Source organism: Sander vitreus, chromosome 12 (genome assembly GCF_031162955.1).
Source record: "Sander vitreus isolate 19-12246 chromosome 12, sanVit1, whole genome shotgun sequence".
NCBI lineage: Eukaryota > Metazoa > Chordata > Actinopteri > Perciformes > Percidae > Sander > Sander vitreus.
The window spans coordinates 7037394-7108139 of NC_135866.1; the positions used below are offsets into that span (position 1 = coordinate 7037394).

Genomic DNA, 70746 nt, shown 5'->3' on the forward strand with positions numbered 1-70746 from the left:
AGGACAGCTTCTAATATAAACACTGCCTGAATCTCAGCACTTTTGATCTGCTCATTTCAAGTGAGGTACATGTAGAGTAAATTCAAGGTTATTTTTCATAGGCCAGTCTTTACTCAAACAGTTGAGGTTTACAAAGAGTGTACATATTTGAGGCTGCCTTAGACAAAAGGCCCAAATAAAACCTAGGAGGCCAACAGTTGCCATGAAACGAGTTTAACTTTAAAAGACACAGGTCACACTAGTTCCTTCTGAGAACGCAGAAACAGTTTCTCTACACAAAAAGCATTAACAAATGACTCAACATGAAAAACTTGCCCGAGTCTGAAAATGATCCTCTTAGCGCTTTTTCGTTTATTTGGGATCAAACTAGAACCTGGTTACAATGTTCGCCTCTAGAGCTAGCTTTTATCAGGGAAAAAAAACAAAAAAAAACAACCTAATCTTAGTGGAGGCCAATGTTTGACAAAATGGTAAATGTCCTGTGGCAGGAGGTAAAAAAGTGCTTTTTGCTAAGGAGGAAGCTGAGCCAGATTGGCATTCACACCCTCCAATCCCGATATCTCAAAATTTAAAACGGGTCTTAAATTCATTTTTCATGTCTGAAAACCAATCAATATAATAAATATAAAATACATCTTAGGTTTTCTACAGATTGTGAAAAGGACATGACAAAAATAGCTTTCTTTTCAAACTCAATGCACTCATAACTCACTCACTGCATAAATAAAGTGTATTAATAACATTAATTACAATTGTTATAATAAACCTTAAGCTTTGGAAAAACCAAAGTATGCTTGGCCCTTTAAAAACGTAAGGCTTGGGCCTTGAAAACATGTCTAGTTTCCTTCCATCTTCACAGTAGACGCACGTTGACACACCTATGAGAAGAAATACTTATGATGCAGGGAGTGATAGGTACAATCTATATTATATTATTTCATTTCTTTGGGGTTACAACTTAACACAGTTCTTGATTAATCAAATAGTTTTTTGTAGTCAACAGCTGATTGGCTAAGAGTTTCCAGTTCTGCCTTTGTCAAACCTTATGAGTGAAAAGCTGATCCAAGTTAATGCTTCCTTTAAAACCTTATTCCCAAGCACAATTTGTCTTCACTGCAAAACTTCATAACTTACGAAAATAACATCTGTACGAGCAAAAGGTAATTTATAGAAGAAATGTCACTAAAAGTCCAATGTATGACATGTAAAGTTATGACAGCTGCTAAATGTGGCAGTAGAGAAAAAAAAAAAACTGTTAGATAGTCCAACCTTTTCCATATTTAATAATTCACTGATGGCTTCTTCCTGAGAAACAAAATCAAATAAGGAAATAAAGGAAGAAAACACAATCTACAGAGCGTGATGGTTGACGGAGGTCAAATAACATTATTCAATGCACACAAAAGTCATTTTAAGTCCCAGCCGTATTTCATAAATATGTAGCCTGACAGGCCGTGGAAGAAGAAGAAGAAGAAAGAGGAGGAGGAGGAAGCTGGTCATTCCTATCAGCAGTAGCCAGAAACAGAGACACAAAGATCTGGAGCTGCTTATGTCTGCCGAACGTTGGTAATTTGGAGAAGAGAGGTGGAAAGCAGGAGGAGAGAGAGAGAGAGAGAGAGAGAGAAACGGAAAGGGACGTCACTCCATGATGGCTCGGTAAATGATGGGCTCGATGTAGTCCTCTCTGTATCGGGAGTTGATGACTCGTTGCCTTTTGGAGTTCTGTTTGACGTCGTTCTGTGAGAAGAGCTCGAAGCGCATGTCTGACGCCACCGACTGAGGACCAAAACATCGGACGTAGAAATTAGTGCTTGCTGGTGCTACAGGTCTCAAAACGTAGAATAAGTGTTAGAAGTCGCCCCTTGCATACTTCGTGGCACGTTTTATTTGAATAACAAAAAAAAAAAAAAAAAAAAAGGTTCAGAGACCTTCTGATAAAATTGCAAATTACCATTCGTGACTTGACTCGTTTGGGCAGATTCTCATCCAGAGTGTAGATGTCGTCCCGCTTGACACTGATTTGTGATCCATCCTCAAACTCCACCTGAATGCGACACACACACACACACACACACTTAGCAAAGCTACTAATACACACATAATGTGCATGAAAGTTCCCTTCACCACCATGTATTTTCATGAATGCCGATTGCAATTTAGGCACTTCACACACATGCTGCAATGAATCACCTCGTACAGGTGTTAAAATGGGAAAATTCATTCATCATTTCTCTCTAAAAAGACCACTTAACATAATAACAGAAGACACTACATAATTAAAAGCACTTAAGCACCAGTAAGCCTTTCAGATACAGTGCCAGTGAGACATAAAAAGAGAGAAGCAGATTTTTTTTGGGGGGGGAAGAGAGGTTACCAGGTACATAGGAATTGAGTGCGATGCCTTAAACTTGGCTCCATAAATCAACCCATCTGTCCATCGCACTTGAACTGCATCACCTTCGGCGGGTGGACCGAGCCGGACGCAGTCGCGGTTCTGAAAAGAGAGCCCAAAGGTGAACTCAGGCTGTGTATTAGATGAGGAAACCTATCTAAACAGGGAACCATGTTTACTTTACCGTGTCACTTTAACTTGTCACACATCTCATCTTTACTTGCTAGTTGTATATATTTATTCCCTTTTTTTTTTTTATTATTTCACTTTCTACGTGTACTTCTCTATCGGTCATGTGCTGCAGCAACACCTGAATTTCCCTCTGGGGATCAATAAAGGTTTATCTTACCTTACCTTATCTTAAGTCCCACTAAGTGTATCTCTGGATGTTACTACACTTTACCCCATGACATATCATTTCAGTATATAAGGACTGGAAGCAATTCTATTAACCTCGATGTCCTCTGGGAAGAGGTTGTCGCTGTAGGAGCCGTCGTCGAACACAACTTCGTAGAAGGTTGCCGTGGTCAGCTCCACCACGTCGCATTGGTAGTAGCGGGCGTTTTTGTGTTTAGAGATCACCCTCTGCCCGACTGTCAGCTCGCGCATGGAAGCCACGTTGCGCTAGAGGGACAGAAACTGAGCATTACTTACAGAAGCTTTTCACTCCGCCGTGATAAGAGCCACAGTGGTTGTAGTAAAACAAATCAACAGTCTATAAAGATAACCCTGCGAGGGTAAACTATTGTAACGACTAAAATCAACATTTGGTCAGTAATGTGTACCCAAGTAATTGTGCTGCTCTGTGATCATGGTGCAATGTACCAGCTGAGGATTTTACACAGACAAGCCCAGCCTTGTAGTCACATAACTTAATACCACAACAGCATGGAAGAAAAAAACAACCTTTGCAGCAAGTTCATTTAGATTCAATGAACATTCATTTGGTCACTGCTCATCTCTCGACAGGACCAAACAGATGCCTGTCTCCCCCAATTAGTGAATCCAAGCAGCATGAACATGTACAAAAATAAGAATGCCTGTGGTAGTTTAAGAGTTTAGGAGAAGAAAAAAAAACGCAAGGCTAATTGGCCTGCCTTCACAAAGATCCTCTTTGTCAATCTACAATAATACAGAGAGAAGTTAAGCACATTTATCCATCTTATGAAATGGAGGGGGAAAAAAAGATTTATATTCAACTTAAAGTGCTCATATTATGCTCATTTTCAGGTTCATAATTGTATTTATAGGTTGTACCAGAATAGGTTTACATGGTTTAATATTTTCAAAAAACACCATTTTGTTTTACTGCACATTGCTGCAGCTCCTCTTTTCACCCTGTGTGTTGAGCTCTCTGTTTTAGCTACAGAGTGAGACATCTCACTTCTGTTCCATCTTTGTTGGGAGTCGCACATGCGCAGTAGCTAGGAAAGGACTACTAGCCAGTCAGAAGCAGAGTATGAGGGCGTGCCACGCTAGTAGCTAGGCGAGCATTATAACGTGTGTTACAAAGTGACCACGTTCGTCACTGAAGTAAAGGCTGGACTACAATAGAGCTGTTTGGAGCAGTTTGTGAACAGTGTTTTCTGTTGGAGATGGTAAGTCCCTTTGGGGGGGGACTTTGAGCTTTTTCACTTTGTAAACCTATTATTACATGCACAAAAAGATATAGAACGCAATAAAGGAAAGGGAAAAAGCCAAAAAGCATAATATGAGCACTTTAAAATGTGACTGGAAATTATATGTTTTCTTAGTTTTTTTTTTTTAATGCCACAAATAATGGAAAATATCCAATGTGTTTCCCCTATATCCATTATGCAGCGACGCACTGCCATGAGTCCATGAGCGGGGCAACCGTCTGTGATTAGTTCACGTTTGTAACAGCTAGCGTGTCCAAAATGCTAAAGTCAGTAGAACAGGTGAAGCAAAGATAACATTGTCGGTAGCCTGACTGCTACAAACAGGCTCTGTAATGAACGGAAAAGCACAATAACAAATAGCACAGTTCTTAACAGTAGTGTAAACAAGCTTCAATTATGACAAAATTGTCAAATTATTTTTTAACTGTGAATGAACACAAACACCTGGAAAAACTGTATGTGTTATAACCTTATTGCGTAATGAACAAAGCCTCCAATATATTTCAAGTGTCTGGAATCTGATCCTTAGAAAATGACTAAGCTTGTTCGGGCCTGCTCATTTTGCCACTGTAGCAGAAATCACCAAACTCGTGATTCCATGGAAGGGAACTTTCTTTACAATAAGGAACCACGATGAAACAGCTTATGTAAAATTTGTGCCATTTGTGGAATAGAAAACCATGGGGACATTCCCAAAAAAAAAAAAAAAGCACTCTCAAAAAGGTTAAGATAGGGTTTTTCAACATGCATGTCAGTTCTCAAATCAGAGAAATAGTCATTTCAGTTTTGAATTTTCGGCTTTCCTCTCGGCTAAACAACCTAATCCCCACTAACCAGTGACATCAGACACTGAGTAACAAGTGAGTGTTCATCATGCATTCGGTTTCTTTCTCACACCCCCCCCAAAATCTAAACAGCTTTGCGAGATAACGTATGTAGAAATGATGCGACCTTCCGCACCCAATTCATTACTACATTACTGTTTCTGCACGGTTACCTCAGGTAAGAGGGGCGCTCTGTGTCTGTGGCAGGTGATGAAAACAATGAACGGCCAGTCATCCGGGTGCATGAGGATACCAGCTGCCTGAGCGCAGGTGGGGTGGAATGCCGTTGAGCAGCGCCCGTGGGAGCACTGGACACAGCAGCCATTCACCTCCCTCTTCATCCGTTTCCTGCAGTACGCACACTTCTACCAGAGTGACAAAGACAAGCGTGGAGAGGGAACGGCAGTCAAGAGGAAAAGTGGCGAGTTAAAGCAGAGGAAGTACAGGAGGAGAGCGGAAACAAGCCAAGTGGGGAGGATGAGAGGGAGAAAGACACACACACAAAAAAAATAGTTATCAAAGGAAGTTCAAGGCAGGCAGACCCAGACACGAACTGGAACACAGACACGTTAAGAGGGAAATTACACAACTTCCTTTCGATAATTTAGTGGCGTTATGACATATGTGCTTATTTAAGAGTAAATCCATTGAGATCAAGGACTAGAACAATGGAGTCAAGGCCAACCTTTGTGAAGAAAGTCCGGCAATATTCCCAGACTGCTTGTATGTGACTTATACACATACTGCCTTTCACGTTATTTTCAAGTAAGCAAGTAATATGGCCATGGTCGGGCATACAAAGTACACATCAAAGTAAGCACTCTACAGATATTGAGCGATATCAATGAATATCTATTCTTGTAAAATGTCTGGGGTGTTCGGTAACACCAGTGTTGTCATGAGATTATTAACCGATGGAAAAGTTTCGCCCAGAGGCAGAATGTTACAGCTCCGTTACGCAGGTTAAACAGCATAAACATTTTTCAGAAACACACAGGGGCTAGACTGAGAAGTGAAAGGAGGAAGGACAGCCAACAGGCGCCACAGCAGTTTCACTTGGGTAAATGCGTGTTCTCAATGAGAGCCACAAACAGATGCCACCATCAGAGTACAACTCTGTTTATCAAGAATCAAATCTGCGTGTGAGTTTAAAAAGTCTTTCCAAGTGAAAGAACAGACCTGACTCAAAATGCCACATGAATACATAGATAGGTGTCATGATATTAGTGAGATTGTTACTGTTTGTCAATGAATATTTATATCAAAGTATTTAAAGACACTTTTGAATAAGACAAACTCAGCAAAGGGGCGGGGCAACTTGTTTGATTTCAGGATTCTGGCACATGAAATCATCAAATATTAGCTTCATGCCAACGGCTGAAAAACAGGTCTCCTAATCTGGATCACTACAGTTAGACCATAACGTACAGCAGACCGCTGTAACTGTAGCGAGTCTTACCAGTCTGAAGCGCGGCAGTGGGATTGCAGAGAGGTCAACGGGGCCTCGCTCAGTGACGTTGACAAAGCGAGCTTCCAGCACAGTGATGGCACACAGCACATGAACCCACCTGTGTGAAAGGCAAACACAAAGTACATTTAGGACAAACAATTCAATGTCCAGGGTGCAATGCTGAGCACGTATTAAGAAATGTGGTTACACACTAAACGTTATGTGTAGGCGTTAACTGTAATGCTCTTTGCTCTTTATTTTTTATTTATATCTTTATTTATTCTTTATTTTTAACTTAATACATACTGTGTAAATATACTTATTGTTTGTACCTATACTTATATTGTTTAATATTCCATCTAAAGAATGTGTGACGTGCACCAACAACACCAAAACAAATTCCTTGTATGTGTTAAAAAAACGTACTTGGCAATAAAACCTTTTCTGATTCGGATTCGGATTCTGAACTTGTAGTTGGGCCTACAAGTTAAAAGGGCGAGGCCGTTTTTTCCGTCACTGGGCAAAAATTCCGTAATAAGCGACTTCTGCACCTCCTCTTGGCACGGTTTCCAGACTTGAGAAAATGTAGCCCGGAGGTCCTATTGGCTGTTCAATAAATGCAGGCGCGCGCGCACGTCCCTTCGGACTATCAAAGCCCGATTCAATGGCGGAAAATCCTGCAGAAAAAAACAACTGCCTGGAGAGTAAGTAAGTGAGGATCTATCCATCCATCCAGTGATATAGTGGAGTCTGCACAAAAAGAAATCCCACACGGCCATAAGCCATTCAAGATGATGTTGGCAAATGTTGCTTCTGTCGAAACGCATTTCCTGCCATCTAAACAGACGTTCACTTACTGTGTGCAAAGTGAAACCACGGGCTGGGTGTGTCTAACATCACAGATACTGTGTGTGTAGTTGTGAGTTCATGTTTATGCATTTAATGCGGTCAAAGGAGCATGAAGGGTACACATGGGTAGCAATCCTTTATGTACCAACCGGCCCGACTATGTCTGGGATGTTTAGTAAATGTAAATCCTTCCTGAGCACTTTTTCTTGTCCCTATCTTCAGTGGTGCCCTCATGCTGTATTAGTGGGTAGAACTAAAAAGTCAAACCAACTGTCCACTTTACTGCCTGTCCCATTAAACCAAACTCTGCTTCTCCCTATAACTAATAGCTCTTTGGGTTCCACATAAGACCGACCACTCACTGTCTAATGTCCTTTACATCCTTTTTTAAAATCATATGACATTATTTCATTGCAGATGTATATCAGTATTCTTAAACTCTCACCTTAAATGTTAAGGTTGTAAATTAGGGACCAGCTCAGATTACCTTGACTAAGCTTGATGGTAGATTTGTCTGCTGGTGTGACTTACTTGTCATTGTTGGCTCTCTGCAGAGCGCCGCCTCTCAAGGAACACAGACAGCAGTTCTGAGGAAGAGGAAGAAACACACAAGGTGTTATTAAAAAATTCTCACAATTGTGGGAGCCACAAAGTCTGGGTACAAGGTCTCCCTAAACTATCTCCTTTGACACTTTCTTTCTCGGGATATGTAACCTAGGGGGTGAAAGTGGTGTTGAGGGGAAGAGGCGAAATGGCTCCGGGATGTCTCTTGTGTTTTAGATTGCCTCCCATCTATCAGATTGCCTATGAGAAATGCAGAGTCATGCTAAGCCAAGTGCGTGTGTTACTATCACGCTGAAGATGTATGTAAGCTCAGTGTATCTGTTCACTCGTCGAAGAGACTTTTCCACACTGAGCTGCTGTGCCTTTGTGAAATTGTGTTACTCCTATATTTGCAAATATGAATAAATTACAAAAGACCAAACTTGGTTTAATTCTCAACTGTCTTTATTCGTTTCACTTTTCTATTATTTTAAAAACCCACTCCTGCTGCAAAAGAAACTTCCACCACAATACCCCAGTCTCCTCTACTAGATAACATGGATAAGCATTAGCAGTTAAAGCTCAATATATTGCTAATCCTTTGTTTCTCACTAATCCACTGCGTACCTGGTGTGGCAGCTGTCAGACAGACTGCACTTTGTTAAAACCTTCCAACGTATAACACTGCAGGTCAGTGGAACTGCAGAGTGGCAGTAATATATAAAGAGAAGCTGACAGGTTCAATGAGGAGGACACTGTCAGGGAGTGAAGTGAAGAGACCATGGGTCTCATTTATAAATGTGGCGTACGCACAAAACGGGGCTGAAAAAAGGTTGTGATTTATAAAAAAAATAATAATAAAAAAAATGCGTCCGCACATTTTGGAGACAATGGGAATTGGCGACGCAGATGGTGAGGTGGTGAACTGAAGTCAAGATGGCAGAAAGTAAATATGGGAATAACGATTACTTGTAATATGTTCAAGTACTGATGCCTCACGCGCATTTTTTCCCTCCGTATCATCCACGTTATCACGAAGATTAAATCCAGCAGAGTTATTTGCGCTTGTACTGAGTGATACTTGTTCCATAAACACCTTGTAAAATCCAACTCAAATCTTATATCATAATTTGTTCGTAATATTTAATCGGCGCTGTCTCACCATCATGTTGTCCGCTACGGAGCGCAGGAGACGGCCCGACTACATGGAATACAGGATAGCATCAAATACCCTAGCATTAGATAACTGCAGAACACAGTGTAAATAACTACATATCTGTCTTTAAAACTGTGCATATATCATCAAATGTCAAAGTCTGGAAATACAGCCGTTGAGCTCTCGCGCAACCATTAAGGACACTTAATGTCCCCGTTATCGGTCCGAACTTTACAGTTTTTGCCGATTGCTTACACACTGAAACCAAAAGTATTACACAATTATCAAAACACATTAGACACAGAAGTGTATCATGATGTCACTTCCTTGCAATTCCAAAGCACTGACAAATGACCACACCTGTGAAACACAGTCATCAGGTGCGCAAATACATGATTGCTTAATTGTAGACACACCAATCAGAAAAATGCAGCAGGTAAGTCTAGTATTTCATGTACTGTATTTTCGGTTTTTTGTTGGGAGGGAATACCACTAGTTGATGCTGTGATTTTGGCAAGGTGTTAACAATTGCAAATTGTTGAGAAACAGGAGAGAAAGAGACTTCAGGGACCATGAAGATGACTGGCTAATATGCAGATTTAAATTCCCTAGAGCGGAGCTCTTGGATCTATGTACTGAATTGGGTCCAGTAGAGAGGGCAACGCTTCAGAACCGTGCCATCCCGGTCCAAATACAGGTCCTCGCCACTCTGGGGGCAACCGGCTGTTTCCAGAAGGAAATGGCAGACAGCTATGTGTTCTATATAAATATTATATATAATATTCAACTGTATCACTAAGGCTCGTTTGTTATGTTAAATCTTATCATATAGGTCTGGTATATCAAAGCTGTCCCTGAGTGCCGTAATGCCTGCCGTTTTGGACGGTATTATTAATATAGGTAGTCAGGTTCCCCTACACTCTGCGAGAACAGGCCGAAATCATGAATGGGACTGAAATAATAATTCAATTTGCAGCAATTCCCGCCAGTCATCATGATTCGGCGTAATGAAAGAACAACTGCCAGGCCCATTAACATACTGATCAGCATTCACTAGGTGCATCGCATTGACTATTTATGGTTAAAAATGGGCATGTACAGGGCGGGATAAGAGGCTTATTCACGTACGCACACTTGTGGGTAATCTGGGATTTATAAAGGGAACATTACTTACAGATGTGCGAACGCACGGTTTTATAAATGTTTGGCTTTTGGGCGTACATACACTTTTAGTAAGGATCCTACGCACAGTTTTATAAATGAGACCCCAGGTCTGGATTAAAAACACTCACTTTGCCTCTATAGCAGCATTTTCAAGTTCACCTCACTTGTACTAACTCACACTAAAGTGCTGCTGTTGATTGACAACTTCCATATGCCATTTATGGGTTATTAAAACCAGTTCAAACCTTGGCCACAACAAGTCTGACACACCTTTCTCCACAGATAGTCCAGGAAATCCTGTAAAGAAAGCCAACTGGCTCAGTTGTCAGGGGGGAAAAAAACAACTTGAGTGCATCCTGATCCTCTTATCGATTCTAATCGAAGTTAATAGCAGGAATGGCTAGAAGTCCTTAGTGGAAATCCACAGCTCTCAATGTTCTAATATTTCAATAAAATGATTATAATTCTTAATATACTTATATAAGGAAACACGAGAAGCCTTCATCCTACTACAGACAGTGTGAAGCCAAAGTTACAATGAAAATATAAAGTGAAGCATTGCCCACTGGTGGTCAAAGGTGTTTGTGTCAAAGTTGGGCCACATTCCCAGAATGTTTCAAAACAAGCTATTGTTCTGAGCGGATAGGAATGCTAAGAAGCAACGGAAATTTAAAAAAAAGATACATTTTACAAACAAAACCCCCCCAAACAATAGCACACGATGAAAGTGAACCCTCTCACTGTCTCAGAACAGAGGAAATGGGAGCATAGAGAGCCAGGTTTATGCAAGTGTGACGAAAGCTGCTGTTGTTGTCTGTGTTAAACTATTAGTTCAGTAAGGTACGGTTTGTAGGTATTGTATTGTCTTTAATAGAACGGATAAGCCTCATAAGATGGTGCTCATACATTTTTGTTCGATGTACATCATGTACTGAGCTGCAGTAAAACAAAGATGAATCATGATACTGACAATGGTTTCAGCTGTAGCAGCTGCAATTCACATCAATTTAAAAAACTTAAATTTCCCTGCGTGGGATAATAAAAGTGTGTCTTATGTTATTACATAGAGGTAACAGTGAATGTCAACCAACGGCACTGACGTGTCATCTGAGGAAGTGAGCTGTGAATACAGCCGTTTCTTCTATAATAAACTCTTAATGTTGCACCGTGTGCCACCATGTGGTTTTCACTCTAAGCTGTTCTAGACCACCTGTTTTCACTATTAGGCACGCTTAATCAGAAAAACAAACACCTGCAGATATGACAGTAATGACACATGTAAGGCCAACTCATTCAATTTCTTTGTCAATAAAATATAACTTATTTTTACTGATACATGAATAAAACATTGGTGCACTTATCACATTTCAATTTACAACAACTCTGCAGCTGTATTTTTGGAGTTTGTTATTAGTATGATGGTCATTTTATATCTACTTTAAAGCTATAGTGCGTGGTTTCTGTCTCTCCCATGAGGAATTCTAAGTAATGACAACAACGCAAGCCTTCCGTGATCGCACACCACCCTTCACTCGAGCTGCTACGTGCGAAAGTCGGCGGACTACACCATTTAGTAAACATATCCGTGCTGAGAAACACAGAGTTTTGTGAAGCTGATGGGCTTAATTAGCTTTATATCAAATCATTTGGCGATGGCTTGAACGGACGTTCATTAATATAGAATAGTTGCGCACTATAGCTTTAAGTAGCCCAATTCACTGACCTCGGTGACGGCATTAGCCTCACAGCGGGCACACAGCCAGTCGTGTTGCTCTGCTTCATCCGCTGACACACCATAGCAACCTGAACAGGAACAGAAATGAACATGGCACACATTTACATGCTTTATTTCACAGCATGGTTATTGCTCATATTTGGCTGGTTACTTCAGAGAAATAACTAAGGGTTCAGGCTATAGAACGACCAACACAGACTATTGGAAAAGACAGAAATTAGCTCTATAAGTAAATGCTGTTTAAGAGCTCTTGGTGCTACTGGATTTATAATGTGTGACAAGAGTGTGGCACATGTGTGTTTGCACATTCATCCATAATACATTTATGGTCTTTAGTGATGGCTGTTTGACATAACTGTGTGTAACAGCCGTTTTGAGAATAACCATCTCGAGTAGTGGTTTCCTAAAGAATAACGAAAAATCTGAATGGGCTGCATGCAATCTATCCCCCCCCCCCACACCTACTAAACAGAGATCTCTTATTTAATTTACAGGCCCACCAAATCCTTGAATGAATACTTTAACAGATAGCTGTTCATCACAGAGAAGGGGCTTACTGGTATGTACGCGGACGCAGCACTGAGCACAGCTGACCAGCCGGCTGGTCCCGTCCTCTGCTACATGAGGGTTGGACAGCTGTCCCTCCCCATTATCATTCGTCTTGCTGGATTGGGTGTTGAAACACACTTCAGGGATGAGTGGCTTGGACCACTGGTGGCCCCCTTTACGGTTCAACAACGTGACGCTGGAACTCCCACTACTGGACTCAGACTTGAGGCGATGAAAAAAGGAAAGTTCAGAAGCTTGTTATATGAACATCTGTTTGATCCAACCCCCAGACAGAACTGCCTGAGACACATTCAAACCCGTCAATTGATAAATCAATGCACGAGCGGAGCGGAGGGAACGAACAGCGGCGTGAGCGAGGAGCGGACATTCTCACCGCTCCACTGTGCTCACATGCTCTGCACAGCCCATCACAGCATTTTCTCTGAAATGTCTTCATTCGTGTCTGCTCCAGAGGTGGTTTGCCATGAATGACAATCATTTACGAAATGCTGAAAACTATGACTGTCCCCTCAATATCGATGCAAAATGATGTTAATAAGAACGCTAAATAACTCATTTCATAAAAGCAGAACATGCTTGTAGTCGTCACCTGATGGTAAGTGTGGAAGAGCAGGCAGATGGAGCAGTAGGGGGCCTGCTGGCCCATGCTCTTGTTGTACTTCCTCTCTGCCTGAGGGTCATGTGGCCGACACTGCCACAGCTGGGTCAGCGGCTTTGCCCACTCCTCTTTCTCCTCTTGCTCAAACTCCACATCTACGTTCACATCTACACATAGGAGGATGGGACGAGGGACAGAGTTTTAAGTGTGAACGAAGGAGGGAGATGGTGGTGGATGCAATGGGATTAGAAAAATGGAGTGAAACTAGAACAAGCCCTCATATTATGACTGTAAATATGGTGTTTGGTAAACTGGCACCACACAACATACTACTACATTTTGCAGATCAACTAAATAAGCGCGTACCATCGTCACTGTGCACCTCTCTGATTAGAGGGTGATGACGGGGCAGCGTACAGAGCTGTGCCTGCTTCTGTTGCTTCTTCACAACTGACTTGCAGTATGACTGCTCTTGTGACACCTGCTGGAGCAAGAAGTGTATAGCAAGACAAAACAAGGATTATACTGTATCTGTAGCAAATTGAAATAAGATAAGTCGCCAAGTCTCACAGTGCATACATTTTAAGATAAACATTGGGTCCATAGATCCCTTTGAGAATTTGGTCACAGCTAGCAACTACTTACGTGATGATTCTGAGCGATCACTTTCACCTCATTATGGATCGGTTTCGCGGCAGGAATGGTGTCATTCAGGATGATAATGCCACTATCCACAAGGGGGGATGGCTTACTCTGTAGTTTGAAAAGCATGGATAACATGGAACATTTAGGGCAGATTTTGGAATAATGCCTGATAAAGTGATCAATAATTGTGTTAGTAGAGTTAAGCCCTTCTCACACATGCACTGCAACCCTGAAATTATCTAGTCATTGCCCGGAGGAGCTGTATGTGTGAAAACAAAATGTCTGAATCAGTTGGACCGGACTTTACACAGACTTTACCCTGCCAGATCCCCAGTTCAAAGTCTGTGTAATGTCCTATTGAGCCCATGTGTGAATAGAGCAGGTCATTGCCTGGAGAATACACAGCGAGCGAGTGGGCTTGTGGACGACGTTTCTATCATGTGGCTCGCGCGAAACCGGAAGAAAACATCCTAGAAAGGGGTAAATAAGAAGGGTCATGTTTACGCAGATCACACTAAGATGTCTCAATGGAGAGATGACAGGATTCTGGAACTTCTGTCAGTAAATGCAGACGCAGAAATCGTCAGCCAAATTCAAGGAACAGCAAGAGACTCTGTTGTTTATGACCAAATAACAAACTGGCTCCGTGAGGCAGTGTAGTCCGCGTCATGTCCTGCCTCCTGCACGCTCTAACCAGGCGCCACCCTCCGCCTAAACTAAGCAAAGTATTTCCAGTAAGTGAGAACGCTGACACGGACAATCTTCTGTGGCGCGTCACAATACCGAATTCTCCAGACATTGTCCGGAGCTCATATGAGAAAACGGCTTTAGTAATAATGCTGCGCTTAAAGTAATTAGTATGCAAACATCATGCAAAGAAAATGCGCCAGTACAGAGCCGCCAAAATGTCTTGTTGCCGTTTGTTTTTTAGTACCTACATGCACAATTGTATTTTGAAGCCGAGACAAAAGCTTCACGACCGTTACACCCCAGGGGCTTGACGAATAAACGACACGAAAAAATGCAAAATAATCGCCTGGCGAGTCATACCAGCAGCGATTCGAATTTGCGACAGTTTTCAAAAAGGTTTCAGACATTCACGCCAGCTCAACTACGATGTCGGTGAAGCGAGAGAGAAAGTGAAGGGAGATGCGGTGCGAGTGGACAGGAGAGAGCGATCGGAGCAGAGAAGAGTGTACAATAGCTAGAGTCTGCAGTTTGAGCACAAATAAATAGCACAAAAAAAAATAAACTCCAAAAAAACTGCCCAGTGGAGTTACGGGGGTTAGCTCCGGAGACTCCAGCCCCGTCTCCCCGTGTGCTGTCCCACCACGGTCGGGAAGCCGAAGCAGGAAAAGCTAACACTAAGCTACTTTAATTCCCTCTGTTAAACAGTACACAGTGTAGGTTATACGTCGTTGGGCTTTTTAATTGTAAAAATGTGGGACTGGAAAGATATGCGTCTGGTAAACGCTGTCTTTGTCAAGGTTGAAAGTAGTAATAAAGTTTGCCGTCTGTGAAGTCTACGTGTTGTTTTATCATCATAAGTAAACAACACAACAGGACGGGTTGATGTCTTTATTTGCAGGTGCGAAAGCTCAGAAAAATCTTCCTCGTTTCGGGGAAAAAAATGACGTTGCTTTATCGCCGCGTAATATTCGCATTCTGTGTCAAATACTCGTGACAAAAACAATGGTTTGAAAAAATATATTGATGTGCGAATTAATCGAACGGGAAAAAAAAACAAAAAAACATCCACGGTGTGTAAAGACCTTTATCTTATTACTCAACATAAATTTGACAAGTTACATGTTCAGAAGTGACAAGCCATTTTGGATATGTTGGTGTTACGGTAAGTTAAAGACAGTAAGAGAATGCATGCAGCGTATAACATAACCTGTGCTTAAACGTGTGTGACACGGCGCACTGAGAACATTTTAACATTACACTTGTTGCATCTTTGGTATGAGTGTTCTGCCAATGTATGTTCTATTAAAAAAAAAAAAGAAAACTGACCTTTCGCTTGTTCTTGGGGGCCTCCATCTGTGTTTTGCTCATCTCTTTGAGTTGGGTTTGAGTCTGAGAGGAAGCAGACGTGCTGGTGGGCTTAACTTCAGGCTTCTGCACTTCTGCCTGAGCCTCAACGGGCGCAGACGTGTCAGGTTTGTCCATCTTTTGGTCCTGCTCCGCAAGACTCGGTGCTTCGGACTTAATCGGTACTGCTTTGGTAAGAATAATCTTGGATTGTGGCTGTGGCTGTGGCTCCGTCCTTTCACAGCTTGGCGCCTGAGGCGAGGACTGAACCTGTGTGCGCGATGGCGTACAGGTTTTGTGCTGGAGATGACGGGGTTGATGCTCTCTGGCATAGCTGTGCACCTGCAGCTGTGTGCGCGGCTGCTGCTGCCTTTCTAGCGTGTAGCTGTGCACTTGAAGAGTGTCTTTTGGACTCAGAGTCCTGTGGAAGAGCAGGCTGGCTACCCCCATTTTGCGGACAGGCTGAGCCTTGGTTTCTGTCCATGAAGGTGCAGCGGAAACTGATAGATGGCCATTTCTGGGCAGGGACTGAGACGAGATCGCAGGGGCGCGAGTCTTAGTATAATGTGGGGGACGTCCTGCATCACTGACACTTTGTGTCAAGCCCCTATGAAATGGATCCAATAAAGTGAGCTTGGTTGGTGTGACAACCAACTTTGGTGGGCCTGTAAATTAAATAAGAGATCTCTGTTTAGTAGGTGTGGGGGGGGGGATAGAACCATAAAACAAGGCTTTGTTGCCCAACAGGAAACTAGAAGACAAAGACAATACACAGGTGATAATACCTTTATTTCTTTTGCCCTCTTGTGACATGGTGCGTGGAGGAATAAGGCTGAGCCTGGGACGCTTCCCATACTGCTCCACATCTTCATCTTTGGGAACAACCTCCTTAGGCACCTCCAGGCACACTCTGTGTCTCTTGGTCTCTATCCTCTGTGTAGTGCTGTGGACCAAACAGAGACACAGGCCAGAGGATTGGAAACAGTAGAGAACAGAACCCCATCTGTTTTTTTCTGTTGCTGTGAAATGAAACCTTGGTGTATACCTCTCAACAAAATGTCAACACTAGAAAACGACAGCCTTAAAAAAATGACCATAGCGCTAAATCGTTTGAGTGACCTTTAGCAAACCAACAAAGAAGACTGTCGTTGTACTGAGCAGTCTTTAGGTGCAACTGTGTCTAGTCTCGCTTTGCCAGACCCTCCTCCAAAGCGCGCTGAAGGAGGGTCTGGCTACACCACATAGCATTTCGGGGATGGGAGGAAAACATGCTCTGGTTTAATGGCATTTCTTTAAACCAATCAGAATCGGCATGGGCGGTGCTAACCTCTGCACAGAGCCGCTGCAAAATAGTCATGCGAGAGAAAACTCAGACTGGACTGTGTCTAACTGTATGAGTGTGAAGCATGGCATTAGCATATCCCAGTAATTCTTAATATATAAAAGCAGTGATCGGTTTTGTCCAGACTAATAAGTACTGATTTGCTTTGCTCTAATTGGGTCCTTAATCCAATAGTAACTGGCAGGCTGACGTGCCCATGGGTGTTCCCAACAGAGAGCGCAAAATAACCAGGAGTAATAAAATCTCCCTAAGCGTGTACTAAACATTTTACGATATAAACCGTTTAGAAAAAAAACCACACATATACATTCATACATACATTCTTTTCTGTAGTAAATTACCCACCTCTTCCGCTCTCCGTCCTCCCCACAGCTCTCCATGGAGTTACTGTTACTGTTGCTGGCGATGTCATAAAAGGACTCCCCCAGGAACTCCCTCGCCTCTGGGGTGGGCCGCGTGTGGTCAATGGGTAACACATCTCGCCCTGCCAGCCACTGTTCATAACGATCTGGCTGGTATTTTTTAACAAATACATCCATGGAAATCTTCACCATGTCCTTACGGCATGAGCACTAAAAGGCAAGACGGGCACAAAAAGACTGCGATTCAAACGGCGAATATTGCAGGTGATATTGTTGCATGTACATCTATAAACATATGGTCGATTCTATGAATTTATATATTTACTTTTTTTTTTTTTTTTAAATAGCAAGACAAAATCTGATTTAAAATTAGGTGAAGTATGGTTTTCTATGTCGTCATTTGGCGATCCTCACCAAAACTGCTTGCTTGCCGTACTCAATCCATCGCTCCGTTGCAAAGTTGGTGGATTCTGCACAGTTGAAACCATGGTTGAAACCAGCATGATATGCATAAGGGAAAGTTACCATGAACTCACCAGCCTCCTGAGTAATCTTAGGGAGAGGTAAAAAAAAAAAAAAGAAGAAAAAAAATCAGTAACTGCAGTTTATACATTAGTTTGTTCAGTGGGTATGAAGAAAAGATAAGATGATCCATTATCAGTCTCACAGTGGGGACATTTGCTTTGTAACTAGGGCTGCACAATTAATCGCAATTTCATCGAAATATGGACTAGTGCAATATCCAAATTGCAGAGGGGCACAATATTTGTTAAGGTAAAGTATGTGTCAACCATTCTGAATGAAGTATTGTGGTGCTGCAGAGACGTCACGGACTACAAATCCTATCCTACAGACTACACAAAACATCTTCGTTTGGTACAGATCCTCGCAAAAAAAAAAGAAGCACTGTAATCATTTTAATTTTTTAAGATTTAATATTAGTCAATGAAAATGAGAATAATGATACAAACGTGCTCATTCCCTTCAATATCGTGAATCATATTGCAATCGCAATATCAGTCAAAATAATCACAATTAGATATTTTCCTCATATCATCCAATTGTAACAGCAGCAAAAGGGATGGTGCAATAACTAAATGTATCAGTAAAACAACAAAGCAAGAAATAAAAGAGAAAAGAAAAAGGTCATCTGAATGAAATACAAACAAACAAATAATACTCTACTCATACCTTATCAAACGGAATGCCATACTTCTTCAGTATAGAGGGAGAGATGAGAGTCATCTTGTGCCTCAAAAAGGCCTCACAATTTTGGGAACTACCAGGAAAAAACCCTTGAAGAAAGGAGAGCACACCGATGTTGAAAGTCCATGAAAGTGATTAGCCTTATGCTATATACATCTACAGAAAATATTGCGTTTGTTTCTTACCTTTAGCCAAACGCTCCAATCTTTTCCCATGCTCTGGAGGAACACAGTACCTGCACATATTCAATGAAGTCTCATTAGTCACAGTACACTGATATTATGCATTTATGTATATAATATGCAGTGTGTTGCACCACTCCATTGAAGAAGAGTGAGAGACAAATTTTTCAACTCATATCCCACTTTTCTTTTTAAACCAAAGCATTCTGGGATAGGACACCCTGCTGCATCAACAGCCGTTTCCCGACCAAGTAGTTACAGGAACGTAGTTATAGGAAAAGTCCACTTCTAAACAGATCTACTAACTACTCTCCCCCAAAACCGTTTTTTTCATTTGCATTCGCACTGGCCAAGTGGCCATAGGGACTGGTAGGAGGGGTAAGGGAGTGATGGAGGCACGGCAACGGTCTTTATAGCGTTAAAAATCAGAAAACAAATACACCAACAAAAAAAAAGTATGAACGACATACTAAGTCTAATGTATATAGCATATTTGTCATAATATTAACAAGTCTCCCGACTAGAAACGAGTATCTCTCTCTCCACCGCCTCTGCCTGCTGCGTTGTGGACGTGTGTGTGTGTGTGTGTGTGTGTGTGTGTGTGTGTGTGAGAGAGAGAGAGTGAGTGAGTGACGGCTGGCCTGCGAGTTTTGTCAAGCCCGCAGGGCACGCTTGTGGAGTTTAACTCCGAAAAGACAGTTAACCACAGGTTCCCGTTAATCTTATGATGGACATGTGTTGTGATATTTAAACAAACGAACCGTCAACGGCGAAATAAAAGCCTCTTATTTACGAGAGCGGTCTGAGAGACCTCCAGCTCACAGCGGGGTCTCTGAGCATGACTGGCCCAGCGACGAGCTAGAGGCCGGGGCAGGCGTCTGCTGGCTGTCGCCTCACTTCATGGAGCTTCTCAACTCCGAAAACTTTGAAGCAAGTTGTCAATTCGGCATCAATTTTCTCAAGAGTGCCTATATTCGAAATCTAAAAACAGTTGGTTTCTCGCCTAAAACGTTGTCAGAAGTGAATTTAGTGATGAATAAGATGGTGTCTGTGCCGGAAACCCGACCCTCGTTGACCTAGGTTCATATGCTGAAAAGGGAAAAGAGAAAAGACCGTGCCCTGAAGTAGGAGCTGAAAGAGTTACAGGAACTGCGGCCAGAGGTACTTAAACAATCCCCAAATTGGTCCAGTCGGAACACGAGAAAAAAAGGGTTCTAGGAATTTCATGTTCTAGGAACTGCAAAAATCCCTCCGGTCGGAAAGCGGCTAATGCTGTAGTGTCAAAGGGCCCTTACTTATGTAAATGACACTAATTTCCATGTGACAGAGAAGCTTGTGTATCAACATCCAGATCTAACAGCACATATCCCTAACCACGTTTCCTCTGGGTTCCAATCAGAAGTGGTAATTCAATCTAAATTCAATTTTAGATTAATATAAAAACTATATAAGAATGTGTAAGAATCAAAAGCTTTATTTCTGTATCTGATCAACAACAACAAAAATTGTTTGTGTCCTTACCACGATTTGGGCTCTCCAAAGTGCAAGTAGTTGATACTGTAGAGGTCCATGTCCTCAGTATGCCACGCAAAAGTGGTCTTCCACATGCCAAAATACAAGTAGGGTGTATTAACACCCTCAATTGTGATGCCGCTTTCACATTCAACAGTATCCAAAATGGTGTTCAGTCGGCGAATGTTCCACTCTTTGACTTCCTGCAGGAGTAGAGCAGATGACATAAGAGCAACGGATGAGACTGGAAGCGGAGATAACGATCAGTAATGTTATCGGCATCCGTTATGTATCAGGTCAACAGGTACACAGACAGCTTTAGGAAAACCCATCAATATTGAGGATGAATATTCACTACAGCAACAACATCCAAGAAATGTCAACTCACAGGGCCATATAGAGAGCCATTAACATCTGCCCCATATATGGGAGGGTTAAATGTCACATTCTTCCAGTACTTCCTTTCCAGCTCCTCAAAGTCATCATAATGTGGACTACAGAACCTATACAAAAAAAGAAAAAAAAAGGCATTCACAATAGTTAGTCAGTACCAGCATAAATTAACTTTCCCCATCATACGCTACTCACAAAAAGTCAGGGATATTCGGCTTTCGGGTGAAATTTCAGAATGAACCTAAAATCCACTATAACCTTTACAGGTGAACTTAATGTGACCTTCTCTACACTTTTGAATGCGCATGTCCGACAGTTCAACGTCTCAGTACTTTCTGCCCCACTTGCTGTTCTCTAACAAGGAGCTCAACGGCAAAATTCACAACAGGTGTTTGATCCATGAATCGACCAATACATTTTCCGGTTCAATTAGAATTGGTATTTAAACAGTCCTCCTCATCATGCTGTTCACATTTTGACATCATGAGACCAAGACGACACCCAACAGTTGATCAACAGTACCTTGCCATTGCGAGGCTTCCAAACAGGATGTTCTCAAACGGAAGTGGCCACTGAGCTTCGAGTGTCACAGAGTATCATCAGCAGGTTGCAACAGAGATACAGAGAGACTGGAAGAGTCACAGAAAGGCATAGAAGTGGACGCCCATTGGCTACATCCCACACTGATGACCGCTTCATTGTGAACAGTGCCCTGCGGAACCGGAGGATGAATGCCACTCAACTCCAGGCACGTTTAAGGGAGGTGAGAGGCACCCAAGTGTCACGTCAGACCATTCAAAACCGTTTACATCAGCGTCACCGTCTTGCTGGACGAGGGACCAGTGGTCCTCAGTGCTATTCTCTGATGAAAGGCGATTCACGTTGAGCAGAAATGATGGCCACCAACGATGTTGGAGACGTCAAGGTGAGCCCAATGCATCAGCCACTGTTGTCACCAGACGACCCTTTGGTGGTGGTGGTGTTACAGTTCATGGACGACAAAGCTCCAGCTCATCGAGGTCGCATGGAGTCAAATGGAGTGGCCTGCACTTTCTCCAGACCTGAATCCCATAGAAAACCACGAGTCGCCGTGTTGAGGCCCGTAACTCTGTATCCCAGAACCTCAATGACCTGAGGGCCGCCCTTCAAGAAGAGTGGGATGCCATGCCTCAGCAGACAATAACTCGACTTGTAGACAGCATGAGACGTTGTTGTCAAGCTGTAATTGATGCTCAAGGGCACATGACAAGTTATTAAGAGACATTGAAATTTTTTGTTGTGGTATACCCACCGCTGTTGTTGGCTTTTGTTTCAATACATTTTGAGATGAGGAAATCACCATTGCATGCTTCTACTTAAATGCCCTACTTTCATGATATAATACCACCGTAGCTTGAACTTTTTACATTTTCCATCAATTTCACCCGAAAGCCAGACATCTTTAACTTTTTGTGAGTAGTGTATAACTGAACATAAACTTAAATGTCTTTTAATTTCTGCACTTCTCACTTGTCACTGTTGGCCATTTTGCGAAACTCTCTCACGGTCATGGACTTCTTCTGAATGTTGTATTGTGTGAAAAGGCCCGACTGGCCTGTCACCACCTGCTGAATGGGTGCAGGGATCACCAAGTCGTCTATATCGTCATAAGAGCCTCGCGGCTTCCATTCCTTTGGTGGCACAATCTTGGAGGAGGAAAGTGGACAGTGAGTTATTCTGCTGTTCTTTTTTAACACCATTTGTTAGCAAAATTGTTCACAAGCAAAGCTTGGAGGTATAAATGTATTTCTTTTTCTGAAAAGCTGGTATGAACATATGTATGTTACATCAGAGCAAATGTATACAATAGATGGCCTTGTCTAAATAATTTCATAGAAAAAACGTGTAATAAAGACATCACAGTTGACTGGTAGCCATCAGAACTGTGTCACTGATGATTGTACCATTGCTAGAATTTTAATTTTACTCACCATTTTTTACTGCAAATAAAAATGATCCCATAACACTGCAATGGCTGTGAACATGGCCTGTGTGAACACATGCAGTATGTCAGTACTTACTTTAGCCAGGCCTGCTTTATGTGCTCCCTGGGATTCAACATATGCAATGTAGCGGCTGAAGTTCTTGAATTCCTCAACAGTGGGGTAAAAAGTCATGATCCCCTTGGAACCATGGGTTTGGGAAACTACGTCTGACGCCATCCCAAAACTCAATGACAGTTCCTGCAGGTTATAAATGGGGAAATTGTGATTTTATGATGTGATATGTTGATTAAGTATGGTTTTTCTATCCACAGCCAGGCATCTTTAACTGGATCTTGACATTTTATATTCCGGCACATTTATTTTTCAAGATTTACCAAACTGGTTGCTTACAGTATTAACTTATTAAATTGACTGCTCAAATCTTTTTTTTTTGCTATGTATTTTTAACATTGCAAATTACTCCTTATTGTATTCTGTATTATTGTACTGTATTGAATGTGAAACTATTTGTTGTCTTTTGCACGCCTATGCTTTTCTTGGCCAGGTCGCAGTTGCAAATGAGAACCTGTTCTCAATGGCCTACCTGGTTAAATAATTTTTTTATTTTTTTTAAACTCCTACAAAGTTATATGATCTTGAATTTCCCCTTGGGGATCAAGTAAGTAAGTAAGTAAGTATCTATCTATGATGGCAATCAACCTCTAAAACTGAACCCTCCCCCTGGTTCTGAATAGTAGAGAGAGCATAACATAACTTAAATATGTCACTGTCGTATGTAACGTTTGAGTATCATAAATGTATTAAGAGAACGGTGTGTGTACGTTTCTTTACTATGGCCGGGGACAAGCTAGCCTGGACCGACAGGGCTGGGAAAAGCTAGAACCGCCGCTGATTGGTTAAACCAGCCGCTCTTTAATTCGGTCCCACTGTGGAAGCGCAGCCAGCTAACATGAGCTCCTTTGCTAACTTGCTAAAGAAACATGAGCTAATTGGTATAACGAATACCGGTATGCAATGACACTAGCATTAGCTAGTCTGATAGCATGTTTTCACTAGTATTCAAGTCCCATTTAGGTGAGGTCACGCACATAATAGTTCCAATTACTAATTTGAGTGAACTTGCCATCTTCTTTCCATGGTGTCTCAAAGGAAAAAGTAATGATCCCAAAACAGCTAGCTACCTAATACACGTTAACACTGTGATGGGATGGGACTATTTCCTGCATCACAGAAAACACCATACCTGCGTTACAGCCTATCAAGTTCATTCGTATGGCGTGCCGTTAGCAAACTTGGACTGACCTAGCGTTAATGTTCACATACGACTTGGTAGGTTATACAAATAGAGCTATCTTATTCCTAAAAGCGACGTTCAACAACTGTTTTGAGTTAAATTTTACAGGCAATACAAAAAGTGAAACTATCATTTCCCAAGTCAGTCATATCTATTCCAGGAAATAGACTACACCCGGCCCCTAGCATCGACACTAGCCGCTGAGCAGTTCCGGCTAGTTTAGTCTTAAGATTAGCATTGTGAGTTAGGAAGCTAACATTCTGGGACGACCGTAAGATAACTCGACATGCAAGTACATACCACCTCCTCGGGATTGATTCACGACGTTGTTCCTTTGCGTTGCAAACACCTCGTAATCAATAGAAACAGCAGTTGTGAACATAAGAGAAAGAAGACAGCTTGCTAACTAAGCCCCCTGTAAATAGATCATCCTCCATTACCACTTCTACGCATGCACACGCATCTCGGATTTTGTTTACCACAACACGCATGGGACACGCTCAGCCAATCAGAGGGCGGCTCTGATGGCTCGTCGTATGATATATTCAAATCTAGTTTATCTTATTTTTTTGTAATGACTGTAAATATTAACTTAATTGCCGAGATATTGTCTATGTTGCAGCATTTTGGATTCAAGTTATATTAGGAGAGAGTGGGTTCTAATATTAAGAAAATGACTTGGTCCAACAATAAGATATCTAGGTAATTCATAATTGATTTTTTGGTTGTTTCAAACGGATTAATATGTTAGCCTAATGTTTCAACTCAAACATCTGTTCTTACTGATCACACAGCAATCCGTTTACCATTTAAACATTAGAAACAAAAATTAAATAGTAATTACTAAATTATAACACATTTGAGAAAGAGCTAAACGCTTTTAATAATAAATACTGGGCAATAACACAAACAACGTTTTGGGGAATCAATTAAATTAGGTAGACTGCTATGATAGGCAAAGAAATTGCATTTGTTGAAAATAATCTGATTTTACTAATGTAATGTATTCCAACAGCTTCAGTCCTTGTGAAAATATCACAATAAAGAATAAATCTCGTCTACCCCCCCTCCCCCCTCCCTCCCATCTTTAAAAAAAATGTACACACTCAACACTCACTGAAGAAAATATTAAAATATTACTACAATCCATCCATCCATCCATCCATCCATCCATCTTCGTCCGCTTATCCGGGGTCGGGTCTCCTGAGGCAGCAGCTCCAGCAGGGGACCCCAAACTTCCCTTCCCCAAGCCACATTACCCAGCTCCGACTGGGGGATCCTGAGGCGTTCCCAGGCCAGGGTGGAGATATAATCCTTCCACCTAGTGCTGGGTCTTCCCTGAGGCCTCCTCCCAGCTGGACGTGCCTGGAACACCTCCCTATGTAGGCGCCCAGGGGGCATCCTAGACTCCCAAACCACCTCAACTGGCTCCTTTCGACGCAAAGGAGCAGCGGCTCTACTCCGAGCTCCTCGCGGATGACTGAGCTTCTCACCCTCTCTCTAAGGGAGACGCCAGCTACCCTCCTGAGGAAACCCATTTCGGCCGCTTGTACCCTGGATCTTGTTCTTTCGGTCATGCTGTATTACTACAAGCAAACTCAAAAACAAGCAAAATCACCAGTAGTCTGTGAACATCGGTTTTATTTTATGCCAGGAAAGGCACATTAATACACTGAATCCAGTTTTGACAGGCTATATAATGTTATATGCATCTACATCCAGGCAGTGCATATATTATGATTCCCACTCATAAATGCAACAATAACATTAACACATTTTGTTAACCACAAAAAGATATAGCACATATGAGCACTGACAATTTGCACACTTTTAGCATAAGAGGAAGTACATGTGCACCAGGTAGTCCATACAGTTTCACTGACCTTTCACACAGAAGGAGACATATTCAGCAGCACTTTTTGGTTTTTGGAAAGTCCATAGAGAATATATAATGTTTTTAGATGTCAGTGCCACGTAAGTTTATTTCCACTCTATTTCTCTCTATGTTGTTCCAGTTGCATAAGACAAGTCATCTTGCATCAGCATCCTGTCAAAATGCATATACATATAACAGACCAGCATGTTCAGTACAAATGTCCCTCTTCTTAGGGGGCTGTCTCCTTTAGCTGAATCAGATTTGATTTTAAGCTTTGGAAACCCAGTCTCAAATCCACCAATTTACACATTTTGCCTCTCAAAACAGTCTAAACTATCCAGTCAACAGATACACACTGTAAGAGAGCATATTATAAGACCCTGTCCCAACCATGAGACGAAGCAGCACCCATGAATGAATATCGTTCAGTGAGCATAATGTTCAGCTCATTCTTTCTGTCTAACACTATAAGATAAATAGGATGGACTGGAGTTGGGGAACACACCCAGCAGCTTAAAGTGGTCAATACAACCACAATTTATTATGGCAGTTTCTGTTTCAAAATAATAATAATAATAATAATAATAATAATAATAATAATAATAATAATAATAATAAAGGCAAAATAATACTTAGACATTAAAGGGAATTTGATTAGAGAGAAGTGCACAGGGAATTCAATTCCGTTTTCAAAATATATTATTATATATAGCACACACACCCTCATACCTTTTAAAATTCTGCATGGCCTCAGTACTTTGTATCCTCTGTATATCATATACTATAGCAGAAATAGCTGCTAGAATAAAGTAGGAGAGTTTTTTTTGGCATCCATGTTTGTTAACATCTGTTTTGCACCCAGTCCCCATAAATCTCTCATTGAATATTACTTAACTTTCATGCAACTATGAATTGATGATTTGGTTACATTGTGCTTAACATACACGTACCTAGCTTTTTGGATTTATGTCTTGTTTTAGAGTTCCATATATGCTAACTATATTGTTGTAATTTGGAAATAGATGAGCCAATTTGATTGACAATATCTGTGATTGTTTGAGATGGTGTACACTGCACATTGTATGGATGTGGTTACTAAGTCAACAATGAATTGTTGTGTTTCTCCTTCTGGCACAATATAATTTACATATGCATGTGGTGCAATTATTAGTTACATTTTGCATGTACATTGGTATATATTTGATGTCTTTAACCCATGTCCAACTACTATCCAGTCAGTGTTTGATAATAAACTATTATTATCAACACTTAAGTTCATTATAAGCTGTCCATCATCATACTGGCAAATCAGATCAATACTTCCTGCCCAATGATAAGTTAATAACCATTTTGTAAAGGCAGAAAAGAAGCTCTGCAGTTCTTGACAGAATATTTAAGGTAAGGGAATTCACACACCATTTCATGGATTTTATACCTTTTGCATCTTGTAGTAGTCAGTTCATCACCGGATACATTGCATACACAAATCACGAATGGACATAGTCCTCCGGGTATTGTGTCGTTTTACAAACACAATGCAATGGAACACAAACGGGTATCAAAAAGCGAAACTGAAACTGACTGTGTATTTGCATCCATTCCTCTCATCTTTATGTCCGTTCCGTCGTTCTCTGGTCGGCACTATGCCTAAGTCCTGCTTTATCTTGGCGCACCAGTGGCCGTCCGCATCCTTAAGATGTGGCCCTGTTTATAACAGCTCTCAGCCTGGAAGCAGCCTTTAGAACGCATGCCAAAAAAGGCCTTCTGCTTGGGTCCATAATAAAACTAGACTCCTTGTTGGTTATTTGTCCATAGGCTTATTGATTTTCAGTGTGTGGAGAGTGTCACTGAGAGCTGTGTCTGTCTTGCTGCTGTCTTTTCTGGACATGTCAGGCTCCCATAGAAAGAACTCGTGGAGGAGGGTGTTGACGGTATCAGGGCACTCCATCATGACCATGTGACTTCCCTCCTCAATGACTTTTAGGAATGCAAACAGAAGGATCTAGAAAGGGAGCCAAAATGAATGCAGCACATTACGATATGTACTACAGTGCAAACACGTAATTTCACATGAAACATCACATGATAAATCAGCACTCATTCACGCATGAAGATGCACTTTACCTCTGCCATGCGCTGGTCCTCATCCATTGGCACAAACTTGTCACACATGCCATGAACCAGAAGGATGGGCACAGTGAGCTCGGCATGGTAGACCTCATCCCCCTCTGGCCAGTACTGGCCACTCATCATGGCTCGCAGGACAAACGGAGACACGTTGAAGGCATTGCCCTGCTTCAACAACTGCTTTTCTTTGGCACCCTGACGGGCAAATCCAGCTCTAAAGGTTAGAAAAAAAGAAAGGGAAGTTAATTTTAAGGTTTTTCTATGTACAATTTTCAAATGTTCTGACATCAACAGGCAAAGCTTTTTTTGTCAGCGACGACAGAAGTTACTGTGGTGTGTCACTGTCTCTAGTGTCAATTTTGGCCCAGTACAAATGCAGATCTTACTTGAGGAAGCTCCAGGCCAGACAGGGTGACAGACAGTGCAGGACACAAGATGGCAGCTGGAAGATGGAGCATAGGCTGGGCTCCAGAGCTGTGGGACCCCCTCCATTGATCATCACCACCTTATGGACCAGATCAGGATATTCATGGGCCAGGAAGGTGCAAAATGACACTCTGCAAGAGATATGATGAGAAAGGTACCGCATGTTAACAACAGCATGTTAATCACTACTGGATGGATGGATGGATGGATGGATGGATGGATAGATGGATAGATGGATAGATGGATGGATGGATGGATGGATGGATAGGTGGATAGGTGGATAGGTGGATGGATAGATCCTTACCCATATGAGTGGCCGATGAGTATGTTGCGTTTACGAGCATATCTCTTAAAGATGGCACGAAGGTCCTCTGCTAGGGCATAAAAAGTATAAGCTGCTGCAATCTGTGGGGCAGTGCTGGCTCCATGCCCCGCCAGGTCGGGTGCGATAACCTCATAGCCCAGCCGAGAGAAGAAGTCCAGTTGGCTGCCCCAAATGTCCAGAGAACCTCCCACACCGTGCACGAAGAACAACGCTACGTCCGAGTGCGTCCCTTTGCAGCTCGAGATCAACCTCTTTGAGTCGATTTGCACTGTGCGCTTGGGCTTGCGACGGCGGCGACGAGGAGGTGGAGCGGGTTTCTGTTCCCCATGAGGTGAAGGAACTGGAGGAGGAACAGGATTGGGGTCTGGAGAAGAGGGCATTTCTTTGTAGTCAGCCAGCTCCACCTCTACAGTGCTGCAAGGCTCCAGGTCCCCATCCTGACACTGCAAGATCTCAGAGTGCAGAACATCACCCAGATTCTCAATCACCAGCTGGCCGTTGCGGTAGACTGTGATCTTCCTCTTGCAGTGGACACTGCTGCCGATATTGCTCTCGCTATAATCCTCAGGAGAGCTGTCATCATCATCCTCATCACCGTCCGTCTTCTCCTTGCATGCAACTTGCTGTTCCGTTACTACGGGCTGACGCTCGGGGAATATGTGCCGCACTCGCAGGACTCTCCCAGGTTTCACCTCCACAAACTCAAAACCATCAGAGGGTTCTGATGACTCCAGGGGCAAGACCAGACTGGCAGCCTTCCCAGTCAGGCAGCATAGTATCCCTTCAGTGATACTGGTCAGCATGGTGCTTCCCTGCATAAACATCACACAAATACAACAAAGATCATCACTCAGATGCTTAATTTGAAATATAACAAAGAAAGATGTAGGTTTATGAACAAGGTACAAAATAGACCATGTTTGTGAAGCTAGTTACCTTTCTCTAGCTTTTCACACTTTTTTTTTCTCCCTCACATAATCATTATATGTTTTTAAGGTTTATTTCCTGTCGCAGTGTTTGCTAATGTTAACAGCTCAACAGGAAGAAATTGGGCCCCAGCTAGATCCCTGTACAATTGGAAAGAGCTGTTTCCTAGCAACACAGTTACAATGAAACGGTCTTTTTTATCCTTTCATCAGTCCGCAGCCAGTGTTGAGTGACATGAAACACACCAAGAGCGAAGAACGCATTCAGCTTAACAGGCTCCAGACTGCTATGCAAATTCAAAATACCATAGCCAGTAAGTGCAGCTCCTACTGCCTTTGTAAAGCTTGACTCACCTGGGTGACAAAGCAGCTTAACATTCAGGGATTCCAAGTTCATAAACAGACAACGTCAAAGCAATACTTGTGCTATAGAGTTTCAATGTCAGTGACTGACCTAGACGTTTGCTATTAATAACCCCTCTTTATCACATGGTCAGAACCAGGATATATATATATAAATAGAAAATGCCAGTCATAGGGCATCACTGTGATAGCAGTTTTCCAATGGAGATGAGGGGGAAACTATCTTTGTTCTCCTGCCCAGCAAGTCCAGTCGCAGCATCTAAACTGCGTTATGCAAATAAAGCATCATTAGTCCTCACTTTTCATACACAGGCTGGTTATCTCTAGGAAACAGAGTGGGAAGAGTCACATCTATATAAGGCTTTACTGTTTCCTGGTTACAGAAACAGAGCACAGTATGCACATTACTGCCCACACGGCAGATTTCACATTACTGCTCATAACGTATCATATAACATGTAGTTTAGATCATGGCTTCAATCACGCTCCCTACTTTAAAATAAATATGAATGCATGACATCTAGGCATCTTGAGATGTTAGTGGGGGACATAATATAATTAATGCATTATTGTAAATTGACTTTAACATGGTGAATATATACTCATAATTGTGACTTGTGGGGATTTGTTTTCATTGATTTTCTCCAGATTAAAGTCATATAAAGTGTATATTAGGGGTGGGACAAAATATCGATATAGCAACATCGTTGTCCAACTTTCGTGTGATACGATAATCGATATACTGGGTGAAATATCAATATTTTAATGAATAAAATAAGGCGCATTAAAGAAATTTCCCTGCTCCCAGCATGGCTACTTCATGGATCCTTGAGGTGGTGCTCAACACATGAACGAGGGAAACTTGAACATAAGTTAACTAGCCGAAGAGGAAGAGGTTTTCAACGGGATGGTGGACAGCAGTTTGAGGAAAATAACAGATGCCCCAGCCATGTTTAAGTCCAAAGTCTGGACCCATAGTCGCTCTATTAATTCTGTTATTTTGGACGTGCAGTGATTAAAGAGAGAAAACCTGCACTTAACCTTTTCACAGGCAATTTGTAGTAATAGTTAGAGCGATATTGTGATTTATCATTATAGGATTTTCTAGCGATATATTGATTATCGCAGAATTGCTGTGTCGTGATATTATCGTGAGCCATGTATCGTGTATCGTATCATGAGGTACGCTGTGATTCAAACCCATAGTGTAGCCTATACATTGAAACAAATCATATCTCATTACTTCTAATCCCCTTCAGTTGCAGATTTCTATTAAAAATCTGAATAAACACTACATTTGCTTTAGTTTCTTGGTTCAAGTCAAGGTCAAGGCTTTAACAACTGCTTGGTTAAGGTAAATTAATTAAACAGACTTTTAATGCACGGCACTTCAGTAGCCTGGCACTGCAGTAAGGGGGAATGGAGCTGGTTTACCTAACCCTATCTGCACAGGAGGGTTCATATGTGTGTGTGTGTGTGTGTGTGTGTGTGTGTGTGTGTGTGTGTGTGTGTGTGTGTGTGTGTGTGTGTGTGGTGTTGTTGTTGGTGGCAGGATGGTCTGAAGGTCAGTGCATCAAGTGCTATCCAGTTACACCCTGGAACCAAGTGAATGTTGACCGAGAGGCCCGTCTTTCCACAAACATCCAAATGGAGCATCCAAGTATCAATTCTGCAGTGGGTCCTTGTTATCATCCATCCAGCCATCTATCTATTTGTGATGGTCTTCAATCTGACTTCCAATCAGTCGTGCCACTTCAGCTACAAGTGGTACATGATGAGGTAAAGGTTTCCACTGAGGAAAGTCCTTTTAGAGGCGGTCACTCAAGATAATGCTGAACATTTTGACAACATAGCAGGATATCACCTAACCATGTGTAGCAGTTTGGATGACCCCGGCTGGTGTTGAGTTACCAGAACTTCCTCATTAACACAAATCTAACTACATTAGCAGCCCTGTGATTTCAATCAGGGATTCTCCTCCTGACATGCTATCCATCAACACGGACAAGCAGCATTTAAACATGGCTGAGGAGAACAAGTGGACCAGTATCTCAGATCCACAAACCCTAAAGCCCAACAGGCTCAAGGTTACTCATCATCATCCATGTGAATTTGTTTGTCTGTCATTGCAGACTATGTAGGTCATGTCTGCCAAGTCTTACAGTAGGCTGACACACATTTGGTACACAGTGTGCTGCTCTATTTCCATAACAAACACTACAGTACAGCGCAGTCCGACATGATTATCACATTCTACTATTATAGAATCATCACTTTCTGTTCAAATAAGACCCAATGCACAAATGTCCTATAGCCTATAGCTGCTTCTACAAGCCAAAATATCACGCCATAAACCAGAGTAGTAGGCTCCATATTTCTATAAATGGACGTAGGCTAAATCATTGAGCATTGTTGGTATGCATGTCTCACATTCAGAATGAAAATGCGTTTTTACAAGTGTTATACATATGCCCAATTAATAGTGTCGCATCACAAATAACTCTGGTGCCCTCCACACTGGTGCAGTGTGGAGAGCCATAACTGCTGCGTGTATAGATCCATTAACCTACTTTTGCTCTGTCACAGAACAAATGCATGCAGTCATTGTGCAGCTGTTTATTGACGCTGATTGCTGTATGTTGCACAGCTAATTAGACAATATAATGCAATCAAAATCGATTCCTTACCTGCAGAATTAGTGGTGATTATTGGGTGATTATATAGCCTATCTGCACCGAAAGATGAGGGCCGACGAAACTGAACAGAGAAAACGTTGCATTTGGTGCAACAATTTGTCTACGCTAGAGATGCTGCAAAATAGTAAAATCTTCTTATTGGCCTCATTAGTCCGCTACCACAGAACACTGGAGGGGCTTGAATTGATGAAAAAGCATGCATCCATAAAAGTGTGGCCACAGCATCTCAGTAAGATACCCATAACGATAACAAACAATGTTTTTTGTTTTTTTCCTCTCTCCCTCAGCATCCACTGCGCACTCAGAGCAGACCCTACCCAGCCCTGCTGTTCTTGTATCCGCAGCAGCAACACGATTCTTCGGGCATTTTCGCTCCTGAGTGGCAGTGAGAAGGGCGAATAGAAGACAGCTGAACACCGAGAGGAGGCCAATGGGAGAGGCTTGTTTCCTTGTTGCCAAGGCTGACAGAATAGCAAAATGCGTGTGTGCGTGCGTGCGCGCGCGGGTTGCGGTCAGGGAGAGTGACAGAGAGCCTATGATAAAACGATAGTCCAGCTAATTATCTAAATAGGCGAACACATGACCACGATCAGGCCTGCATGTGTGATCCCACATTACAAATTCCACACCTTTAAAGCATCTTCACTGCTCATCATAAACTGACACCTGGGAACGTGTTATGGTACTAGGCCTATAGCTGCGTCGCTGAAGGGAGAAATGACATTTTACGTTTTAAATAATTAGATTAAGATGTGCTGTGTCCCTCTTTTACGAGTGGACTCACATCAACACATTGGTATAGCAATAGTCTACAGTCTGGGACAGCCCGGTGCCTGTTACGGATCTGGCCAGCTGTGACGTGTATGGGGCGGGGAGCCAACAGCTGTTTGTGTTATTGTTTGGCAGCAGATGTAAATAACAATTACTGCTTTATGTATATGCATGGCACGCGTTGGTGTTTTAATTGAAATTGTTCAAAAATCAATTAGGCCAATTAACCTGCCAGATAGCCTATAAAATGTTTTACAATTCCACATCAGCGCACAAACTGCATCCAGGGCATTTTCCTTATTGAGACAAAACAGCATTTAAATTACAACTCGTATACTATACAATACATAACAGGCCTATGAATATTGCACTGTATTGTAGATGAGAACTTAAAAGTTTTTTTTTTTTTTTTTCGGTTGTTTCGACACAATTCTCAAATGACAATCATTATTCCATAAAATAAATACATTTTCTTACACCTCATCCTCTCATATAGCCTAACATCTCATTACCGTTGTATAGAATTCAGATGTGGGCTATTAGTACAAATATCTTCACACATAGTCTCTTATCAACACGTTCATTGTATATTAAAAAGAATGTTTCCAAACAAAATCTTTTCAAACATTTGTGAGGACATCTCAGCAGAGGCATGAAGGGGATGCTGTCACCATGTAAAAAGGTTTTTTTCCCCCACAGTGATATTATGTAGGTAGGCCTAGATGGCATGCAATAGTACACAGTAGTTTTTGAATGGCCACTGAGGTGGTGGAAAAGATGCCCATATTGTTTTTCATTCATTTCTACAGTATTCCTAGATGAATTTGTTGTATTTCCATTTGCTGTAATGTATAATGCTGACGCTTTAATCTGGTTCAGGTTCACATTATTGTTACTGTAAGGTTCAGCTGACAATGGTAGCCTGAATACTGGAAAGGTAGTTACTAGGGAAAAAATATCTAGAAATGTAGACCTACTTGGTAAACTTGTGGTTGTATGACATAGGTTCTGATGGATACCCGTGAGCACGCTTAAAATAACGTTTTACATTACTATTGGGTGATTGTATATGAGAAATGAAGTGAAGAAACACAATTTTAGTAGGCTCCTACACATTGACTATTTAGCCTTTAGGGGGGTTACATTTTGGTAGCAGTGGTGCACTGACTAGCACATTTATCTAATTTTGACAATATTTTGATATTATAATTGCAAGTGCTGTAATGATTTATGATGGCTGCAGTACAGTAATGTATTGTGAATCGTTACAGGGATTTTAACATGAGAATTGTAACAGTGTTTTAAGAAATGTGCTTATCTGTGGAAAAACAGTACACTTAAGGATACTAGTTTATATCCTGAACACAATCTTTCAGGCAGAGCTTTTCTCAGGCTGCATCGTGGATGAAATACATGGGCTGCATAGTGCATACGATTTGAATCCCATTGCTTATAGTTTAGTATCTCCCATCTGGCAGACAATAATCTCAAACCGTGCCCGTTAAAGTTAGAGCCGTTATCCTCGCCAATAAAACGTTTAATTGGTGACAGTGGGTCGATAAACTGTTTGAGTTTAACCTGAAAAGCACTACTTAGGGTATTGAAGCCATGGATGTAATGACGCACCTAGCGCTCCAGCAACAAGCCTTTCGATTGGCTGAAAAGTCTAAGCCAATCATTTTGCTTCATATTCGCATGGAGGCTGGCAGACCTGTGACATTCAATGTCCTCATGTCTGTAACTAACTGTACAAATATCTAAAGATGAACATTATCCGGTCATCCTTTTCCCGACTGCGTGGAATAACGAATTTCACAAGGTAACAGAGTTTACGTGTTTTCATGCTCGACAAACGGCAGAGCCAGTGTTTGTTTACGATGCTAACAACGGCAAGCAAGCTTAGCAGTGCGTTAGCTAATCATCATGCAGGTAGCTAACGTTAGCTACCTAACGTTACTGATTGGAAATTATATTTAGTTAGCATCCTCAAGGAGCTGTCTGTTTACATGTGTGTATGTACGCATGTGTATATCTATATACCTTTTTTTATATACAAACTTTATGATTACCTTGTTCAGCTTTGCTGTCCCTGTTTTAAGCCGTATGTCTGCAGTGCACAGCACAAGTGAATACACCCATGCTAATGTTGACTAAAAAGAGGAATAAAAAAAATCATCTTTTAGAAATTGATCTTTAATTTAAAAAAAAAGGAAAAATCCAACCTTTAAGGACACCAATTTTCTTTGTGAATGAATAATGTATCGTAAATAAATAAATGTTCTTCCTTAAAATACAGGTGGCATTAAGTCAATACACCACTATGTTAAATTCCCATAGAGGCAGGCAGGCCAGTTATTTAATGGATCCATGATACTATGCATCCTGATAAAGTTTTTGGAATTAAAATAGCCCCACATCATCACATCCCCTTCACCATACCTAGAGATTGGCATGGGCTACTTTCCATAAGATCATCTCTCAATGCAAATCAAACCAGCTATTAGGCTAACTGAAATAAAACCATGCCAATCTCTAGGTATGGTGAAGGGGATGTGATGATGGGGGGCTATTTTAGGGAACTTAATTAGGATGCATAGTATCCTGGATCCATGAAATAACTGGCCTTCCTCATTTTTTAATTAAGGCATTAAGATCAATTTCCAAAAGATGATTTTTTTTATTCCTCTTTTTCGTCAACTTTAGCATTGGTGTATTCACTTATACTGAGCACTGTATATATTCTGTGTACTCTGAGAGCAACAAAAAGCCGGGGTCAAATTACCTGTATGTGTTCACACTTATTTGCCCAGTAAAGCTGATTCAGATTATAACAGTATTACAAATGTGAGTTAAAGTAGCAGTTAAAATGTATTTTCAATCTGTACATACATGTCATAATTTTGTTGATAGTGGACAGTGACACCAAGGCATTGGGATCAGTTCATGAGACTACTCCACACATAAGCAGATGAAGCACCATAAATGTATTACAGCTTGTTGTAATTGTGGCATAATGTTGATATTAAAGAATAACATTTGTATATAATACATGTTATTCTGTGATCTGTCAACAGCATTCCTACAGGGAACCTTGCAGTAACTGGCAACTCTCACCTTAGATTATTCAGCAACTGGATTGTGCCCAGAGCAGCTGCAGGACCTCCGATTTCCAGATGTGGGCCACTTTCTTCACATGCTGAGGGTTCAGGAGTGTTCCAACAGCTTCCGTGGCAATACCAGCAGGTGCGGACACGGAAGAGAGGCACAGAGTATCAGCCCAAGAACATCAAACGCAAGAGGACCCACGGCTGGATCAAGAGGATCAGCTCTCAGGGTGGCATCGAGGTGCTTCTACGGCGCATGTTGAAGGGACGGAAATCACTCTCACACTGACGGACCCTGTTGGAAAAACCTGCAAGACATTGGTTCAGAAATGCTGCCGGTGCTCAGCAAAGACCTTGTGTGTTGGGTTAACTGGTGATACTGGGCGTCGGTTGGGCTTGCCCCCCCCCCACCCCCGCAATAATAATGGGCGGGAGGATGAAAACTGGCTATTTGCTTTGGGTAAAAAGACACCTGATAGTTTCACCCAGTTATTTTTGATCCATAATGTTTTGTTCATTATCAGTTGCCTGTATGAAGTCATTTGATTCAAAGACAAAATGTGTTTCTAAAGATCAGTGTCATGTCATCTTGATCTCAAATGAAAACACCAATTCTGATTGACTTGAAAATAAAAAATAAAAACCCACCCCTGCAAAATATACATGTATTTGCATTTGTGATTGAAAAAAAGATTTGTGGACAAAGGATTTGTTCTTTGTTGCCTCAAGAGACAAAGGTTTAACCTTTTTGTTTGCTGCCTTCTACTGATTTTGTGAAGTTATAGGTTTATTCAACTAAAGGCAGTATAAAGAGAGAGTTAGGAGCTGGGGGGGGGGGATATAACTTTTAGTGAGTGTGTCCTTGGGGTTCTCTCTTATGTCAGAAAGGGTGAGCCAGAATTGTAGTAGTGGCCTTTCAATTTCAAGCTAAAAGATTGTTGAAAATGAGAAGTTGTGAAAATCACGTGAGAAGCAAATGGAGGCATTAATTGAGAATGGTATATGGCAGAATAACATCCAGTAAAACATTTTACATAAGTAGCATTAACATACAGTTTGCCAGCAGATTTAGCCCATGCATTTTATAGTTTTTTAATGATTTTTAAAGTATTAACTGCTGCAATTTGTATCTATACCCTTCTAATGTCCAGTTACTTTAAATGTATGCATTTTATATGAACACTTAAAACATGAATAAACGGACATACAGCTAAAATGTACTTTAATGAACAACTTGATCTGTAATTAGTTATGACAGTCACCGTTTTATTGTCAATAATTTAGAGTTCTAGAGCAGTTTGCTGTTGTACAGCTTCTTTTATAAAATCAGTACCGAGGCTCGCCCATCCGCTAAACAATAACTGAACAGCGACAGCAGTTGAGAGATCTATAATACATGCTGCACATGGAGGACATGCTGTAGAGAGTGCTTGTGTTGTTTTCATCAGGGCTTCATGCCACAACCCCCCGTGTATTGGGAGACTGGTCTGTTACATAATCGATTTCTAGCCAATCAGCGCATTGCTGTTTATCTCACTTCACGCATCTACCACTGAGGTACGTCGAATCTTGGAAGGTGCCCGCCCCCGAAAAGACGAACAACAAAAATGGAGTTGTGAACTAGTAGCAAGTTAGCTTCAAAGCACGTTCGATTTCAGTTTTTGTGTAATTACCTTTACATGTTTGGAAGTTTCCAGCTGATTGAAGTGGCGTGATGCAATCATATCGAAGTCATACGTAGTCAAGTCGTAAGAAGCTGTCGAGCGGGTAAACAAACCGGTATCTTGGCTACGACAAAGACAACAAGGCTTAGTTAGCTAGCTAAAACGGTAGCATCTGCTCCTTTTCCTTCTAACGTTAGCTAGCTAGCTAGTTAACGAACGAAGAGCGTGACTCGGACAGAAATGGAGAAGGTAATTGGTTCTTTGCTTAATTGTTTAGCTACATTATGTGTTAACTCGTTGGTTCTGAATGGTTAAGCTCCTCAGTACATCTCTGACTTGCTCACAGATCATAACCCCATCAGGCCTCTCAGGTCATCAGGCAGAGGTATTCTAACGTTAGCTAGCTAGCTAGCTAGCTGTAACGTTAACGGTACCCAGAGTTAGATCCAGGACCGGTGAGGGGGCCTTCGGTTAGGCCTACTGTGGTTCTGATCTCCGTAACAAGCTGCCTGATGACCTGAGGTCCATCATAACTGTTTCCACATTCAAAACAAACTCAAAACTGTACTATTCTCAGGATTTTGGTTAGTGTGTACGTGCGTGTTTGGATGGTCACACATGCTTGTTTTTTTTGTAGATTGTCTTGTGTTGATACTTATACTTTGTTCTTATTTTTGTTGTTTATGCTTATATTTTTACATGTTGTCTTTCAATGTAAAGCACTTTGAGTTTACGTGTAACGAAAGGTACTTTATTATATAATAAATATAATTGCCATTATCGCCTTCAATAGACTTGCTTTCGTGGTGGCAAGTACGACGTAGGTTACTGTAAATACTGTGTCCCCTTATACGACATTACTGCCACGTTATCTAGATACATGTAACGGGTAGGAGGAGTTATCTACTACAAAGTTATTGCTATGGTAGTTGGCTTTACCACCTTTGTTCATATTTGTTTGTTTTTCTGCTCACAGTCAGATTTCTTAAAGGGACTACCTGTCTACAACAAGAATAATTTCAGCAGGTTCCATGCAGACTCTGTATGTAAAGCATCAGTAAGTCGTCTCATTTGTTCTCAAAATGCTGTGGTAAAGTCATGTTGTCACTGTCCGTGTGATTTAGGTCTTTAAATTCAAGAAATGTTGTCACATGTCACACTACTTCTGACAACATAATTCTAGCTAATTTATAGACTGACATGGATCTCAATGTTGTTTTAGAACCGCCGACCATCTGTGTATCTTCCAACCCGGGACTATCCATCAGAGCAGAGTAAGTGCGTTGACTTTTGCAAAAGCTTACAGAGCAGGGGGAACTACAGCACTCTTTCCTATCACAATAGATTACATATTGTAGTTATATCTCAGGAAAAGAGTATACCCCAAGCACACATCACAACCTATTTTATGCTAATTATTGAACTCGGTTTCAGGCTTCCGTTAAGAGGAAATCACCTTCGGTTCCAGGATGACAGTGTAGTCATTACGCAACTTGTTATTTAAAGGCTCTGACGCACCAACCCGACGGCCGACCTTCGGCAGAAAAGGCAGTCGGAATGACTGCCTCCCCGAGTTGGTCAAAAAATATTTTTCTGCATTATTAGTTATTATTAGTATTTTATATTTCGCGACGGTGACTTGACATTCTGCGCGAGACGTAATATGTCTCCATAACAGCAGGCGGCACTAATCTGTATTGTTGCCCAAAAAAATGAAAGCCGGCAGCTGATTGGACGAGCGCGTCACGTGGGTCTGGTTTCTCCCAGATTTAACAACCGGGCATAATGGCGGCTTCGTTCGGAATACGATCTCATATTTTACAAAGATAGTTCACCGGAACGTGTTTCTGAAAACATTTGAAGCGAGAAATAGGCCGTGCAGTTGCTGAATCTGTCTTCATTTCAGATCGACAAAGGTCAGTTTAAAAGATTTTCGTCAGATTTTGAGAGGCGTTAGTCAGGCTCGTCATTTCCGGGTTAGCACTCCACCAATCGGATTGGCCATTGAGTCCAGCTCCCCGCCTTTCAATTCAACGAGTCAAATCAGCCCAAATTAAAGCCGACCACTCCTCCGACTGACGACGGCACGGAACACACTCGACTCCGTGCTCAGACTCGAGTCACTGGCCTCGCCAGACTGTTTAACGGCCGATAATCGGGTTGGTGTGCTAGGGCCTTAAGTCAATGCTCTCTACGGAAACCGCTGATTTTAACATCATTCTTACTTTTCTGCACCTTTTTAACGTTGCCTGTCATGATATAATCAGTGTCTTTGTTGTCTCTCCTCAGTCATAGTCACAGAGAAGACCAACATCCTATTGCGATATCTTCATCAACAGTGGGACAAAAAGGTAAAAGGTTTTTAAAGATTATACATTCAAGTTAATGTAATCTAATGGAAAGTTGGTGCTAATAGTACTGTTTATGACAGTAGATAGCCTCCGTTTTGTTGTTTGGGGTTTGTTAAATGTGTTTTGTTTCTTACTTTATCAGAATTCAGCAAAAAAGCGAGAGCCGGAACAAGGAGAGGGGGAGAACACAGCGCCGCCACGGAAAATCGCCAGAACTGACAGTCGGGAACTGAACGAGGATTCGTGAATTGCTGTGCTGTTGATGCACACCCAGCAGAGACTGACCTATACAAACAAAATGCATTATGCGGAATAAATGTTTGCAAAGCCAGGCTTTGACACTGAAGCCCTCAAGGATCCATTACAGTTCAGACCACAGCCGTCATGACGTTAGTCCCCAAAAAACATTGGTCATAATGTTTGCATTCAAATTCAGATTTCCTCCTTTTTTTCCTCAGTTCATTTACTACTTTCGACCAGTATTTTTTTTTTCTTCCAAGACACCTCTGCCTCAGATTTCAGTCTTTGTAGTGTAAAAAATTACATACTTCTACCTCCTTATTCCTCAAACCCTCTGATTTTCTCTAACTTATGCTCACAGTTTTCTTTTAAAGTGCTGATATTATGCTTTTTGGCTTTTTCCCTTTCCTTTATTGTGTTAAATAAATAAATTATATATAATTTTTTTTAATTTTTTTTAATATTTTTTTTTTTGTGCAAGTTATAGGTTTACAAAGTGAAAAAGCCCAAAGTCCCCCCAAAGGGACTTACCATCTCCAACAGAAAACACTGTTCACAAACTGCTCCAAACAGCTCTATTGTAGTCCAGCCTTTAATTCGCTAATAATAAGCTCGCCTAGCTGCTAGCGTGGCACGACCTCATACTCATGCTTCTTAATGGCTAGTAGTCCTTACCTAGCTACTGCGCATGTGCGACTCCCAACAGAGATGGAACAGAAGTGAGATGCCTCACTCTGTAGCTAAAACAGAGAGCTCAACACACAGGGTGAAAAGAGGAGCTGCAGCAATGTGCAGTACAACAAAAATCCGGTGTTTTTTGAAAATGAAACCATGTAAACCTATTCTGATATAACCTCTAAATAAAATTATGAATCTGAAAATGAGCATAATATGAGCACTTTTAAAAGATTTTAATCCAGCTCTGTGTCATCTTTGTGTGGGCAGTGTGTTTAGGGGACGCGTGGCTCCGCTCCATAGCGCCAGTGCACGGCGCTCGGAGCAGCCAGGGTCTGTCGAGACCCCGCCGCTGCTCTGCTCAGCTGGACGGTCCGTACACTGCGACTATGGAGGGAAGCCACGCACCATTCATCTGCACACACTGCCATGACACAGAGCTGGTTTTAAATCCGCTAAATATCTCTTGAAATATGCAGCTGCTCTGCTGCTATTTAAGGGTTTACAGCTGTAGTTATTCATACCATCTGCATGTTTTAATGTAAGTCTACATAAGTAATTAAGTGGCATGCCATCTTTTGTGGCTCCTACTCAAATAGGAATTTTTAGTTTTGAAATACATAATGACAGTGGTCCTTTTAAAATATGATTTTTAGCTCATCCTCTATGTGATAACTGTCATTACAGTAACTAAAAATAAAACTGTTTCGTTGTTTAGATTTAACCATGCATTCAGGGTTTGTTATGGACGGTTGCAGAAAAAGCCAAGTGCTAAAAGAAATGTTCCAGTCTTTGCTCCTGATGAATAATGATTTATTGCCTTAAATGGAAGCGAGTGTGTCTTCACTATGTCTTAGAGCGACCCCTAGGTTTACACCGATGTTTCAGGTGAAGAAATGAACCACTGTGGCGTTGAACAGATATTAGTGTGTCTATAAAGACCCGTTCAAGTCAATACAGTCATACTAGAGGAGGCCGTTTTTGTACAGCGTGACCTGCAGAGTTTGTAGCCAATATTCTAAGTTTGATGCTCGATTGTTTGAGAGCCCCACCTTATAAGCAGCGCTTGCATCTTTGTAATTGCAAGGTTAGCACACTAGGTTACACTTTACTTGAAGGTATCTACATAAGAGTGACATGACACGGTCATGAACGTGTCATAAACATTATAAACAAGTCATAAACGTTTATGACATAACGCTTCTGTCAGTAAGTGTCATCCGGTTTTTGTCATGACAAGTTAGGGTTAGGGTTGCTCGATGGTGTTTTAAGGCCCCAACGTCTCCTTCCAGGCAGCGCTGCAAACGTTGACGCCCAAGGCACTTAACCCTAACCATAACCATTGCCTAATCCTAGTGCGTTGGGGGCTTAAAACACAGATAAACGTTAGAGTTAGGGTTCATGTGTCATGACTTATGTCATGTCTTACGTAGATACCTTCAAGTAAAGTGTTACCGCACACTATTTTATGGAATGAAGATGACTACAGGTATGCTTAAATGTACATTGTAGCTGTACTGATGTGTAGGCTACTTGTAAGAAGAAGAACTGCTGTCGTTTGTTTAAACAGGTTGCTTATTTGAGTTTCCTATACAGTATGTGTTTGGATTTACAAGCTTTTGACAGCAGGTTAAAAATAAAGAGTCTGTGTTTGCTGCTCATAAAGTCGGTGAAGCTAATGCTTCACAAGTCTTGTATATTTGTACAGTATGTATGTTGTGGTTGTTGTGACCCTTTTATCAGGTAACAAGACGACGACTCACTCTGGTTTGGTCTTAGCCATATTAGCCAATTTGTACTTGTATATTGGAGTGACACAGGCCAGAGTTTGGTCAATACAAACTAAAGCATTTTGCCTAATTTGCTTCGCACCTTTTAGAAACCTCACTTTCCGCATCTATAAAGACTAATTTGCTCCAAATTGTGTTTGGCTGCATTTTCAGAGTATGCATGATTACAGAGTATATGTGCAGTTGTGTTGCTTATGTAAGTAGAATACACACCGTACGTTCCAGAAGTATGACTTTAAACCAGAGACGTGCAGTTTTATTTCATAGAAGAGTGTGCTAATTCTACTTTTATCGTATGATTTGTATTCCAGGACCTGCTTAAGTTTTGAATGTGTCTATTGTTAAATGCTGTGCTTTGATTTTAATTGTGTAAATGTATTGTCAATTTGAGATCTCGTTCTTATATAGATTACACTATGACATGCAGTAAAGGCTATAACTCATAGTTTACAGCAACGTTTTTGAGGTAAAACGTAGGGCTGGGCAATATATCGATATCGTGATATGAGACTAGATATCTTAGATTTTGGATATCGTGATATGACATAAGTGTTGTCTTTTCCTGGTTTTAAAGGCTGCATTACAGTAAAGTGATGTCATTTTCTGAACTTACCAGACTGTTCTTGCTGTTCTATTATTTGCCTTTTCCCCACTTAGACATTATGTCCACATTACTGATGATTATTCATCTAAAATCTAAGTGTGAAGACATTTTGTTAAAGCACCAATTGTCAACCCTGGAATATCGCCGCAATATTGATATTGAGGTATTTGGTCACCAATATCGTGATATCTGATTTTCGCCCAGCCTTAATCCCCTCCCACATTTATTGTATGTGTTTGAGGAAGTGCTGTAGGACAATGTTTTTATTGGAAATAATCTTCTGGTAAATGTACACCTACATAGGTGTGTATTTATAAAAGAGTGTGTATGTTCTGTTCTTATCGTTATGAATTTACCTATAAAAAACACATATTACATATATGCCCTATTTCCAGGAAACAAATCAACCCAGCAAACATCTCCCATCCAGTGATATATGTTTTAGTTACAAAATTAGCCAATGCTTTAATCTCTTGATGGATGTTTATTTTAAGTGCGATTTATTTGCATCATAGAAGTACATTCACTAATTTATGTAGTAAAATAATTCATAGAAAATCAAAGTTAAGAAAAATAGAATATATATATATATATTTTTTTTTATGGTCACAGTGAATAAAATCTGAGCTATTGCGGAAGACTACGATGGCTTTGAAAAGTGCTCCATAACTGAAAAGACGTGATGGACGTGTAATGCATGCACGTGACGCGACATGCATTCAATTACAGGCATAGTGAATGAGAAACCAACCTGGAATGGGAAGCTGCTGTTCATGCCCTTTGACAAAAGAGCTCGTTGATGATCAGGTCCTGGCTTTTGATAAAAAGATTCTTCACATCCAAATAAATCGCTTCTGTGAATGTGGAAAACCAGGCAGTCATGCAGTATTTTAACCTTAAGTTAAGAGCACTCCAAGCCCCATTCAAGGAGTTACACTTACTGTACATATTTTACATGAAAGCTAGATAATCAAGTGTTAATACAGTATAATACTTTGTGTGAAGTAGGGCTGCACAATATGTCATTTTTTATTTTTATTTTACATCATCGCGATATCAACGCGTGCAATGAACATCGCGAAAGGCTGCGACATATTGTGAATGACAAAAAAAATATCAGAAAACTGCACTCGAAAGTGTTCTTTTTTTTAATTTTTTTATTTTTTTTTTTAGGGTTGTCTTTTATATTCAATTCAATCTTCAGTTTGTTCAATAAAAGCGTGTTGGAAATGATTTCCTTTCATTTGATTTCAATTCAACCAGCACTTTGTTGTATTTTAGCAGAATACTGAAAGCAGCAGAAATGCAGAACGGAGTACACTTTAATATCTGCTTATTTAAAGTAGGCAAGTAATATCATTATCGCGATATTCAAAAAAAACATGATCGCATATCGCATATTTTCGTCATATCGTGCAGCCCTAGTGCGAAGTAAGTTGCATTAAGAGGGATACGCTCGCTGACCTAACACGTGCCCCTTGTGACTAATGACTTCTCCTACGGTACAGGTGTGCCTCTGAACGCGGCCTGTGCATATGTGCACATTGCTCTCCATTCATTACATTACGTTGGTATGGTTGAACATGTATTAACTCTTTGAGTTTTCCGAATCACTTGATTGTCTTGATTCCCCTTTATCTGACTCATTGGAGGGTAATTCCTCCAGGCTTGTGTTTGAGTCCGCCCTGTTGGGCAGAGCGTTGGCAGACTGGGGCGGTGGTTGTGTCCCGTTCACACACACCACAGTCCCCTCTGATTTGCTGAAACTGAACAGCTTCCCAGGACTGAATGTCCTGTTGGGGGACGGTGGCCTCTCTTGGCCACTAGGGGGAACGCTAGAGGCCACTATTGAGCCTGGCGCTCCGGCTGCCCCAGCTGGCTCTTTTTTCCCCTCAGGCGACTTCAAGAACTTCAGAAACCCTGGCAGCTTTGCCTCACCTCCCGTTGGGGACTGGGCTGGTGAGGAGCGGGACTTCCCCTGGAGAGGGATGATCTGCTTCAGCTTCATCACGTTGTTGTTCCCCAGCAGGGAGCTGGGTCTCTTGGGCTTGTCCCCTGACTTGCCCCCCGGGGCTTTGTCGTGGTGGTGCTGGTGCTGGCTGTCTGCCCGGTGCTCGCTCTCCTGGCGGGCCTCAGCCTGCAGCTCCGCCTGGCGCTGAAGCTCCTCCTCCTCGCGCCGGCGTCTCAGCTGCTGTTGGAAGTGCTGCTGGGCCTGCTGCTCATGCTTCTAAACGGGGAGGCGTGTTAAAATGAAGACAGAGGAGGAGAGAGAGCGAGAGAAAGAGTCACAGGTAGAAAAAGAAAGACGGAAAAAGACAGTGGAACAGGGAAAGAGAGGAGAGAACTGGACAGTGGCGATTTTAGACCCTTTTTTAGGGGGGGCTTCAATTTCATCTCAGCCCCCCTAAAAACTATATTAAAAAAAAATTGTTTTAATCAATTTTAGAATTTGCTAATTTGCTAGTCTGTTAGTGACAGAGGACAAACAATTACAGGTTCAGTGAAACAGGTTTAATATCCTGTGTCGCTGTCGCCAATGCTAGGCACCTGTAACCCAGTCAAGGAAAGTTATTTATTTTGTTGTTTACACCTCATAATCATTTCATTTGGTTCTGGTAGTCCATAAAGGGACTTTTGTATCCTCTGTTATAATAATAAATACATATATTCATTGTTATCCAGTGAAATTACTGATTTGTTTTTGTCAGGGCCAGGTATAATGTCTCAGAAGTATGCAGCTACATAATTCATGGTTGGAGAATAGCCACGATGTTTAATGTTTAATCTTTGCGTTACTTTAGTGTCCGATGTGAGGCGATTACGGCACAGCGCCATCTCATGTCAAGTCTGTTCAGTTTCTGTGGTTCAATGTCACCAGAGTTGACGGAAAGTTCTTCGGTAGCGATATATAATGGAGCTAAAAAAAAACTAAAACTAAAATGATTTACATTCATTGCTATTTTATTATTGTTTATTATTTCTTAACCTGGCAATATCGTATTGGACTTACCATCGCCAACAGAAAACACTGTTCACAAACTGCTCCAAACAGCTCTATTGTAGTCCAGTCTTTACTTCAGTGACGAACGTGGTCACTTTGTAACACACGTTATAATGCTCGCCTAGCTGCTAGAGTGGCACGCCCTCATACTCTGCTTCTGACTGGCTAGTAGTCCTTACCTAGGTACTGCGCACCTGCGACTCCCAACAAAAACAAATGACTCCTTTTCGTTTTCGTTTACTAAATGAACCCTGTTTAAGGCCCTGTTTACACGAATACGCTCGTGGGTGAAAATGACAAAATATTTTATCAGATGTGCCTTTCGTTTAGACGGCGACAGCATTTTTGGGGCTTAAAAACACAAAAGAGTGAAACCACCCTCCAGAGTGGAAATCCTAAAAACGCTCCACCGTCCACACGCTTTTGTTGTTCGCTTCGCGCTACTAGGGAGAGGAGAGGGAGACAAGTAGAAGAAAGGTTCTACGCAGGCGCGCAGACTTGGTGGATCGCATTTCACACACTTTTGCGTCACCATATGCACGCAGATTTCCCCCCCATAACGCTCGTCTAAACGCAGAATAAAAAGTGAGAACGCAACGCCACTTTTTCGTTTTCTCTTCAGATCGTTTCCGTCTAGACACCATCAAGACAAATGCTAATGATGTGATACAACACTAGACAGACAAGCATACCCAAACACATACAGTTATTTCTTATGGACAGAAAAAGCTGCACTAGTGTACATTGTTAACCAATGCACACCAAAAGACCCAAGGTCACACAGGGGTACGTATATAGAAATATGATATAAATTGCACAGAGTGCAGCCAGCAGCAAGCCTTATGTTGGCCGAAGGTCTTTCAAGCTATGATACAACTATACCTTGAAAGCTTCCCTTCGTCGGTACTCTAGCTTGGCCATCTCATCTGCTACCCAGCCAGGGATATCAGGGATGGCAACATGGATGATGTACTTTAGGAGGATTGCAAAGTGCTGTAAACCACCGAGACCACAAAGGGACAGGCTCAACACACAGTTACATCAAGGCACAATTACATTCTGTTTCTTATTTTGGATTGTTTTTTTTTTTTTTACAGACCAAAGAGCACATCTCATACACATACCAAAAACTCTAATGAGGTTTTGAGTTCATTAATGAACCTAGATTGAACAAAAAAAAAAAAATGATTTTGAAGATTTGACAAAGTCACAACAAAAACTAGCAGGCCATGCACATTTGTACTTGTTTTGTAATGTTAAAAAAGTGTCATTTTGGGAAATAAAACTACAGTCTCTTTAAAACTACAAACCTCTCAAACCTGCATTAACCGTACACAGTACAGTGCATACCTCCAGTAAGACGATGGAGATGATGATCATCTCAGGACTCAACCAGGGGAACAGACGCTGTAGCTGCCCACACTGACCAATCAGGTAACAGTTCACTATAATGGCTATCAAGCCCATGGCCTCCATAGCAGTCTGATGTTGAGAGAAACAGATGGAGAGAGAGAGAGAGATATACAAAAATGTTTTATTTGTGTGTGTATATATGTATAATATGAATGTGTATGTATTATTGCACACACGCACGCACAAATACAAACCCTTAAAACAAATGCTGTTTGTTTAGTTTATAGTTAAAAGTTTGTAATAGCGCTTTAAATATCTGTACATATTTATTAGGGCTGTCAATCGATTAAAAAAATTAATCTAATTAATTACATACTCTGTGATTAATTAATCTAAATTAATCGCATACATAATTTTTGCCCGGTGCCTTAACCGATACTTTTTAAGAAAGTAAAAAACAAAGAAAAAAATAGAAGGGCACTAAACAACAGTCGGCAACATTAAAGAACGGCTTGTTTATTGCTAAGGCCATATGGTCAAAATTAAATGATTTAATAATAATGTAATCACTATAACAATAACTTATTTCACTAGTAAATTGCTGTTGAATGAGAAAAACAACCACCAGATAAGAAAAGGGCATTTAACAACAACTTTGAATGCACCACGAGACTGTAGGTTACCAGTTTCATTGAACGCACCGTCTGTGTTTTTCTGACAACGGCAGCTGCAGATTGTTACATCCCGGTGTTGAATCCTCTACAGTAAAATACAGTCACACTTTACACCGTTTAACGTTACGATTATTCAGGAAGAAGATTTGTATAAGTAAATGTTCCAATTAATGATCCAGGCACCACAGTTTCGTTATTTTGACAGCCCTAATATTTATAATATCTAATGTTAAATTCTCCCGTCTTTACATTTTTATTTCTATATTTTTGTTTTCATATTTGCCCATTGATTGAGTGATTGATTGAAAAGTGCAGGCTATTAGATGCCCCCACGGTGTACAATGCAGCCTGGAGGGCTTTTCTGACATTTCCGCCAAACGCAACACACTGACCTGCCATTGTCCGACGTTCTCCACTCTCTGTCCAAAGGGTCTCTGCAGGCCGGTACACAGCTTCAGCGCGTCGCTGCGGATCTCGATGATGTTGTTGAGAAGAGCACACATGGCCGCCAGAGGAAACGCAGAAGAGAAGAGCACCACATAGCCAAACTGGATGAACATTTCCTGGTAGTCCTGCAGTGTGTCCTGTTGGAGTCGAACATAATCAAACAATATTAGTATTTTCATGGGCACACTGTATATATATATATTATATTATATTATATATATATATATATATATAATTTTTTCCCCTGCGTTTTTGAAGCTTTTTCCGACATTTTTGTCACTTCTTTCAACATTCTTTTGTCATTGTTTTTTTTTTTTTTTTTAATGCTATACAATTGAATAAAACAACCAAAGTCACTAAAAGTAGTGAACTGATCATTTATTTCACTTGTGCAGACCGTTGTATGGAACCATCCGCGTTACTTTTTTTGACAATTTGGTTGAAAGAAACCCAAATTTCGGATATAGAAACATTTTGAAAATGGGTCAAATTTGACCCGAGGACAACAGGAGGGTTAAAATATCGATATTTGGCGCCAGCGTATTGATTATCGTATCGCTTGAAGAAGGACAGCAATATACTGCCGTATCGATAGTTTGTCCCACCCCTAATATACACTTTGTATGACTTTAATCTGGAGGCAATCTTTACTAACAAAAACATGCATTCATGATAAAGAAAATGTATGAAAACAAATCTACACAAGTCACAGTTATGAGTATATATTGACCATGTTAAAGTGAATTTATAATATTTTGTCCCACCCCTACCTACCTCATATGTCTGCATACAGCTCTCAATCTCAGCCTGGGTCAGGATGACCGTTTTGGGTTCTTCTGGTGGATCAATCCATGACTTCTTATGCTCATTCTCCTCACCTACGTTCTTTCTTCTCTGACAGAGAGTGTCAGATTCCTTTGGAGAGGACACAGGGGCATACTCGTTGGTCTACGATACTTTCTCTAGTGACTACTAGAGACAATATTTGTTTTTTTTTATTCTGCAGCTTTGGAATGGATAGTTTCATTTTGATCTGTCAGTGTACTACTGTACCTGGATGAATGACATCAATCTCCACAGACATGATATAACTTAATTCGTAAAACTACAGGAGACAAGTTGAACTGTATTGGAAAGAGTTAAGATGATTTAAATATAATGAAAGATTTCTGTTCCTTTAAAACAGTGGAAATCGTATGACAATTTAAGACAAAATCACTGGTTGAGATGGAGCCAAAACGACAATGCTGAATGATGATGAATAACAAACAGACCACATACTTCAGCCAGAGATTCACAATCACTGTCCTCATCACAACTGTCAAAAATACTGGACGGGTCCATCCCTTCCTCTACCATTGTGGGACTGTCCTCGAGGTGGCTGCGATCCGCCGCCTGCGTTTCTGTCGCGACATCCTGGTAGTCGACCTTCTCGGTGAAGCTGACTTTACGTTGCTTCAGATTGCCGTCATTCATGTCCCACTCTTCTTCTGTCAGCCTAAATCCAGCTTTCAGATCCCCTCTTCTCTTTTGCTCTGGGTTACCGTTAGCAGCGTGACTGACAGGGATCCCTCTGGGCCCCAGTAAGGAATAGGCTGTCATTGAGGCTTGGGCCTTTCCCAGAGCCAGGCGGCCGTACTTTAGCACGATGGTTTGGAGGAGCTCCCACAGCACCTTGGGGGTGAAGACGCCCAGCTTGTTTTGCTCGTAGAGATAAGGCTGGAGGACCTCTTTGATGTTCTGTAGAAACTGGCGGAAGATCAGTAGAGTAGCTAGCATCTGTGAGGAGTAGGACAACATCTGTTAATGTGCTGAGTGTAAGGAGTGCAAAAAAGAAAACATGCACGCATTCCAAAAAGTGTTTAGCAAGCACATATGATGTACATATTCAGTCTGACTGAAGTACAAATGCAGGTCACTGCCTGACAGTGTCGACAGTGTTGAAAGTGTTGATACCTTTTACAAGATTCTTGTTTGAAAAGCAATTTCTTCGCTTTTTGCTCGCAGGTTTCTCTATAGAGCTCCCCCTACAGCTTCGGAATAGATAGTTGGCATCACTGTCGTAAAAACTCATTGGTGACTCTCCCACCTCCCATCTTCTCCCTCTGATCATGTGCATTTGTTTTCAAAGAAGTCGGCGAACGCACGGAGCCACGTCCACTGAGGTTTTTCTCGAAATATTACCCTTCTCTCCCCGGGTCCGTAACATTATTCTTTTTTTCCTACAATGGCCTTAGAAACGCTGTCGGAGCAGACGCAACTTGCAACTTTGCCAACATCAAGCTGACAAGAAACTCTGTGGCAGATAAAGTTTCTGATCAAAGATACTTACAAGTGCAACAGCAGGAACGCCAGGTCAGCATCGGATTTTACTCAGTTTACTCGTGTTTGACTCCTCGCTCAGTCAGTCTGCCGCTTCCTCTTTCTCTGTTCCTCCGACAATGCTTTCCTAGCTTTCTGCTTCCTTTTTGCCGGCTAAGCCATGAGGATAGTGTGAAAAACTCCATCGCTACCTTGTTCTTGCTAGCCGGTTCCTGTGTGCAGTGCCGTGAAGCAATTCATTACATCGCTAGACCTGATATCACGCGATACTTCCGGGATGTTTAGGCCGCTGGCCCGCCGGCCCAAAGTTGCAAAGGTGGTTTTTCCGCTCACAGGCGCTAGGGGGAAGCGAGACGGCCACCATTCAACCCAAAAAAAGTCATATAACCATTCCAATGACTCTGAAGCTAGTAGTTCCCCTTTAGAAGTCTGCCGGAGACAGCTTTTCCAACCAAATCAAGTACCCATTGTTTCAAAATGAATAAGCATTTTGAGCGGAAAATTGGCGCCATTAACAAATCTAAACTGCATATGAGCCATGTGAAAATAAAAAGCTTGACAGGCAGACATAGCAACTGTAACTAAGAGTGGTGGGGGCTTATCAAACAGTCAATTGCCACTTTTGGCCCCAGTGGCCCCAGTTAGTTATTACAAAGTTACATATTGTCAATAGTCTGTAGTCAATAGACCAATAGTTTGTCTTATGTGATGTGATGCTGCCAACAGTTGTTGTTACCTCCTTAAGTCGCTCCATGTCCTTGAGGTAGAACCCGATGTAGAAAAGGCTAAGGTAAGAATTGATGAATTCAAACTGTAAAAACAACCAGAAAACAGAAAGAGAAACATTACAGGAAGTCAAACACCCACTCAATCAAGATGAATTGTGTCTATTCTGCCACAAACGGAGGAGGATGCAGAGCTTACAAAAACCATCTTGATGATGAGATTACTCTCGTAGGCACTCTGGAGTCTGTAGTTCTCTGGATGGAGAAATAAAGAGAAGCATTTGCCAATGTGCAGAGTTTCCTTAGATCAATTATCGAGCATTTGAGAGAATGCAAATGACAGGAACCTTATAGCTAAAAGAGCACTTCCTCGGTACTCAGGTAGCTGAAAACCTACCCAATAATTACAATCATGGGCAGAAATGTTCCATTTTAATTCAATTTCTTCCTGTATTCTAAGGCCGGCTTCACACTGTCTGCGTTGCGTGAGCGTGTCAGCTGCGTGGCGTGTTTATTTCAGCTTCCATGTTATCAGGTTAGAGCTTACACACTGCCTGCGTGACACGCACGTCTCAGGCGCGGCTTGAGCCGCACCGAAAACGCGTGCATCTAGAAATAGGACCGCCGCCTATTTTTCACGCGACACACAATCGTGTTGGAAGTGTTTCCAGGCAAAATAGAATACGAAAAGATGTTTATATGTCATTTTGACATAAATACATATTAATAAATGACATTTTGATGTTTGAAAGTCTCTAGGTTTTGACATAAATGCAGATATAAATGTAATTTAAAAAAAGTAATAAATAATTATCGATTTTCAAATATTGCACCTGTCAATACAGAACGGAATACTCTGTAGCCTATTTTGCCGTCAATCAGCCGTCAGTATATTTATGTTTAACATGAAGTATACTACTGCTTGAGTGCAGTAAATCAATGGGAAACATACATGTGTACAGACAAGGCTAGCAGCAGTGCCGCGTCAGACACGTTTCTGGTGTGAAAAGACGTAGAAAAATCCACGCAGCCGCCACGCAACTGACACGCAACAGAAATGCTACACTCACGCCACGCTGGCAGTGTGCAGCTGGCCTTAGTCACCCGAGATAATATTTTCTCTATTGTGCCCAGAGAGTGTCCATTGTGTGTCTCTCACCCATGTCATTAAGCCAGTAGGCAATCTTCTTATACACTTCATCACATATGGTCACAGTGATGGCCAGAAGTATTTTAGGAATGAATCTTGTGACACCAGGTAGCTCCTGAATCTCCATCACCACTTCCTGCAAGGCAAGGGGCATTAGAAGCATGATAAATATTCAATAAGTCTAGTCATTCATGTCTACTCCCATGGCTATTTTTAAAAAGGCTATTAAATGAATGTGAACTGGCAAGAGGAATTTTTGAGTGTGCTTTGTTTAACCTCTTTGTAAAAATTATACGATTCACACATTTTTAGACTAAACTGTAGTTATGGATCTTACCTTTTTTGGTATATAATAAACTGTAATTCTACTTTGTCTGTCTTGCTGTTGTTTAACTGTTAGTGGGTGGGTTTAAACTCCTCACGAGAAATACATTTATACAATATCAGCCCCATTTATCAGCCCCGGACTGATTCCATATCTTGACGTGTTATCTGTTCAAACCTGCAGTTCCAGGCAGAGGAGCATAGCGAGGAAGACAAAACAGAGACAGAGGAGGCAGATGGGCAGGCTGACCAGCCATCTGAACAGAGCTCTCTTCCAGGGCGGGTAGTAGAACTCCTCGCAGCCCGTTATGGGACTGCAGCGCTTCACTCCCTGCAGACACAGCAGAGGAAGAGAAAACAAGAAACCAGGGAGAACTTCAGAGATTTTTTACATTTTCTTTTTTTGCACGATTGCAATAATCTTCACTGAAAAACGGATTGGAAATGTTTTTGCTCCACAAGTTTCTGCAGGTTTCACCAAGTCAAATTTAAGACTTTTTAAGACCTTTTTTAGAACCATTATATATGATATTTAAATTAAGACCTGTCTGAAATTATTCAAGACCTAGAATACAATACTTAAGCGAATTAAAAATTTTGATTTTGAAATGTAAGACTTTTTTTTTTACTTTTTAAGACCCCGCAGAAACCCTGTAACTGTTTTCTTGCCTGCTCGCATTTCTTATGTGTTTGCTGTTGCGTGTCAGGTTATTGTGCAAAACATCAGACATCAAAACCCACATTCATATTTTGAGTTTGTCTGATGTGTTTAATCAAAGTTGCTCTGTAACTTCTTTTTTTTTTTTTTATAGAAACTGACATGAATTCAGAATGTATATATACACAGTGTGCCAATGACACATCAGTAATTGAAGTGTACCACAGCCCACATCCTCTATTCATATCATTAGGTTATTCTGAATAACCATGCTGCCCTGGTGAAAGTGCTTCCCCCAAAAACATCTCTCGCCCAACGTGGGGCTCGAACCCACGACCCTGAGATTAAGAGTCTCATGCTCTACCGACTGAGCTAGCCGGGCCTGTTTAAGCTCTCTTCCAATGTGTCTTTTCAGACGAGACATCCACACCCCTCCCCCGAATTCTCCATTCATTCCACAGAACAGGAGGTGAGCTGAGGGCGGGAGAGAGGCTGCCTGCCCCCCCTTCTCTTCTCTAGAAGAGCACATGGGGTATGAAGACACGCTCCTCTTGTCAACACAATGATCACATTTCCTGCTATTGTGTGCCATTCCAGTCACAGCAGAGTTGCGCAAGTGCTCGCTGATAAACCACTCAACCCGACTGCTACATTGCAACTTTACCTGAGGATAGTTGCTTTGTGGTCTATATCCTTGACGTTCCACTTCCGGGATTGCTCCGTTGCCGCCAGAAAATCTGACGGACTTTACTCATTTAGGCCGGATATCAGTTGCCTTGGGCTTCCTTTGTGTTGGCATTTTAAACTCCGGTGAATTTCTGAGGACTATTGTTAACTGCTCCTCAGATCTCTGCAGGGTAAATCCAGACAGCTAGCTAGACCATCTGTCCAATCTTAGTTTTCTGTTGCACAACTAAAACAACTTTTAAACGTACACATGTTCCACCAAAACAAGTTCCTTCCAATGAGTATTTTGCAGAGACCGCAGCTTTTCGCCGGTGCTTAGCACCGCCCCAGACGATTGTGATTGGTTTAAAGAAATGCCAATAAACCAGAGCATGTTTTCCTCCCATCCCGGAATGCTATGTGGAGTAGCCAGACCCTCCTCCAGCGCGCTTTGGAGGAGGGTCTGGCAAAGACTAATGTGACTGTTGATGCATGGAACTTTGTGAGAAGTCTTCGGCTCTATTGACAAGTGACTTATGAATGTTTGGGAGTAGATCTGAGCAAATACAGCAAGGAGTGAATAAAACCTTTCGTACGCCACAACACAACAGCAGCTGATTTTTTTTCTTCCATCCGTGCCTGCTAAAACGTCAGTAAGGATCCTCACCCTGAACTGTGGCCTGGGCTCCTCCAAGGACTCGGCGGGGGTGTCCAGGGTACCCCACCTGTAGGCCAGCTCCGCCTCTCGCCTCTTCCAGCGCTCCAGGAACAATGTCGCCCACACAACATTGAAGAGGGCAAAAACCACACAGCAGATATCCTGACTGGTCTGTGAGCGAGCATGAGAGAATCAGAAGATACTTATATAAGCCTTGAGATTATGATTATGCCGTGCAGTTTTCAGTTGCCGAAGCTAGTGCCATTCCTCTTTTTTTTTATCTTTACAAAGCACACAAAGGATATTATAAAAAAACAGGACAGAATAGACAAAATAGACATCAAAACATCAGTGAGATCCTGACATTCCTGGCATAAAAATACAAACAATATGATATGATTACAAATTTAAATACATTTAAATACATTTTATAGCTTCAAGTTAGAGTTTGCAAACGTGTCTGTTAGTGACAACAGTGGACAAAGGGATTGAAACAGGTTTAATGTCCTGTGTGGCTGTCGCCGATGCTATGCACCTGTAACCCAGCCAAGGAAAGGATCAACAGAAACGTAGTTTTGGCCAATCGGAGAAGGTTGTGCCAGACTCCCTTCTTGGCTGAGTCTCTATCTGATCTGTCAGAGGGAGAGCAGGAGTGTGGTTGTGAAGTTTAACGTTGGTAGTCCCCAGAGAAGAAGTTGGTAATGTCATGGCGCAGATAAGTGTGACAGGTTTAGTTCCATCATAGTGTTTATAGTGTACAAATCGCAGAATCTCCCCTGATCGGTACACATCTAGCGTGACAGTTAAAGGGTGATTTTCAGTGTAGTAATATTCCACGTGGTTGAAAAGACAGATTCTAAGCGCACGGCGTGAAGCGCATGGCGCAGGTGCGTTTAGGGCGTGTCCAAATCCACTTTTGCTAGTTTGACGGCAAAAAAAGGGTCCGTGCGCCGGGCGCATGGTTCAAAAGGGTTGTACTTAGTGTCTTCATTAATTCATAGGTGTGTTTTGGGCGTAACATGCAATAAACCAGTCAGAGTGTCATCTCCCATTCCCTTTAAAAGCCAGGCGCGTTTGTACCTTGGCGCATTGCTATTATGATGGCGGATTTGAACCGTAATATTTTTATTTGTAATCTTTTGCAGGTTTGTGTGCTGCTGCGCTTCCCTGTGTGTGTAACAAGCATAGTGTGTGCGTTCTGTGAGTAAGCCTAGGCGCATTTTACTAATTTGCTGTTAAAATAACAATGAAATGCTGTGCTATTGACTTTTGGTCAATGGCGCGATCACTTTCCGCTGCCACAAGATAGCAATACACCAAGAATGCACCTGAACACATCTCCCTGTAAGACCAGCACGCCCATGGGCGCAAAGATGGGCGCAGGCGCATTTGCTATTTAAACGACGCGGGCGCTGGACGGGAAACTGACAACTACGTCGGTCTTAAACTAGCAAAGACACTTACGCCGGGCTTTGCGCTGCGCTGCGCCGGGTAACTAATAATAATAATTGCCTTTACATAAAGACATTTGCGCCATAAATTGATGCAAAAAAGGCACAAATTGTTGCTTTAAAATTCACCAGAATGCAGGAAATTAAGTGTTTGACGCTGTTCTGTGGGAGGATCACCAGACCCCCCCGGTTATAATGTATCCCCCCCTGTAGGAGCCACATATTGTGTGTTGTTTATGGTCTCATTTATATTGTTTGTTGATTATTATATTGTGCACTTATATTGTAGGTGATGGCCGTTTTCATCGCGGTTTGAGCAGAAGTGATAACATATTTGTTTGCTTCACCTGTTCACCTGGGTTTTTTGGGCTTTGACAGAGAGGGGGTGGGGCCTGTGAGTGAACACTTTCTGTTGACCGCCGCACTAACACGCTTATTTCGACTCACAAAGTAACTTTACATTTGGTAACTGCAGTGCTAGTTGTATTTTACGGGTGGAGGAATAAATCATTGCAATACACTCTCGAGGGCGTCACAGTGTGTTTATGCATCTCTCAGTGTTTAGTCCCTCGCGCCCCCCGCCCAATGTTGAAACAAAACCGACGCCCTTGTATTGTACAACGAATCTTATTACAGAATAGGCTTCAAGTACCTGGTCGGCCTCTGCCAGTATCCAGAGGAGAAAGCCGATGACAGCAGGGTAAAGCATGGAGTTAGTGTAGAAACCCAGCCAGGCAAAATACATGCCGATCTTCACTCCAAAGTAGTCACACACATCATCTACAAAGCAGATCAAATTGTAAACAGCTAATATAATATATACAAACTAATGTTAAGGCTCTGAGAAGAAGACTCATTATGTCTCAAACAATGACATATTACGCTATTAATAGATGTAACTTGGTATTAACGGCAGGCCTGCTGTTATACTGCCAACTTTTCTTAAAAAACAAAAGGTTACTATTTCCCACCCAGGGGCTGCCGTTCACACACAGCCTGGACCCAAGATGTCATCAGCTGGTTGAGGATCCTCTGCTCGTGGAGAGGAAACATTTGATGGATCACTCCCCGAGCTTGCAGCTCTGGAACTAAAGCAGAGACAACATGAAACTTTCACATATAACATTTAAAGGTCCTATGACATGCTGCTTTTGGATGCTTTTATATAGGCCTTAGTGGTCCCCTCATACTGTATCTGAAGTCTCTTTTATATAGGCCTTAGTGGTCCCCTAATACTGTATCTGAAGTCTTTTTTATATAGGCCTTAGTGGTCCCCTAATACTGTATCTGAAGTCTCTTTTATATAGGCCTTAGTGGTCCCCTTATACTGTATCTGAAGTCTCTTTTATATAGGCCTTAGTGGTCCCCTAATACTGTATATGAAGTCTCTTTTATATAGACCTTACTGGTCCCCTCATACTGTATCTGAAGTCTCTTTTATATAGGCCTTAGTGGTCCCCTAATACTGTATCTGAAGTCTCTTTTATATAGGCCTTAGTGGTCCCCTAATACTGTATCTGAAGTCTCTTTTATATAGACCTTACTGGTCCCCTCATACTGTATCTGAAGTCTCTTTTATATAGGCCTTAGTGGTCCCCTAATACTGTATATGAAGTATCTTTTATATAGACCTTACTGGTCCCCTAATACTGTATCTGAAGTATCTTTTATATAGACCTTAGTGGTCCCCTAATACTGTATATGAAGTCTCTTTTATATAGACCTTACTGGTCCCCTAATACTGTATCTGAAGTCTCTTTTATATAGGCCTTAGTGGTCCCTTAATACTGTATATGAAGTCTCTTTCCCGAAATTCAGCCTTGGTGCAGAATTACAGCCACTAAAGCCAGTCCCACAATGAGCTTTCCTTTAGGACGTGCCATTTCTGTGTCTGTAGCTTTAAATGCTATTGAGGAGGAGAGAGGGGGGGCAAGGTGGAGGGTGGGGGTGTGGCCTTGACCAACTGCCATGCTTTGCTTGTTTGCAAACAAGCCATGATGTCTCTCTCTTTCTAATGGGCGGGCCAAATTCTCTGGGCGGGCAAAGCAGAGAAAGGGGAGGTAACCTTTCCCCTTATGATGTCATAAAGGGAAGATTCCAGATTGGCCCATCTGAGCTTTCATTTTCTCAAAGTAAGAGCAGGATACCCAGAGCTCGGTTTACATCTATCGCCTTTTCTAGCCACTGGGGGACCATAGGCAGGCTGGGGGAACTCACATTAATGTTGAAAAACCTCATAAAGTGAAATTTTCATGCCAGGGGACCTTTAAACGAGGGCTGTCAAAATAAACGTGATGATAACGAGTAATAACGAACGCAAATTCCTTTTAATGCCGCTCATTTTTTTTTTTTACGCGTGATTAACGCACGCAAGTTCTGTGATTTGAGGTTATTCTGGAGAATATTCTAGACAGTATTTAAGATTGTTTAAGATTGTTGCAATATTTGTCCACTCCTATGTTGATACGAGCATTCAAAACTTGTAAAAATGTGCAATTAATTTGCAAATAATCGCAAGTTAACTATGGACAATCATGCGATTAATTGCGGTTAAATGTTTCAATCGATTGACAAAACTCAAATGGAGCATATAACATCCACTGCACAAAACGCTGATGCTATTTAGATAGGGAAGAGAAAAAGAAAAGCAACAGTTTGGTAATAATAAATGACAACATACTGATTGGCTGGCCCTCCAGGAAGTGAATGTTGTGGAGCACCTCCCCCTGTTTGGCTCGCAGATTGTCCAGCCAATACTTTATGATGCACTGACGCTCCTGGAAACCATTACAGTTATGGGGAGACAAGTCATAATACTAAGAGACATATATTTTCAATTCCGGAAATATAACAGCAAAAGACCGACAAAAAGAACCTTTAATAACACACCCAAAGTGACAATATCTACATCATTAACAACGATGTTGATATACAGCTCACATGGCCCACAAGTTGTAACCTCTAACCTGTGAGGTGAAAAAGCAGAGCTCGCTCTCTATGTTCTCATAGATGTTGTCTTCCTCACAGGAGAAGCGCCGCATCCCGCCGCCAAACTGCGGTTTGACGACCTTGTGCATGCCCATCTGCTCGGCTCCCCGCAGTAAGCTGGGGGTAAATGACAGCAGGATTAAACCTGATGGAGCACTAACAATGTGGAGTGGCTGGACTGCAGATGTTTGATAGATTAAGTGCACTAAGGCAATGCACACAACAAACGGTAACACACACACACACTTTAAACATGCTACAACCTAATTTTACTGTAAGGGCACATATTGATAACTTGTATTTTTGTAGTATGTATGTGTGCGTGGATGTCATATGTCTGTGTGCCTATATGTATGTATGATGTGTATAAGATATTAGACACCTTCATTTCTATCTCTATCTATATCTATCTATCTATCTCACACACACACACACACACACACACACACACACACACACAGTAACTGGACGATAACTCTCGGTGTGGTTTCTGAATTTTCTGATGCTTGCTTAAAGGAATAGTTTGACATTTTGGGAGATGAAACGGATGATACCTCTCTCATGTGTGTGCATTAAATATGAAGTTAGAGCCGGTAACCGATTAGCTTAGCATAAAGACTTGAAACACACAAAATGTGTGTACCAGCAGCTCTACTGTAAAGCTCACTAGTTAACATGTTACAACGAATGTGTCTACTCCGTAGGAATACAGGAATGTAATGACATGAAATTACACGCTGAAAATATTTCCCCCTGAGGCAGTTTCTGGAGCCTCTGCTGGTCTTTTGGCTGGACCAGTCCTACAAACTCAAAACTCGGTCCAAAATGTATCTTTACCATGTAAGTAAGTAAGTAAGTAAGTAAAGTTTATTTCTAGAGCACATTTAAACGCAGCTTAAGCTGACCAAAGTGATGTACAAAAAAAGCTCAGTGATTAGCACTTCTGCCTCACAGCAAGAAGGTTCTGGGTTCGAATCCAGATCGTTCCGGGCCTTTCTGTGTGGAGTTTGCATGTTCTCCCCGTGTTTGCGTGGGTTTCCTCCGGGTGCTCCGGTTTCCTCCCACCATAAAGACATGCATGCTAGGTAATTAGGACTACAGTTGAAAATTAGCCGACAGGCTAACACTGGCGCATTTACAGAAATGTTGATTAATGTGCATTGTCCTAATCAAATAAACTTACAAACTTAAACATCCCAACGGCAGCAAGTCAGCAACAAGCAGCAAATATAGAAGTATAGACATGATTAGTGTGTTAAAAAGGCCAGTGAGTAAAAAACGTGTCTTTAGATTTAAAAACAGAAATGGAGGGAACAACATGTGATATCTGAAGGCAGCAGGTTCCACAGTCGCGGAGCAGCAACTGCAGAGGTTTGAGTGGAGATCGGGGGACATACAGGAGAGATTTTTCATCAGATCTAAGAGATCTTGGGGCTGAGTGCCAGTTTATAAGATGCGTAATATAAGATGGTGCCAGACCAATTAGAGCCTTGAAGGCGATCAGCAGGGTCTTAAATTAAAATTACGGGGCCATAACGTGAGATACAAGGTAATGGAGCCTTTCATACATTGTCGTGTTTCTTTAGAAATAAACAATGGACAAATAGAGTCTTTAAACGCTTCAGATGTAAAGTTATTCGCTGTCAAAGTGACGCCAAAATGAATGGGAGTCAATGGAATGCTAACGGGAGGTGATGGCTTGTTAGCCTCAGAAACTCCCCATAGGAGGTACGCTTTCTGGATGCTCGCTTACCCCGTTGGTGAAGAGAGGCTAGCACTGGGCTGACTATGGTGCTCGCATGTATGTGATATGCTATTTCGGTACACAACAAACAAACATTACTGGGACCACTACAGATGAGCAATTAATATCTATATTCAAATTATATACACTACCGCTGACTATCCCTTTAACAATTTGGCCACAGTTAAGCACATTGGCCATACATGGTCCAGCCATGAACTGGGTCAGTTTTGACCTAGTCTTCTAATCCTTGGACAGGGCCACGTAAGCTGTTTCTTCTTTATGCTACGGCTATGCTAAGCCCACTGTCCCTGGTTGTAACTTCTTATTTAGCAGACAGACATGAGAGTGGTATCAATCTTCTCATCTAGTTCTCGGCAAGAAAGTGAATAAGCATATCCCCCAATATGTTGAACTGTTCCTTTAACTTGCCAGACTTCAACAGGCTTAAAATAAAAGAACACATTTCTTACATTCTGTATTGCCTTTGTTCATGCACATGCATTAACACTAATACAAACACACATGCTTACAGTACGTTTGTTAAACCTAATTGACTTAATGGACTGTTCCCTATTCCTATAATATTGGCGTTTTCTGTAAAATCTAATGGAGATTTACAACTGTAAATCTGGGTAATAACTGGACTCCTTTCTTGCCATTTTGCTGAACCCCCGTGAATATGCAGTTAAATACTAAAGTAAAATGTTTCCAACAACCAATAGGAATAATATTTAAATCACCATGCTTAACCATTTTTCTAACCTTAGTCCTAAAATCAAGTACGGGCACTCATCGGCCGCTTGGATAAGTCAAAATGTCCTCACTCAAAACAGTTCAAACCAAGACAGAAGCACACACACACATACACACACACACACACACACACACACACACACACACACACACACACACACACACACACGCACAGTCAGAGTGTGAGTTTCGGAGTCTTACTTCTCAAATGTTGTCGTGATGAAGAAGGCTTGTGCCTGGGTGTGTTTGTGCTGTCGAACCTGAATGCTGACTTGTGGGATTCCAACACGAATCTGATTCAGGAGCCACAGCAGAGTGTGGTCATCTATTGTATCTGGAGGGAGAAAAAAACCCATTTTATTTTAAGTTTGACAGTGAATATGAGCATCACAATACATATCGTCATCGTCAACGTTCCTTTTAATTCCTCATACGTTTGCAGGCATGTTCGCCAAAGGCAGAAGAGGCAAGAGGCTGAACCAAACCCATCCTTCACCGCCCTGACAGAAAGGGGCCAAGAAGCAGTGGAGTGGTTCCGATAGTAAGAGGTCGCTCCAATTAAATCCCTGTCCACAAGCAGTATTTCACACACATTCTAGGGTTGGAAGAAAAAATCTATACAGCATAGTATCGCGATATTTTCTGTGGCAATACTGTAACGATGCACGGACGCCAAGTATCAATCTTTTATTATATGAATTGCACATGACAATTTAACTTTTTGGAAGGCTTTTTCAGTCCACAAGATGCAGTAGGTGCAGTTGAGTTTTTCTTCTGTCGGGTGAGCAGGGGTGACCGTCAGCGTGCACGAGGAAGTTGCGGACACAATTTGAAGTTGGAAAAAAGGTAATAAATTGCAATACATCGCAGTAGTGTAGTAACGTGACATACATTTCTTAATATTATCGTATCATGGGGCCTTGTTTTTTCAATAGGTTGAGAAGACTCCAATCTGATTCCAGCAGTTTCAACCAACTGTATGCAGCATATTGTCTCAATCGTCTGTATCATTACACTGGGACCATTTTATACCTAAAATTGAAAACAATTAAGATCAAATTGGAAATGACTGAGATTTTGGATCCATCATCCACAAAGACTTTACTTCTGGAGTAATATATATCACATACATAGGTCCTTTATGAGCCAAATGTTAGTTAGGAGCATAAGTGAGCTATTCATTGTAAGTGTGAATCGGTTAGTAAAGGTAATAAAATAAAGTTTGGTGCCCTTGAGCAAGGCACCGAACCCCCAACTGCTCGGGGCGCCTGTTATGGACGGCCCCCTCACTCTGACGTCTCTCCATTAGTGCATGTATAGGTCCTGGGCATGTGTGTGTATTTCAGGCCTGTGTGTAATAACTAACAACAGAGTGAATACATGTAATATCCCCTTGCTGGATCATTAAAGTCTTAATTTGTAATCTTAATCAGCACTTTGCATATGGTTTAGTTTCAGTTTTGTAACTGGTTAATATTCATTATCATAAACAACACATACTATGTCATTTAGGGTACATGTATACTGTTTTACAGTAATAGAAAACCAGAAAAGGCTACATTTAAAATAAGTGTGCTTGCCTACACTGAACATTGTGGAGAAAAGAAAAGTGAAAAGGTCTTCAAATGTTTCAATGTAAGGTGTGTGGGTTTAGCAGTATAAGCTGAAGCACTTAACGTTTCAGTTTTTAGTACTGAAAGGGTTTGGAGTGTCTGTTGAAGTGTAGGAGGTTATTTTTTTGTTAAGGCATGTGGGCAGTGGAACTTCCAGTTTGTAAGTAAAGCACTGAAAGCAGTTGAAGCTGCCAGTTGTAGATAAATTATAAGAAATTAAAATGTCAGTTGAAGTGAAACACTAAAGGTAGTTGAAGTGTGTGTCTGTAAATAGTTAAAGTGTCAGTTGGTCTGACTTTCATACTACACGCTACCGTTATTGCTCTTAATGCTACGTCATCTTCTCATTGACTTTACTTTGGCATTGTTTTCCGTGGTAGCCACACGATTTTTCACATTTTTTACTAATTTTCACACATTCCCACCACCACGTAATGCGCTGTTAACAGTTTGTGATCATTTCATCATTTCATTTTCTGTGAGACCAGGCTGAAAAAAAACCTTACAGATTTGTTTTCTGAATAGCTACATGCCTTTTCCGGTTCAATTTAACGACAATCTAAACAAGAGCTGTTCTATGCGCTCACATTGTGATAGGTATTTTGGTTTGGTTTTGCATTTTAATGTTGGTTAAAACTGGTTGGTTAAAGTCTTTGAAGGCTGGAGTCTGTGTTGACGCTGGCACTACTTACATTTTTACTGCAACTAATCAGAATGATGAATTATCCCTTTGTTTCGATACTTAGACAAAAAAGCCCATTGAAGTGTTGTGTACGCATGCAACATAATATACATGATGTGTTTTGTACATTGTGAAGTTTATCTGCCTGAGTCAAACTGCAAAGTTAGTTTGGTAAAAGGCCTCCAATTCACAACTCTATGCCCATAAAAGCAGCTGCCTTAAAAGGAAGGGCTGGTCTATAGAAACGGGTACAGTAAATGGATGAGATCTAATTGTCCCCAGAGAAGTCCCAGTCATGCATCTGAGTGGCTGGCTGAGCACTAAAGACGTTTAATGAGGATGCACTGTTCTCTCTACAGTGATGGCTCCATCACAGGATGAACAACGGGGACAGCCAGGAGCTTACCGTACCTAGGAATGTCATCAGGATATCACAGTTTTCGGTGGGCACCATCTTCAGCCAGGACTTACGAGACATAATGTAGTGTCTGGCCTGCAGAAAGCGCTTCCCAAACAATTTATCTAAAAGGGAAAGAAGGGGCAGAAAGGGTTAATAAAGTTTAAAATGATTGCAGAGGATCAATGATAAAGAGGGTAAGACAGAGTGTGTGTGTGTGTGTGTGTGTGTGTGTGTGTGTGTGAGAGAGGAAGGGGGACAGACAGATGGTGATACTTTTTCATCAGGGTGATCAAGGACACAGATGACAGGTTAGTCATTAGTAGGGCTCTGCCACTTATCACTGATGTTATTATTTCACCATATTTTCCTATTTTTTTTGCCCTGTCATGGAGACTTTAGGGCATATGAAACAAGGACAGAAATGTCCAAAATGATTGTTCAGCCAGCGTTAAAGGTTAAAGGCAGGGTTGGTAACTATTTCCAATATACACTTTTTTATATATTGTTTGAACTGGCCTTTACACCGCGACAGCAATAAATAACTTACAGGCTCTGAAAAAGGAGCGACAAAGAAATGTTATCTGTAGCTGCTGTAATGCTGTAAAAACACCCACCAATCACTGCCTCGCGGTCCGCTTGGAAAGAACCAATTAAATGCCTCCTTGCCAATTAAATGCCCCGCTGCGTGTACTCTACCCCTCCTGTGTGCAAGCCTGAGCTCAATGCGACGACAGTAGTCACATTTGTTTTAAACATTCGGTATGATAATATTAGGTGTTTGCTAGTCTGGATCGACGACAATTCATTTACCGGATAGTTCCGGCGCTGCTGGAAGTCCCGCCGGATGGACCTTCCACTTTCTTTGTGTTTACGCTAAACTCCAGTCGCATCAAGGAACAGCAACCGGAACCTCTGAGCTAGCAAGCTAACGTTACACGCTGTAAATGGTAAGTTTTGAAGAAAATTTGGATCGTACAACAAGGCAGGCCTGCTTGGTTCTTTCGGGGAATGATTGTAAAGATTTACAAAGAATACATTAACGCCATTCACTCTCTAACTGGGATGTTTTGGGACCTGATGGGAATTTGCTATGGACATGCTATGGTCATGCTATGGTCATATGACTTTGAGCAAATGCTGTAAACAAATAAATGATCTGTAAACTGGGTGGTGTGTAGAAAGCCATTCCAACAACTGGCTTTTCAAGTCGGTCTCTAAAACCATTAAATATAGGCAAAGCAGCAGGTCTTCCCAGCAATGCCATCCATCCGGCAATACATTGTAAACTCCGAAGGCCTCATTTGTACAGTTTCTTCTTTCACACGCTCTAAAGTCACACTCTCAAGTCAAACTCTCTGTCTCCCGCAGGCACAATAGACCCAGTGACTGACCGATGGCTGTATTGTTCACACAATGGCCCTGTGAGACTATCTCAGTGCGTGTCTGTGATCAGGCTTTCACATTCTGCAGCGTAACTGCATTATCACATCACCTACTTTCAGCACGCCTCATCCCTCTTATTGAGAGGCATCATTGCTGCTGCCAGCTCTCTGTTCTAGTATTATGTTTTAGACCAACATGCCAACTCAGTGACTGTAACAAACACTTGATGTACTGCACCTGTAATACATGTCAGACAACAATGCAACGGGATCATGCTCCGGTGTTACTGTGCAGGAGATTTCATCTGGAAATGTTTTTAGAAATATAATGAGATGTATAAATCCCAGAACAATTCGGTGTGTATGTGTGTGTGTGTGTGTGTGTGTGTGTGTGTGTGTGTGACACATGATGATGCAATCTAAGCCAAGTCACTGAATGTTTTTTTTCTTGCATTTGCTGTATGTTTCTGAATACTTCAAAGTGATTGTCTCTCTGTCTCACCGAAGGGCCCGAAGGGCTGCAGCCTCTGCCGTGAAAGAGGCAAAGCAGCGGGTGTGGGAGAAGTTCGGAGAAGACATGGAGAAGGACTTTCGGTCGGCACCAAGGTGCTTCTGGAAAACCGTTCGCCACCTCAGGAGGGGGAAGTGGCGAACCATCCAAGCTGTGTACAGTAAGAATGGGACGCTGTTGACCTCAACTGAGGAGGTAATAGGGTGGTGGAAGGAGCACTTTGAGGAACTCCTAAATCCAACTAATACGCCCTCTATGGTAGAGGCAGAGCTGGAGGATGATGGGGGATTGTCGTCAATTTCCCTGGTGGAAGTTGCTGAGGTAGTTAAACAACTCCACAGTGGCAAAGCCCTAGGGATTGATCAGATCCGTCCAGAAATGCTTAAAGCTCTGGGTGTGGAGGGGTTGTCTTGGTTGACACGCCTCTTCAACATTGCGTGGAAGTCTGGGATGGTGCCTAAGGAGTGGCAGACCGGGGTGGTGGTTCCCCTTTTTAAAAAGGGGGACCAGAGGGTGTGTGCCAATTACAGGGGTATCACACTTCTCAGCCTCCCCGGTAAAGCCTACTCCAAGGTGCTGGAAAGGAGGGTTCGGTCGATAGTCGAACCTCAGGTTGAAGAGGAACAATGCGGATTCCGTCCTGGTCATGGAACAACGGACCAGATCTTTACTCTTGCAAGGATCCTGGAGGGAGCCTGGGAGTATACCCAACCGGTCTACATGTGTTTTGTGGATCTGGAGAAGGCGTATGACCGGGTGCCCCGGGAGATACTGTGGGAGGTGCTGCAGGAGTACAGGGTGAGGGGGTCCCTTCTCAGGGCCATGCAATCTCTGTACAACCAAAGCGAGAGCTGTGTCCGGGTTCTCGGCAGTAAGTCGGACTCGTTTCAGGTGAGAGTTGGCCTCCGCCAGGGCTGCGCTTTGTCACCAATCCTGTTTGTAGTATTTATGGACAGGATATCGAGGCGTAGTCGGGGTGGAGAGGGGTTGCAGTTCGGTGGGCTGGGGATCTCATCGCTGGTTTTTGCAGATGATGTGGTCCTGATGGCATCATCGGCCTGTGACCTTCAGCACTCACTGGATCGGTTTGCAGCCGAGTGTGAAGCGGCTGGGATGAGGATCAGCACCTCTAAATCGGAGGCCATGGTTCTCAGCAGGAAACCGATGGAGTGCCTTCTCCAGGTAGGGAATGAGTCCTTACCCCAAGTGAAGGAGTTCAAGTACCTTGGGGTCTTGCTCGCGAGTGAGGGGACAATGGAGCGGGAGATTTGTCGGAGAATCGGTGCAGCGGGTGCGGTATTACATTCAATTTATCGCACCGTTGTGACGAAAAGAGAGCTGAGCCAGAAGGCAAAGCTCTCAATCTACCGGTCAGTTTTTGTTCCTACCCTCACCTATGGTCATGAAGGCTGGGTCATGACCGAAAGAACAAGCTCCAGGGTACAAGCGGCCGAAATGGGTTTCCTCAGGAGGGTAGCTGGCGTCTCCCTTAGAGATAGGGTGAGAAGCTCAGTTATCCGTGAGGAGCTCGGAGTAGAGCCACTGCTCCTTCGCGTCGAAAGGAGCCAGTTGAGGTGGTTCGGCCATCTGGTAAGGATGCCCCCTGGGCGCCTCCCTAGGGAGGTGTTCCAGGCACGTCCAGCTGGGAGGAGGCCTCGGGGGAGACCCAGGACTAGGTGGAGGGATTATATCTCCAACCTGGCCTGGGAACGCCTCGGGATCCCCCAGTCGGAGCTGGTTAATATGGCTTGGGAAAGGGAAGTTTGGGGTCCCCTGCTGGAGCTGCTACCCGCGCGACCCGATACCAGATAAGTGGACGAAGATGGATGGATGGATTGTCTCTCTGACTGTCTGTGACATCATTGCTCATTTAGGCCATGAGACCTGTAGATACATCTGAATGTATGTATGATGAGATGATTTAATGTCAATCTGCAGCAGGACAAGTTTAGACTGAAGAACTAGAGTACACACTAGAAATTGTATTCTTCCGTTCGTGTGAACAGTTGTGGTAAGCTCTATAGACTGGGCCACCATCATTGGAGTTTCCTAAATTTGACTAGGCAATAAGTTGATAGCTATTGCTTATAGTCTACTTAATTATAAGTGAAACAGTCAGTGTTGTAGTCAAGACCACCTAAATCGAGACCAAGTCATCACCAAGACCAGAGTGTATTGAGACCGAGACAAAACAGAGTGGTTGAGACAAAGTCATGACCAAAAACCAAGGCAGGGCAAGACCAAGTCAAGACCAAGACCAAGGCAGGGCGAGACCAAGTCAAGACCAAGGCAGGGCAAGACCAAGTCAAGACCAAGGCAGGGCGAGACCAAGTCAAGACCAAGGCAGGTTGAGACCAAGTCAAGACCAAGACCATGGCAGGGCAAGACCAAGTCAAGACCAAAACCAAGCAGGGCTAGACCGAGTCAAGAACCAAAGCAGGGCGAGACCAACTCAAGACCAAGTCCAGACCAGACCAGTGCGATAGAGTCCCACACTGAATGCCACGAAAAAATGTGGAAAATGCTAACCAAAGGCACTCCTCAAATTGATCCGAAAGATCCACATTCCCATAGAAAACACCCACAGAAAACAAATTAATATTCTTCTTCATTCTCCTCTTTTATTGCCTTCAGTGTATCGTGAGAAATGCCTTGATAATCAAAAGGCAGTTATGGTCTTGACTCCTTATGCGGTCAATTTGGAGACAAAACATTCAAAAAGTGGCACTGAGACTGGTCACGAGTACTACAACACTGGATTCTGTATTAATTTTCCATAAATAAACGTAGCGATAAATACTGATCTTGGATATAGACAGGCTTAGATATTAAGATATTGATTTTGTCATATATGTACTGTATATATTTTTTATAATATCACTCATTTGAGATTGATAATACATTACATGTATTGAATTACCAACTTTATGGATGTCTTGCCAATTTAATTAAGCTCATCACAATTTTCAATAAATGTCTATGAACTGAGCAACCATTGACATTTAACCAGAAGTTCAACCAACTAACAAATCAATCAAAAGCCCACCCCTCTTATATCATCATTAATTTTTCACAGATTTGGGGGTGGGCTCGTTGGTCTTGTGGCTTTCCCAGCATGCAATGGACAAAAAGCTGGCAGGCAGCCTGGATAGGTTGCGGACCATTAAGTCATATCAGACAGACCATTACATTCAGACCTGCAGGTGGCTACACTGTCCAGTTCCCCATCACTTGGATGGTGTAAACACAGAGAGCACGCCGCCAAATTTTAAACAAATTCATTAATTCCATAATTAACAGCTCTTTAACTACCGCTGATCTGTCTTAGCCTCAAAGGCCACACTGATGTGATCATCAGCATATGATCACACTAATATCGTTGAGACTGTTGTACAAACAAAAGAGGACATGGAAGTTTAAATGTGCT

General features: G+C 41.9%; 5 protein-coding genes and 1 non-coding gene across 9 annotated transcripts in view; 2 read left to right on the top strand and 4 right to left on the bottom strand.

The window, feature by feature from the left end:
* Window positions 1-328: 328 nt before the first annotated feature.
* LOC144526193 (lysine-specific demethylase 4A-like) lies at window positions 329-24353 on the bottom strand. Of its 4 annotated transcripts, none has more exons than XM_078263470.1 (23): window positions 24177-24351; window positions 22658-22819; window positions 22107-22282; window positions 20593-20707; window positions 20214-20407; window positions 18696-18745; window positions 18496-18599; window positions 17719-17856; window positions 17288-17514; window positions 16386-16543; window positions 15583-16265; window positions 13567-13674; window positions 13288-13402; window positions 12913-13088; window positions 12311-12524; window positions 11742-11821; window positions 7687-7742; window positions 6316-6424; window positions 5030-5221; window positions 2846-3016; window positions 2375-2494; window positions 1952-2044; window positions 329-1776 (listed from the first exon to the last, which is right to left on the bottom strand). In XM_078263470.1, exons 2-23 carry the CDS (start codon window positions 22796-22798, stop codon window positions 1639-1641), a joined length of 3558 nt encoding a protein of 1185 aa, XP_078119596.1. In that variant the 5' UTR covers window positions 22799-22819; window positions 24177-24351; the 3' UTR covers window positions 329-1638. The 4 variants fall into 4 exon arrangements, with proteins under 4 accessions (XP_078119596.1, XP_078119595.1, XP_078119597.1 ...); XM_078263469.1 differs by having other exon boundaries at window positions 13288-13405; XM_078263471.1 differs by lacking the exons at window positions 22107-22282; window positions 22658-22819; window positions 24177-24351 and adding an exon at window positions 21120-21585 and having other exon boundaries at window positions 13288-13405.
* Window positions 24354-25499: 1146 nt separating this feature from the next.
* abhd8a (abhydrolase domain containing 8a) lies at window positions 25500-32989 on the bottom strand. Its single transcript, XM_078264996.1, has 5 exons — window positions 32607-32989; window positions 28610-29442; window positions 28266-28436; window positions 27877-28093; window positions 25500-27754 (listed from the first exon to the last, which is right to left on the bottom strand). Exons 2-5 carry the CDS (start codon window positions 29431-29433, stop codon window positions 27554-27556), a joined length of 1413 nt encoding a protein of 470 aa, XP_078121122.1. The 5' UTR covers window positions 29434-29442; window positions 32607-32989; the 3' UTR covers window positions 25500-27553.
* Window positions 32990-35071: 2082 nt separating this feature from the next.
* Window positions 35072-37150, top strand: mrpl34 (mitochondrial ribosomal protein L34). The gene is made up of 2 exons (XM_078264849.1): window positions 35072-35205; window positions 36461-37150. The coding sequence occupies exons 1-2, from the start codon at window positions 35150-35152 to the stop codon at window positions 36777-36779; spliced, it is 375 nt and encodes a 124-aa protein (XP_078120975.1). The 5' UTR covers window positions 35072-35149; the 3' UTR covers window positions 36780-37150.
* A 908-nt stretch (window positions 37151-38058) lies between these two features.
* Window positions 38059-43822, top strand: LOC144526204 (DET1- and DDB1-associated protein 1-like). The gene is made up of 5 exons (XM_078263503.1): window positions 38059-38403; window positions 39131-39211; window positions 39377-39428; window positions 40444-40505; window positions 40648-43822. Exons 1-5 carry the CDS (start codon window positions 38395-38397, stop codon window positions 40750-40752), a joined length of 309 nt encoding a protein of 102 aa, XP_078119629.1. The 5' UTR covers window positions 38059-38394; the 3' UTR covers window positions 40753-43822.
* The window catches only part of LOC144526661 (anoctamin-8-like), a 29469-nt gene continuing 1137 nt past the window's right edge, over window positions 42415-70746 (bottom strand). The window contains exons 3-19 of the mRNA XM_078264273.1: window positions 65438-65554; window positions 62933-63065; window positions 60210-60348; window positions 59924-60020; window positions 58215-58331; window positions 57896-58023; window positions 55802-55963; window positions 53989-54141; window positions 53496-53622; window positions 52536-52591; window positions 52348-52422; window positions 50571-51068; window positions 50064-50204; window positions 49235-49426; window positions 48166-48297; window positions 47698-47808; window positions 42415-46041 (exon numbers count right to left, since the gene is read on the bottom strand). Coding sequence (XP_078120399.1) covers window positions 45403-46041; window positions 47698-47808; window positions 48166-48297; window positions 49235-49426; window positions 50064-50204; window positions 50571-51068; window positions 52348-52422; window positions 52536-52591; window positions 53496-53622; window positions 53989-54141; window positions 55802-55963; window positions 57896-58023; window positions 58215-58331; window positions 59924-60020; window positions 60210-60348; window positions 62933-63065; window positions 65438-65554 — 3017 coding nt within the window. The 3' untranslated portion in view covers window positions 42415-45402. The remainder of the gene's footprint in view (window positions 46042-47697; window positions 47809-48165; window positions 48298-49234; window positions 49427-50063; window positions 50205-50570; window positions 51069-52347; window positions 52423-52535; window positions 52592-53495; window positions 53623-53988; window positions 54142-55801; window positions 55964-57895; window positions 58024-58214; window positions 58332-59923; window positions 60021-60209; window positions 60349-62932; window positions 63066-65437; window positions 65555-70746) is intronic.
* On the bottom strand, window positions 54778-54850 carry trnak-cuu (transfer RNA lysine (anticodon CUU)). Its single transcript has one exon. It is a non-coding gene; the product is annotated as a tRNA-Lys (tRNA).

Bases quoted from the DNA above. Each gene is read 5' to 3' on its own strand.
- LOC144526193 (XM_078263469.1), bottom strand. From the start codon at position 22,798: ATGGCGTCAGACGTAGTTTCCCAAACCCATGGTTCCAAGGGGATCATG. The intron at 17,857-18,495 runs GTATGAGTAGAG...CCTCTCCCTAAG, and splicing joins ATGGCATTCCGTTTGATAAG to ATTACTCAGGAGGCTGGTGA. The intron at 11,822-12,310 runs GTAAGCCCCTTC...GTTCCTGTTCAG, and splicing joins CTGCGTCCGCGTACATACCA to GTTGCTATGGTGTGTCAGCG.
- abhd8a (XM_078264996.1), bottom strand. From the start codon at position 29,433: ATGCTGACCAGTATCACTGAAGGGATACTATGCTGCCTGACTGGGAAG. The intron at 28,437-28,609 runs GTAAGGATCTAT...TATCTCTTGCAG, and splicing joins CTCATCGGCCACTCATATGG to AGTGTCATTTTGCACCTTCC. The intron at 28,094-28,265 runs GTAAGATCTGCA...TCTAACCTTTAG, and splicing joins CTGGCCTGGAGCTTCCTCAA to AGCTGGATTTGCCCGTCAGG.
- mrpl34 (XM_078264849.1), top strand. From the start codon at position 35,150: ATGAACATTATCCGGTCATCCTTTTCCCGACTGCGTGGAATAACGAAT. The intron at 35,206-36,460 runs GTAACAGAGTTT...ATCTGTCAACAG, and splicing joins GGAATAACGAATTTCACAAG to CATTCCTACAGGGAACCTTG.
- LOC144526204 (XM_078263503.1), top strand. The intron at 39,429-40,443 runs GTAAGTGCGTTG...GTCTCTCCTCAG, and splicing joins GGACTATCCATCAGAGCAGA to TCATAGTCACAGAGAAGACC. The intron at 40,506-40,647 runs GTAAAAGGTTTT...TTACTTTATCAG, and splicing joins ATCAACAGTGGGACAAAAAG to AATTCAGCAAAAAAGCGAGA.